This window comes from Amborella trichopoda, chromosome 12 (assembly GCF_054954075.1).
Source record: "Amborella trichopoda isolate Santa Cruz 75 chromosome 12, AtrichopodaSantaCruz75HAP2 v2.0, whole genome shotgun sequence".
Classification (NCBI taxonomy): domain Eukaryota; kingdom Viridiplantae; phylum Streptophyta; class Magnoliopsida; order Amborellales; family Amborellaceae; genus Amborella; species Amborella trichopoda.
Genome location: NC_142347.1, coordinates 32,439,733 through 32,511,821, shown reverse-complemented (window position 1 = coordinate 32,511,821; position 72,089 = coordinate 32,439,733). Strand labels below are relative to the sequence as shown.

At 34.7% G+C, this 72,089-nt stretch overlaps 1 protein-coding gene and 1 long non-coding RNA gene across 4 annotated transcripts; one reads left to right on the top strand and one right to left on the bottom strand.

The window, feature by feature from the left end:
• Positions 1 to 6,262: 6,262 nt before the first annotated feature.
• LOC18430978 (alpha/beta-Hydrolases superfamily protein) lies at positions 6,263 to 31,625 on the bottom strand. 3 transcript variants are annotated; one of them, XM_006841116.4, is made up of 10 exons: positions 30,929 to 31,625; positions 30,488 to 30,668; positions 22,478 to 22,611; positions 21,898 to 22,010; positions 17,916 to 18,039; positions 8,032 to 8,187; positions 7,196 to 7,348; positions 7,004 to 7,083; positions 6,820 to 6,869; positions 6,263 to 6,663 (listed from the first exon to the last, which is right to left on the bottom strand). In XM_006841116.4, the coding sequence occupies exons 1-10, from the start codon at positions 31,289 to 31,291 to the stop codon at positions 6,482 to 6,484; spliced, it is 1,536 nt and encodes a 511-aa protein (XP_006841179.2). In that variant the 5' UTR covers positions 31,292 to 31,625; the 3' UTR covers positions 6,263 to 6,481. The 3 variants fall into 3 exon arrangements, with proteins under 3 accessions (XP_006841179.2, XP_011622147.2, XP_088709543.1); XM_011623845.3 differs by lacking the exon at positions 8,032 to 8,187 and having other exon boundaries at positions 30,929 to 31,616; XM_088853417.1 differs by lacking the exons at positions 6,263 to 6,663; positions 6,820 to 6,869; positions 7,004 to 7,083; positions 7,196 to 7,348; positions 8,032 to 8,187 and adding an exon at positions 13,238 to 13,570 and having other exon boundaries at positions 30,929 to 31,616.
• Positions 31,626 to 44,538: 12,913 nt separating this feature from the next.
• Positions 44,539 to 66,463, top strand: LOC148779531 (uncharacterized). The gene is made up of 3 exons (XR_016045641.1): positions 44,539 to 44,814; positions 63,804 to 63,845; positions 64,722 to 66,463. It is a non-coding gene; the product is annotated as an uncharacterized LOC148779531 (long non-coding RNA).
• The last annotated feature ends 5,626 nt before the right edge of the window (positions 66,464 to 72,089 follow it).

Genomic DNA, 72,089 nt, shown 5'->3' with positions numbered 1-72,089 from the left:
ATAGAGTACTCTTCATCTGTTTCAAATGAAACAAATATCGCTCTTTGTCGCTTTTGTCTGAATGGTCAGCTATTCATTTGTCTCATCACGAGAACCCATCAATGTAAATCCAGTACATACATGAATTACTAGTTTGAAGTTTGAATTAATAAGTGTGGGTTTGAGATTTGTAGTATTTTAAGTTGTAAAGCTATTGATCAGACCAAGGGTGGCTTGCCTAATTTGGTTAAAGCAAGAACTCAATTTATTAAAAAATTAGTTAAAATCATTGTTTGACGAGTTACAACGACTTGATTTAATAATACATTTTTGTCGCTTTTGTCTGAATGGTCAGCTATTCATTTGTGTCTCATCACGAGAACCCATCAATGTAAATCCAGTACATACGTGAATTACTAGTTTGAAGTTTGAATTAATTAGTGTGGGTTTGAGATTTGTAGTATTTTAAGTTGTAAAGCTATTGATCAGACCAAGGGTGGCTCGCCTAATTTGGTTAAAGCAAGAACCCAATTTATTAAAAAATTAGTTAAAATCATTGTTTGACGAGTTACAACGACTTGATTTAATAATACATTTTTGTAGCTTTTGTCTGAATGGTCAGCTATTCATTTGTGTCTCATCACGAGAACCCATCCATGTAAATCCAGTACATACATGAATTACTAGTTTGAAGTTTGAATTAATAAGTGTGGGTTTGAGATTTGTAGTATTTTAAGTTGTAAAGCTATTGATCAGACCAACCAGTTAGGATGGGTGGCTTGCCTAATTTGGTTAAAGCAAGAACCCAATTTGTTCAAAAATTAGTTAAAATCATTGTTTGATGAGTTACAACGACTTGATTTAATAATACATTTTTTATTTTAAATTTACTTGGAGTATTCTTTATTTATCTTTTTAAAATTTAATCAGTGGTGAAACATACTTTGACTAGACAAGACCCAGTTTGATTTTGATAACAATGTGGTAAACAAACAAGGTTTAAGAGGCAAACTTTAATAGTTGGTAATATCTTCCACGATTCATGATGGAAAGCATATATTGCATAACCATATGCGAGTAACCCAGATTTCGCATCAAGTGATTGCATGAAGCAAATGTTGAGGGATATACTTATCTACAATTTACTTGTTGATGGACAAACGCGATGAAAAAAATATAAAAGACTACCTCAGATTGATTAGGCCTTCTCGACAAATTTCAAGAGTTTGAATCCTTGAGTTCTCTCACCCAAATCGACATTTTTACCATGAAGCCCTTGAAAGAAAGACCTATGTGATCTTTTATCAGGGAATACATTTTTTTTTTTTTCTACACCCCTTTCTTTTGGCAAAAGATAACTTACAATGGTCTTTATTACAATAAGATAAATTTCAAAATAAAATCAACATAACAATAAAACCAATATCTTAACAACTTGATGCCATTGAAACAACTATGCACTAGGTTTGAGATTAAAAGATACGATTGCAAGAAATAAAAAGAAGAAAGTCGGAGATTACTTTAACTGGGCTTATTACACCCCACACCGAGTCACTACCATCCAATGGCACGGGATCAATGATCAACCTTCAATCTCAACCGGAAAAGCAAGTTTAAGCCAAGCCACACCAATAGAACATGAACCCCTTTGATCACAAATTCAAACTCTAAGTGAATTCTCTTAACAACCTTGTTTGAGAGAGATGGATAATCATTTTGCTAAACCTTAAAATCCTTAGCCATAAATCCATAGTTGAGAGATAAGAGAGAGAAGAACTTTATAACTTAAACCCTTAGGTTCTTTCACAATGTGGGAGAGAGAGATCAAAGATGAGAGAGTGGTGTGCGCGTCCTTTGGCTTTCATGAGAGAGAGAAGCTTTTCTTAAGAGAGAGATAATTTCTAAGTGGGACGTATCCTTTTGTGGGATATGAGAGAGAAAGATGGGAATTAGGTACAAGAGATAAGGTGTAGAGATTTTTGGGTAGAGACAATCTATTTTTATAGGCTTTGAATAAGATTAGGGTTTCTTAGGGTTTTCCTCGGCTTGCCTCTTCTTGTGAGATAAATATGAACCATTGATCTTGGGTGACTTGTGGAATGAGAGATTTGAGTCATCCATTCCATAAATGGGCCATCAACATTATGGAAGGTGCATGAACCATTATCTTTCTTTTTTAAACTATATTCGCATCAATAAAAATTAAATAAATTAAATCTAATTAAAATATTGTGCATACCATAAAATAGCACAAGTCTACTCAATCTTTCAACAAAATCTTTCAAAGATATATCAAGTCAATATTTAGTCAATATCTTCCAACCATATGGCCATATGCCATATCACCAAAAAAATAGGAAAAAGAATAAGGGTGGGGCGTGCCACCCAATGGAGGCACTCATGGGCCCCACTTTCTATAAATATGGTGGGCCTATATGCACAATGAACCCTCATGATATTTTTATATATTTAAAATTAATAAAAGGATTTTAGAATATTATTTGAATATTTAAACCATTGTAAAATCAATATCTTTAATTTTATAAATATAAAAAATATAAATAAAATATCCAGGGGTTCATAAAAATTCAAATAATAATCTTAAAATAATTTTTATCATAAAACAAACACAATTAAATTAATTTGATGAGAAAATGATCCATATGGTTTAGGAATCAACAATCATACGGTACTTCACCTTCAACTGTGGACTACAGACCACATTTGTTTTATCAGACCAACCCAATGTTTCCTATGACCCACAGTTAAGCAGGGGTTCATTAGCGGGTCACCAAAGTCTGGCAGATGAGCCAAGAGATCGCAATCCCAGTTTGTAAATTTCAGGTCCTCTCCTAGAGACAAGTCAACGTCACCTAGACCTGATGCAATGACAGCTCTTATGGTGCATAGGGGTATCTCTCGCACATGCATACGCTTCACCCTAAAAGGTGGATTTATGGCTTTCTCGAACGATCTATCGATATGCATGCCGTGTGATGTCACATGGATGAGGCTTTGGCCCACGTCTCTGTAGGCCACCATCACACATAAGGGTTACACAGTCCCTCAGCTCACTCATCCGGGTATATTCTTCGACCTCATTAAGGGCTAACCCATTAGAACTTTTCTCGGTTTGTTCTTTATGCCCAAGTAATATGAGTTTTTTCCAACCGACTAGCCGATATCATCAAGCACAGTCTGGTATCAGCAAATATCGTTTTGCTTAGTATGGTCTACGAGGGACTACACTCCCGCTGAATTGATGTTCCACTATATCATTTCATTTTACAAGCACTCATAAGGCTTTTAAATGCAACATAAACTCAACAGCCTTAGTAAATCCGCCACTGTAATAAAATAAGCAAAATAAGAGGAAAGAGTTTTTTTTTTTTAACTTTAATTAAAGCTTCATTGAGAGAATGAATGAAACACAACATACAAATGAAGATAGAAAATAAAAGGAGAAGAGAGAAAGTGATAGGAGAGAAAAGAAGTAGAAGAAACAGGAAAGAGAAGAGAAGAGAAGAAATGAAAATGATAATAATAAAATCCTCCACATATGCTTACAACTTTTTAGGTAAGGTGGATTGAGGCTTTGATCAAAAAAGAAAGTAATTTTCTCGTCCATGTTCCAGTACCATGGAGATAAATTTTTTGTACCAATCCCAAATAATAGAAATGAAAGGGGAGTGTAGGAACAAATGAGAGTTGGTCTCTGCATCTGCTTACATAGTAAGCAAACATTTGTAATCATCATTCCTGTCTTCCTAAGTTGTTTTACTGATAATGCTCAATCTTGTTCCAATAAATATAAAATGGACTTCACTATCATGGGTGCTTTAATAAACCATACTTTTTTTTTGGCACGTCTGCTATTAATGAATCTATCTAGGATAAAAAAAGAATGCATGTAAGGCTTCCATCAAGGATATGAATTATTCTTCAGTACTTGCATCAACCCTCCGATTAGTAAAATTAATGTTCCAAACAGTTTGATGACCCTCCCCACTAGCTGCGTCTGAAAAAGGGCCATTCTTGAGTACTGCTTTATTATAAAGTTGAAGATGTTGGAGTCTTAGAGGTACTTGAGCCGAACATTTAGAATACCAAAATTTTGTTCTACTGCTACCACCCACCATATTTTGATATTCATTTAAAAAGATTCCTTACAGAGTTACCTTTCCAAACTGTGGATGCCGGGCAATTACAAGTGAGTCTTTGGCAATGAAGCATTTTGCATCTGTACCATATTTCCCAAGGACAATCTGCTGCTCGAGTTGAGTTATCTTGACTAAGTCTCCACCACCACTTTCTCAAAAGAAGTTCATTCATCACGATGAGTTTTCTAAACACCCATCCTTCCGTCAGTTTTAGGCAGGCATACTTTTTCCCATTTGACCAAGCAGAATTTAGTTCCTTCTCCATAATAAGCTCTGCATCATTCTTTCTAAAATATTGATCAGATACATTGGGGCTCTATACGTAGAAAGGTAATAGGTTGGAATGTTGGAGAATGTGGCATTAATCAAAACAATTCTACCTCCCAATGAGAGATACATGCTCTTCCATCCTATCAAGATTGTATTAGAATCTCTGAATAACTGGGTCCCATGCTGACCGAGGGAGTATATATATCATCTGTTAAAGGGAGGCCCAAATATTTGGTTAGTAGTTGATCAACTATGCATTAAGCTAGTAAGCCCAATTTATGAGTTCCATTTCTATACAATTAATCCTCATGATTTTCGTCTTATCCATAGTCACCTGATATAATTTCATGACACTTGAGAAAATGCCACACATTCTGTACTTGTTCTTGATTCGCTGCCATGGTAATGAGAGCATTCTCTGCATACTGTAAGTGTATGATTTTCTTTCCTGTTTCAAAGGTGTTCAAACCTCTGAGGAGGCCTGCATTAGTCACTCAATCAAGCATTAAGCTAAAAGCTTCCCCCACCAAAGTGTACAAAAATGGAGACAAGGGATCACCTTGTCTCAAGCCTCTTGAGACCTTAAAGTTGCCACAAGGCAGAAGTGAGACAGCTCATTATCCACATTCTTCATTTCTCACCAAAAACCATTGATCTCATAATTTCATTAAGGAAATTTCATTAAGGATGGCACTATGAATACTCAACTTCTTAAAGGGGACTTGCAATCGAGCATGGAATATGGGGTTTTGAAGTAAAGACTCTTCTGAAATCTTCCCCCACCCCTGGGATCGCTATCCCTGAGACATTGTTAACCCTTCTTGAATTTGCAATGGCATGTAAAATACTTGATATTGTTTTCGCCTTCCTTTATCCATTTGGATCTAGACCTCTAACACCAAAAATATCTCTTCCCACTAGAGCAAATTCTCGATAATCCCTTTATGATGATCTCTATCTATTTTTTGAATTTTATTAAGATCCCCATTTATTTGCTCCATGTAATTCAGGGTTTCAATATATCTTATTACTGTCTGAATTTGGTTACTGATGTTCCCAAACCTTCCACTTCCCCATGCTTTCAATCTGTGTTTTAAAATTTTCAACTTCTTAGCAATCGCTTGTCTTACCTATGCTTGTATAAATGTGGTTGGCCAAAAATATCTCACTTCATGTGTCAGTAAAAAGAAGAATATGATCAAATGTCCATAATGGCAGTACCAGTATCAAAACTTTTGGAAACAATGCTTCCCAATAATTTGTTATAAGGACTATTGATTTGAGCCATTTGTGGTGCCATTGAGGAATTGTTAGTCCATGAATATGTAGTCCATATTAAAGTATTGGACAATATGAAATAATTGAAATTTGCCATTGGTAGGAGTTTGCAGATACAATTATTTGTTTTTTTAGGGGATCTAGTCTGATTATGGTCTACCGCAACTAGGACCATGAGATAATTTGAGACAACTGCTCATGAAAGCTATCTTTTGTGAAAGGAAAGTATATACTGTATATCCGGTTAATACGGAAGGGGTATATTGTAATCAGTAAATATGGGTAGGGTCGATACAATATCTTGTATTTATGGTAAGTCTGGGTATAGTTTAGGTGCTGTGATTTATTTCTATATTTTCTCATTTGTAATTTGTCTATAAAAGACAAGTTTGTACATTCATACAATTAATGGACACTGAGTCTGTTCAGAGAAACTCGAGACTCTTCACATCTTTTTCATTGATAATATCAGGGCCACAACATTGACTCATAGAGCCCACCATAGTAAAAATAACATAAATAAAGCGACAAGATAATTCAAAACAGGAGCCATTCACAACAAGAGAATCCCAAACTGCAAGAAGTCCACCAGATCTGCCATTACTAGGGGAGAAAAGAAAGTCAAAAGGGCCAATGCCCCAAAAAAGTTCCAAGAAGCGCTACATTAAAGTTTGCTATCTTAGTTTCTTGAAGCAGTAAAATGTGTGGTTTGTGTTTGTGAGTAAGCACCAAACATCTTAACGTCCTTCATTTCATTTGATCACATAGCACACTGACATTCTACAAGAAGGTTTTCATCGTTGTCGAAAGTCCTTACCGCCTCCGGTGACCCCAGACGAGCCAGCTTTCCTCTTCATAAAATCCATGTTATATTCATGAATCCACCCTTGTATGAGTTCTATCTCTTGTCTCCTTTGTTCCACAAGCCACCTTGGATCTTGTCTTGTGGCAAACCGAAAATCCAAATGGTGAGCACCTGTCGTACCAACATTAAGGGAGTAAACAAGACTAAGGAGAGATATAACAGAATAACTAGCAATTTAGCTAAACAATAAGGATGCAATATCTGCTAAATCATTTACAAATTAGCTGCTTTGTGTGTGTGAGAGAGAGAGTCATCTCATGGACTTGCCTTTTTCGGTAACTAGAGCTACAATACTAGATGATATATTCTTCAGCACCCTGCATTTTAAATAAGAGAATGTTGAAATATACGTGCTCTATCCTCTACATTGGAAAGAAAAGGGAATTTTTCATAAAAAATGAGAAAATTATAGAGAAAAAAAGAGCATATTATTAGTCGTTATATTACTTACCCTCCTCTACTCCAAGGATCCACCATGCCATTAGAGAAGATAATATTACTCCCAAATCTTTTCAACACTTCCTCAATGTTCTATTCAAAACGCAAAGCCATCAATTTTGTCAAGAACCAAAATAGAGTTAAAAAACTCGAAAATACAGAAGAAATGAGTAGAAAGTGATAATTAAGAAGCAAAGAGTTGTACATGGCCTCCAAATTCAGTGGTGATCCAGTGAGGTCTAGCTTTGACCCCATATTTCTTCATGCAATCATCTTCAATCTCTTTGTAGCTGAAAGTTGATGGGGGAAACATGCCTTGTTGAGAGCAACTCATGGGCATCACCATCTCAGTGCATGCCTACGTGTATTTTCAGCACCACTTTAATTATTTTTGCAAGGGAAATCGAATTTTATTTTCCTCTAATGTTATTTTTAAAGAAATATATACAATGAGACCATTTACTTTTGATACAGGGAGGTCACAATATTTATTGATGGTAAGATAAAGCCCAAAATAAAATTTTCTCAAATATTGTAACACCATTTCATCTATTGGATTTCACATTACTAAAAGTGATTATGACCTCCTTGTACTAAAAACAAATGGTCTCATGGTATACAATCCCTATTTTGAATCACATGACTTGCATTATTTGCTATGGATATCTATTCATCTCAGGCCATCTTGTGGTTACCATCTTACCCAAACCTTCTTGATCAAAGGCTTTTTGTGAACACTCAAAAGAAGAAAATATCACAGTTATTACATGAAATAAACATTCAAGTGACAAATATCTGTCTTTCCAACGATTCATACATTATAACATTTTGGGTTATGCTCCATTTCTCAAATTGGAATATTATTACTATGATTTGAGTTCCTTGAGAATGCAAGCTATGAAAATCCTATATAGTTATTTCTCCTTTTCTTAAGTCATACTACCATCATAAATACAGTTTTCTATCTCCAAAATGAAGAAAATATTTGGTTCGAAAGGTGGTTTTTTCAAATATGAGAGAGAGAGAAAGAGGGCTACATACTTGCCAATTCCAACCGTGGAGGCCATGAGCATCACTTGCATTCTCCATGTCAAAGCATTTTTTGGTGCTGCTATAGTTGTAATACACACTTGCAGCCGCAAACACCTTAACTAAAGTATCTGTCTCTGATGGCAATCCATCTATATTTCTACACATCTTACCATATACCGATGCAAAATCAATTCTTAGTTATTATCTAGACCTTTTGCACATCTTTAATTCATCAACACACAAATTAGGGATCATTTTTTCATGGGAAATTTATCAAAACACATTTAAAATATCAACTACTTATTATTTCACTCATTTATTTAAAATTTTTAAAATATCAACTATTCTAGGAAGCAAGACATTAAATAGTTCATAAGTTGGATGCTTCTTGATAAACTTCATTTTTTCCACATCATAGAAATATGGGCATTTCAGAAAGATCTAAAAAAAGAAGGGTCTTAAAAAAAAGAGGGATTGTACATTATGAGACTATTTACCTATAATACAAAGAGATCACAATTAAACCTAGTCATCAGATGTGAAATTCACCAGCTTGGAATATGTAATAAATTTCAAAAATTTTCTTTTGGTCTTTGTGTCCAGTCAATGATAAATTCCCAGCCTCCCCATTTGGGATCCAATGGCTAGCAGTAACTGTGACCTCCTTTTTACCATAAAACAAATGGTCTTATTTAATCTTTCCCATTAGAAAAATGAGGAAAGTAGGTTATTATGGCTTTTCAACATGTTGTAGTTTGCTAGTAACATGCCCCCTCCCCTCAATCATTGTTCCTTGACATCTGACAGTTGGGGGAGGTGCTAGCAATATATGGAGAAGCAGTGCTAGCAAGATCGCACCAGGCCAATCAACTGGTGATGGGTGCTTCCAAGTAACTCGGAACCAGGTCGGTTAACAGGTCCGAGTCAGTCAAGTAAATTATAATCGGTCAAAGATCCCAAAAAACAAATTTCAAAAAATATGGAAAATATAGATTTTATATTTATTTTGTTATTACTTATAATTATCTTTTAAAAATTAGAATTAAAACCACTTGTTATATAAATTAATGGAAAAATCTAGTGTATGCCCACTAGCCTACCGCTACATATGAGCTCAACGGCCTAGATTGAATTTGGGTCGATCCAATAATCACGATTTTATTCGTATTTGAATTTTAATATTTTTCTATAAATCCAAAACATTTGAAATTTTGAGCATGTATTATTTTAAAATAGAATAATCTAATAAAAATATCAAAAAACAATTTGCAAAAAATATGTTGGCCAAAATACCCCTAAAATATTTCAGGGGTATTTTGGTCAATTTATATTTTACGAATATTTTTTTAATATTTTTATTAGATATGCCATGATGAGCAGAATAGATGCCTAAAATATCATATGATTTGAATTTGAAAAAATAAAATAAAATAAAAATATGAAATACAATTGTGATCATTGGATCGGCCCAGATTGAATCTGGGCTATTGGGTTCATATGGAGTTGTAGGCTAGTGGGCCTACGCAAGCTTTTTCCTAAATTAATATATGAAGACTATGAAAATATACAACACAATTTAGAATTTGACATACATTAAGTCAATGGAGAGAATTACATAGTGCAACTAATATTGGCTAACAGTAATGAGAGTCGCAAGGGGGCTCGAGGTACTCTTGTGTCTCGCTATCAGGGTTGACAAAGTTCACTGTGCCAAAAATCTGGTAAGCCCTAGTGGAGTTTGTAGTTCTTTAGTTGTTCCTCCTCGCCAGTAAAAAATATTTCCCTTGGTACCCCCTTGGCCAAAGTCTTATAGACTCGTCTAGCCTTCGTAGTCTCCCCCACCCTAGTCTATGTTATGACCTTCAGTAGCTTCGACATTGTCTTCATCCCCAACAACTTGGTTATGGTGTCGATTACAACTTCGCCTCTCCCTTGTCAAGTAGCTGCTACCCCTCGATGTTTGGACTTTCTTCCGAACCAATCTCAGTGCATCATATACCTCTACATAGGCCATTGTATTATGTTGTGCCCTTCACAATCCTTTACGACTGGCTCTTGCCAATCATTTTCATTGCCCCATCTATCTCCTTGTCATCTTGATCTTGATCTTCATCCTCAGCATACTCCTCATCATTGGTGTCCATGTCCTCTGTCATGTCTCCTTCATTGGGTACTGCAACATCCTCATTATCTTTCATATCAACAGCTATCCCATAAGGAAATCATGGTATAATATTGTGGTCCTTTGTGATACCCACTCATCGGTCAGGTCCTTTCAAAAGGTGTAATCAAAGTTGATGAGTGTGTAGTCTGTGGGGGTCTTCTTTATGTGTCGCTCTCTCAATTTCAAGTTATATTATATGTACACTAGGTTGTGCATCGTCTGAGTCTTTAACTTATTTCTACTAGGAGCATGTATCCACTAGAATATACTCCAGTTTCTCTCAAACCTCGAGGAAGCACAAGTTTGACTCAGTACTCTTACTGCAATTTTTCGTAACTACTTCGTTCGAATTTCGTGTAGCATGCACTATTGTGCTAACATAAACAAACATACCAATACTTAACAATAAAAAAGTTAATAAATTTAAAAAACCCACAAATAGTAGTGTATTAAACTGTTATAAGTAACTCGGGTGCAATTTTGCAATTGCTTTTTTAGCATTTTATGAAAATTCACCACGATTTTCCATTTACATAATAACTTATAAGGAACAAGAGGCGTATACCAAAAATTAGTACAACCTAGTAATGCAATTCGTTATTCTGAATTAAAACTTCTATTACAGACATGTATAGTGAAAGGTTTTACTTTAGACATACACTCCATCTGAGTATCATGATCAGGCTCAAGCCTACAGATGCAGTTCATAGCCCCCTACATTATATCCAAATCATCTAACATAGCATTGGAGTACAAATTTTGTGGGTTAAGAGAAAACTCTGCAAATGGTTTATCACAGTATTAATTACGCCAAATTTACTCAGAGTTGAGATAGAAAAATAAGTTGGGGCGATGAATTATAAATTAACTGTCGCATAGATATCACAATGAAATTGGTGGCTCCACCTACAATTGATGATCGCCAAAATCTCATCAATCGAGATGTTATTTCGAATTAGGGCTTCCCTTGCATGTATCATTGTATCGAATAAGAAACTCATTGTTGGCTTATCATTAGAGTCAATTAACCTCAACACCTACACTGGAGGTTCAATTATAGAAATAACATGGTTGCATCGAGCCTAGAAACTCTAATTGATAATGATTCTTTCAAGCTCCCTTCCATGTTGACTCATTGCTTCTCTATCAGACTGTCAATCGTTAATATGTATCATTGATATCAATCATGCCTTGTTGCATAATATTGATTGTATAGTAAGGAACGTCATGGTAAATCTAATAGTAGATTTCCTCACAATCTCTCACCTACATTGTTCCTTCACTAAAATGTGCAAGTACATGTGAATGTATATGAATCTTATAATTATCTTGCATTTCAAAATAGACTTTTGACCCACTTCAGCTTTCCTATAGATTTAAGCATCAAATTAATACAGTGGGCAGCGCAGGAAGTTTAATAAAGATTATGTCTTTTCTCCATTAGCAACGTCCATGCTTTTTTGTAATTTACAACATTGTAAGTTATTACTTGAACCGCATTTTCAAGTCCAACCTCATCTACAATCTTATACATGTGTATGAATAATAGTCTTGTAGTCCTTTTTTTATTAGATATGTCAATACTATAATTGTAAACAATGCCCTTAGTAAAAATTATTAAAAAATTAACAATATGTATGGGACCTTGTCCTTCCAACCATTTATCATGATGGACACTCCAATACATGGCTTGCAGACCTTGAACTGAGCAATATGCCTATCTGCATCATCAACAACATCTTCTAAACATGGCCGTACAAGGTCCTTCACGGTTGAGGCTTTGAAACCCAGCCCTGCATTATTATAGTAAATACCATCTGTGGGTAGTTGTCCGAGTTTAATGCATTAAATAACAAGCCATTAGCATACCAAAACATGTTGTTAATCTTTCGATCCCTTTCCACGAATTTCCCTCCAAATATGATTAGCATGATCTTGTATGCTAATGTCTTGTCATTTAATTCTGCAAACTCAGACTACTACTCGCAGGTGGTATTTGCTAGTGTTGATGTAGGGCCACGTTTCAAAGCCCCACCTGCAAATGACCTTGCAGGGCTATGTTTAGAAAATATTGTTGATGATGTAGATAGACATATTATGCAGTTTAAGGTCTACTGGTCAAGTATTAGAGTGTTAATCATGACAAATGGTTGGAAGGAAAAGGCTCATAAACATCTAGCTATTAAATAAGCTCCCATAGGGACATTGTTTACCACTCTAGCACTGACCTATCTAATAAAAAAATGACTACAAGACTGTTATGCACACACATGGACAAGAATGTAGATTAGGTTGGAGCTGAAAATGTGGTCCAAATAATGATTGAAGTTGCTACAAATTAAAGAAAAGTAGAGAAGTTGCTAATGGAGAAAAGACCCAATCTTTATTAGACTCCCTATGCTGCCCATTGTATTAATTTGATGCTTAAAAACATAAGAAAGCTGAGAAGGGTCAAAATTTGTATTTTGAGAAGTAAGATAATTACAAGATTTATTTACAGTCACACGTACGTCCACGCTTTAATGAAAGAACATTGTAAATGAGAGATTGTTAGGGAGTCCACTAATAGGTTCGCCATGACGTTCTTTATTATACAATCAATGTTACGGAACAAGGCAAGATTGAGGTCAATGATACACATCGATGAGTGGCATCTGATAGAGAAGCATGACTCAACGTGGAAAGGAGGTTGAAAGCATTCTTATCGACTGGAGGTTCTGGAGCGATGCAACCATGTTATTTCCATAACTGAACTTCTAATGCAAGTATTGAGGTTAGTTGACTCTGATGATGAACTAGCAATATATTTTTTGTTCGAGGCAATGACACGCGTAAGGAAAGCCATAATTCAGAATAACATATGAACTAATGAGATTTTGCCGATCGACGATCTAGGTGGAGACAACAACTGCATTCTGATATCCATGCAGCAATTAATTTATGATACATCATCGCAATTTATTTTTTCTCTCAATGGTCGCTCCAAAATGTGTTAGGAAGAAATATGATTAAAGATGTTATGACTCCATATCAGGGAAATAACCAGAGCACTAATACAAACAAGGCCAAATTCACCCTTGAGTTTTATATTATGGAAACAACATGGTTTTTACATATATACCGGGTACCTGAGGAGTTCCAGGGACTTATAATCCCTGCTACAGGTTACATCAACCTTTTATATGGGGTTGAACACCCAAGATTTGGGTCTTGAAGCTTATACACTCACAATTCTAAAATGACACTTATACAAAGAAGTGGAAAAAAATCAATATCAAGGGCGTATACTTGGTTATGTGCAAGGGTATTGTCCACGAATTACCTCCTTCTTGAGCTGATACTTCAAGTCGGGATCAACAACTTTTCTCTCTCTCCATATGATATCTACACCACAAATTAAAAGATGGTGATATCAAAGCCTATCTCTTGACTGTCAGTGCAATGAGTAGTCACTCTTCATATCTCTCTATCACGTTAAAAAATAGAAATAGTAATGGGTGCATATTGATTTCATCCTCTCCACTCTCTCACTTGAGAAACGAGTTTATATAGGCTTCCTAAATTGATAAGGATGAGAATTCATGAAGTATATCCAAATCGTTGACCATATTCATCTATCTCTTATAATATGTTTTTAAAAAATAAGCTTGTATCTTTATTCAAATTTGAAAGCACTTCCAGATGCCCTTAATAATAATTGTCTTGATCTTGATCTTGTCTTGATGTGATATTGTCTTGATGTTTGAATTTGAAACTACAACTGCCAATATTCAGCATAATATGCCATGAGAACATCAAGGAAAGTGGTCATTCATTATCCCTTGTCAGTCAGTCTGCAAAACAACATTGATATTTTTGAATATTTCCACTGCCACTTTCTGATGACTTTCACCAAGAATTTTGATAGGTGGTAAAGGACTCAAAGACGAACATAATGATTCATACCTCACCTCAAATGGATCATAGACGAGAGAGATATGGTCCGTCGGAGTGAACTCATTTATGCTGTAGATTATGACAATAGATATGAGGATTACAGGAGCAACGGCTTCCACCATAAGGGGTTATGGACCTTGAAAATATGATAATTTTGTAGAGCGGACTATGACACACATCTCTACAAAATTTGGGCTCAAGATTTTCTATATATTAGGAAAAATCTTCCATTGACGGTAAAACTTCTACATGGTTTTCATGGTTACTGTTGCATAGCATGTCGTTTTCTCATGAGAGAATGAAGGGGTGCAGCACTTATGTGGCCGATTTGGCATTGAGTCAGGAATCCAATGGTCCATGTCTCATGAGAAAACTCTTTATAGATTGAGAGGATCTCGAAATTAATAACTAGAGGTCATCCTAGCTATCTGTATGGCAGACGACGCATAAGAATCTGGCTGCCAATGAATACAGCTTATGGGTTAAGATATCTCCAAATGACTTGAAACTTTGGGATGAGGGATATTATGCCTCAAGTATGATTTTTCAAGAGTTTCAGACCAATCTCCAAAATATGAAGTTCGGGTTTGTCGGTCAAGGCATATCTTGATTGCTGGTGAATATGAATGACGAACCAAATGATGTCCAATTTGTATGATCCTTGGACTAAAGGCATATGAGGCCTCATTAGATATATTTATAAGGATACACCTCATTTTGATATTATATGATGATGTTTCCTTATGCTCTGTCTATCAAATAGTATAATTTTGGCAAACGACGGATTCAAAAACATATCATACCGCATCAAACTCTTCCAATGTTGTATGGAGAGGTGTATCATGGCCTCAGGGATATATGTCCCAGAGCTTGTCTCAAATTACGATAGCTTGTGGTCTTTTTTATGATCGGTCGTTAGTCAAGATGCACATATTTGACCGACAACGGATTTGAAAGTTCATCGTACCGTATCAAACTGCTCCGATATCATGTGAAGAGACGTATTGTAGCATCGAGAGTATATGTTCCAAAGCTTGTTTCAAATTGAGATGGTTTGATACCTTTTTATGATCGGTCATTAGCCAAAATGTAAAAATTTGACCGATGATAAATTGGAAAGTATATCAACTGTATCTAAACTCCTTTGATATCACCTCCCATATTGTAGCCTCGGAAGTATATGCCCAGAGGTTGTCTCGAATTGAGATGATTTGATACCCTTTTTATAATCGGTTATTAGCCAATATACACATATTTGACCGATGACATATTTGAAGGTGTATCGTACCATATCCAAACTCCTTCGATGTCATGTAGAGAGGCGCATTGTGGCCTCGGGAGCATATGACTCAGAATTTGTCTCGAATTGAGATGGCTTGATACCCCTTGCCATCATAAATCATTAACCAGGATGTATGAGTTGATCAACGACTAGGACTCTTTAGGCATATTAGGGCCTTCACATGACGAGTTACATGTATATCATACTCCATTTATTATATTAGGAGCATGGTTTACAAATACTTTCAAGAATCATATCAATTAAGCTTGTTCAGTAATCCATCATCTTCCAAGATATATTGATATGGCGTCCATTCAATATTTATCGCATGCAGCGCACCGTTAGATGCCCTAACGTATTTCTCTAAGTGCATTTAGTCTCGTATGATGACTAAAACATACACCCAACACCAACTCTTAGTAAATTTTGACATAATTAATATTGTAATAAATCATGTCTATGGTTCCTTTTTAACCCTCACAACTTGTACTCCAATACCATATTAGATGACTCGAATATAATGGAAGGGATCAAGAACTGCATCTACAGGCTTGAGCCTGATCATGATACTCATATGGAGTGTATGACGCAGACATTCAATAGTTATCTCATGCATCACACCCTTAGATGCCCTAATGTATTTCTCTATGTGTATTTAGTCTCGTATGATAACTAAAACATACACCCAACACCAACTCTGAGTAAATTTGACATAATTAATATTGTGATAAACCATGTTCGTGGTTCTTTTTTAACCCACACAACTTGTACTCCAATACGACATTAGATGATTTGAATATAATGGAAGGGATCAGGAACTGCATCTACAAGCTTGAGCCTGATCATGATACTCATATGGAGTGTATGATGCAGGTAAATCTTTACGTGTTTATTAATAAAAGTTTTAATTCGGAATAATGAATTGCATTACTAAGTTGTCTTAATTTTTGGATACGTCTATTGTTCTTTGTAGCTTATTATATTACATGAAAAAATGTGGTGAATTGTCATACAACATTTCTAAAAAAGCAGCTACAAAATTGCACCCAGGTTAGTTATAATTGTTTAGTGCACTATTATTTTTTAAATTCATTATTTTTCTGTTATTATATATTTGCATGTTTGTCTATGTCACTACAATGGTAGACGCTACATGGAATTCGAATGAAGCAATTAAAAAATTGCAGTCATAGTACTGAGTAAAACATGTGCTTCCTTGACATGCAAGAGAAATTGGAGTATATTATAGTGGATACATGCCCTTGGGGGAAATATGTTAAAGACTCAGACGTTGTAGAACCTAGTGCATGTCTACTATAATTTGAAATTGAGTGAGCAACAAATAAGGAAGAATCCCATATACTACAGGCCCATCAACCTCTTTTATGTCTTCTGAAAGGACCTTGCCGTTGAGTGGGTATCACAAAAGACCGCAATATTAGACCAGGATTTTCTTAGGGGACCAGTTGTCGATATGGATGATAATGAAGATGTTGCAGTACCCAATGAAAGAGACATTGCAGAGGACATGGATACCGAGGATGAGAAGCACGTTGAGGACGAAGATGAGGATCATGATGATGATGAGACAAATGGGGCAATAGAAATGCTTGGCAAGAGCCAATCATGGAGAATTGTGAAAAGGCCAATATGATATGGTACCCAATGTAAAAGTAGAAGATGCACTGAGAATGGTTCGGGAGGAAGTCTAGACATCGAGGTGTAGTAGCTATTCGGTAAAGTAGAGATGAAGCTGTAGTAGGCACTGTAACCAAGTTATTGAGGATGATGATGATGACAATGACAAAGCTATTGAGGACCATAACACAAACTATGGTAGGGAAGAGCACGAAGGCAAGACGAGTCTAGGAGACTTTGGATAGGGGGTACCACAGGAAATATTCCTGACTGGCGAGAGGGCACAATTGCGGTACAACAAACTCCACCGAGCTTACTCAAATTTTTGGCACAATGAACCTTGATAGCAAGACACAAGAGTATCATGACCCCCCCTCTCTATTCTCATTACTACTAGCCAGTATTAGTTGCACTTTGTGACTCCCTCCATTGAACTAAGGTATGTAAAATTCTAAATTTTGTTGTATATCTCCCTAGTCTTCATATAGTAATTTATATAAAAATTTGTTTGAATTCTATTTTAAGATAATTGTTGGTAATAACAAAATATACATAATCTATATTTTTCTATTTTTTTATTTATTTTTAGGCTTTTGACCCATTTAAAAAAAAAATTAGAATTACTTGACAAACTCGGACCGGTTAACTGGACCGGTTCCATATTACTCGGAACCGGCCCATGGCCAATTGAACCGGCTGATGTTTCTAACACAAGAGAAGCTAACCGCTAGTACTATGTCCATCGAGAAAAAGGAGTGAATTGGTCACTTATAAACGGATTAAGAAGCAAGACATAAAAGGGAAAATGGCATTACAATAACAACCTTTATCAAAATTTCAATGTAAATATTTATGGGGATTTGTTTGAGGTACCTCATTTATTGGATAAGCGGGTAGAGGCCTCATGAAATTAGCAGGTGTTGGGTAATTTACCATCGCCGTGTAAACAAAAGCCGACCATAACCAGTCTCTCACTGAATACACAGATTTAATATCCCTGTAACACAATATTATATAAAAATAATAAAAAATTAGCAATAAAGGAGAAACATTCCTGCATTCCCCATGATTTCTTTGTGATATATGCATTCATTCACAGACCCATTGAAGGGTATACAAACAACCTTTAACGCGTTCTTATTGAACATGAACTCATACAATGCTAAAAAATTGTTTTATTTTTTATTTTTATTTAAAAATTATGTTTTTCTGAAATTTGATGAGTATATTTAGTTTTAAATTGCACACAACATAATAATAATAATAAAAAAAAAGTTTGAAAAAAAATCGCCAACAATACTCCAAAATGTTTTAAGTTATTCTGGTCAATAAAATATTTTTATTTTTTATTTAATGAGCTGGATAAAGATGCATCTACACACCAACTTTTATATTAATATATTTGTCAAATGAAAATTAAAATAAAAAATAAAGAGTGCGGTTTGTATAGAGCCGAGGCTCTAGACAATCTGAGTAAAGCACACTTTCAAATGGTGTTCATAAATGTGGTTTCAATACTAGAAATCTTTTTGATAGCCATAAAATATATTATATCTTTAATTATAACATTTAAAGTTTCAAAAATAGTGTTGATCAAGCAAATATATGGAAACTTTTAAAATCTTGAAAATTGACAGTTCAAAAATTCGTTACAAGATGCACTATTTCAAATTTGAAATCCATTTTTTCTCATGTCCATGCATCCTGATCTCGAGATAATCAATTTGAGCATCAAAAAGACCTATTCTAAAAAAACTTTTGTGGTATAATTTGATTGTTTAGAGCCTCGGCTCTGTACAAACTTTTCCCAAAAATAAAACTCACATACGCCTCCTTGTACAATGCGGAGCCATGGAAGGGTGCTTCTGTACCGCTCCCCATCCACAATGATGTGGACAGGATACTTTCCCTATTTCTTTTTCTGACGAAAAGGGCGAAGTGAGAAGTTAAAATGTGGCAAGCAATGTTATGGAACCCGGTTGAGTTCATTCGGACTGGACTGAGTTACGCAGGTCAAGTAGCCCATGTAAAAAAACTAAAAAACCTCAAAAATAGTAAAAAAAGAAAGAAAGAGAATGCTGTGTAATTTTTTTTTATACTTTGGAAGTGTTTGAAAAAGATTGATGAGTGTTTTTTGCCATAATGCCTATTTTAATTTTTTTAATTTTTTTTATTTATTAAAATGTTTTAAACTATAAAACAAGTTTTTTTAGATCTATTTTTTTAAAAAATGGTTATTTGAAATTTTTAAGGATTGATTTTGTTTTTATTTTAATTTTATTGTATTTATTTATTTTTTATATTTTTAAAATATTTTAACTTTTAGAGTTTTTTTGTGTTGTAAATGACCCTGGAGAGTCACTCAAACTCGCCCAAGTCACCCCAACCAAAGGCCGAGGCTGAGGCAAGCCCTGTAACATTGGTAGCAAGTAAATAATATTTGATCCCTTTAACTTACAAAAATATATATATTGCCAAAATTTTCCAATCAAAAGTGCCAAAATTTTCCAATCAAAAGTGCCATCCAACAATATGTAGTTGTTGCAAAATATTCCAAGAAAAAGTATAGGAAGAGACCATTTACTTGTAGTTCAAATCGGGTGATTATAAAAGTGTAATTGACTCGACTCAAAGTTGAAAATAATATTTTCGAATTTTGTAACACACCCTAAGCTACCCAATTTAATATCTAATGGCTAATCACCCTAAGCCACTCAATTTAACATCTTCTTTGTAACATAGATAAATAGTCTCCTATACTTTGTTGCTTTTCCTGTTTGTCATTTTCTGTTCTGACGCAAAAGCAACCTTCATGTGTGCTTATGTATATACTTCAAGGAAAAAGTTTATATAAGTTCCAACTTTACAAAGTGCACCTAAAAACCCACTAGAAGATTGTTGCTATGTTGGAAAACCCTCAAATCGGTTATCTCTACCTCGAGATTCATAGACATGAAAAAAATGGGGATCTTTTATCTTAAAAATAATTCAACTTCTAATATATTATCTGGATCGTCTATTTTCAAGATTTTCAAGTCTTTATAGATCCGCTTGATAGTAACCATTTCTAAAACTTTAAATTTCATAATTGAGGGCGACAATATATTTCCATATCATTACAAGGATTTACTGTATAAAAACTGCTTCTTCAATATAGTTTTGAGGTCCACCTTACTCCAATAGTATAAAGTTGACAAATTATACAAACCTCACTCATACTTAAAAAACAGGCCAAAAAGCAAACGCCATGACGTACACCTAAAAAGCCACAGGTGCCATACATCTCTCATGTACTTAACTTGAAAACCCTATGTTTTTTTGGTCTATTTGCTAGGTACCATTCGATTTCAATTTTACCGTACGGTGCTATATTTTTAAAATTCTAAATGCCCAAATGACAATTTGGGCATTAATCATATGGTGCTGGTGGCTTACGGATGCATCCATAGCTGGAAAGGTAAGGTGCGCTTTCAAATTTTATCATGTGTAAAATATTTTTAGGATTATCTCAAAATTTATATTTATATCTAATTATAAAATTTTAAATTTCAAAAATAGTTAAAATCAAATAGATCTATAAACATATGAAAATCTTGAAAATAGACGGTGTAGATAACATATTGTAAAATGCACTACTTCTGAGGCTTAAAGCCTTTTTATTTTTCATGGTCATATATCTCAATGTTGAGATAATCAATCAAAGGGTTTTTCAACATTAAAGCTACTTTTTCCGATGAATTTTTGAGGTGCGTTCGTAGTTCTACATTATAAGGTTGCATCTTATAGAAACTTTTCCCTTAATCATATCTTGTAAAGGGTTATTTGATTGTTTTAATTTTTATTATCTCATGGCATGATGGTGGTGGTGGTGTTGAAGATGTTATGATGATGGCAATGGGCGTGAGGCATAGTAGTAGTGGAGGTGGTGAACGTAAAATAGTGGTGGTGAAGGCAATAGTAGTGGCTAAGTGGTGGTGAATTGCGTGAGTAGTGGTATGTAGGTGATGATGATGGTTGTACTGCAAGTGGTAGTGCTAGTGTTGTGGTTGCGGTTATGGTTGTGGTCGTGGTCGTGGTCGCAGTCATGGTCGTGGTCGAGATTGTGGTTGTGGTTGTCGTCGTCGTCGTGGTCGCAGTCATGGTCGTGGTCGAGATTGTGGTCGTGGTCGTGGTTGTAGTTGTGGTCATGGTCGGGTGGTGGTGTGGGCGCAAGTGAGAGAAATTGAATTTTTTGAAAAATTGCTCCTTGCGACATTGCTAAAGAAATCTAATTTGGAAGGCGATTCAAATTTTAAAATCAAATACCCCTATGAGGCAAATCGTATTTTTAATCAAATTACTATTTTTCTTGAAGTGTGGTGACTAAGAGTTTGAGGTCCTCTTCTTTGTTGTAATTAATAGGAAAAGTATCCTATCCACATCTTGTCAATAGGTGGAAGCACCCATCTACCAGAGGAGATTTCACAAGGCTGAATCTGACGGCAAAGAATTAGTCTCATTTCTATTTTTTTTTATTTAGATAATATATTTATTTCAATCTTTTGGTGTTGGTATATTTTCATAAATAAAACGAAATAAATTGATTAAAAAATAGTTAAAAAATGATTGAAATACCTCTAAATTTAATTTAATCAATTTTTTTAAAAAATATATTTTTATTATTTTTGTTCAATTCTACATGAAGCTAAATACCAAACTTCATATTGATATCAGTTTTAATAAAGAATAAAAATAAAATGCGAAATTCAATTTTGACTTAATCTGAACTATTCAAAGGTACTTAGTGCACCTTATAAGACCCAATACCAACCCCAATCAATATAGCAAATTGTTAAAAATAAAGAAGAAAACTCACTTGCAAGTCCTGAAAACCCGATTTAGTTTTTGCAACCCTTTTTCTTGAGTGGATATAACTTGCAACTTATCCCAACTTGCCCTTATTACATTAAAGCAATTCAGACTGGCATCCTGCAAAACCCTCAAACCTAGTAACATAAATGGAAATTGTGATGATGATGAATAATAACCAGAACCATAACAATGATAATAACGCTAATGTTCAGAACATTATAAGCTCCATGAGTATTGTTTCCCCTTTCACTTTTGGCTATTTCTCCTTCTCCAATGCTCATCACTATTAGCGAAGGCTCGTTATCATTAATCAATTAGAGGACTTTTCACTATCAAAACAATCTTTTTCTCTACATTTTTTAGGCATGCCTTTTTTCTATAATTTAAAGTTGCAACTTTATATAAACTTTTTCCTTTATAATAACTACATTGATGAGGACATTGACGTAATGGTTGCTTACAATAGTAGTTGTAGGAAGGTAAAATTCTGGTCTCCCCAAATGCAACAAAAGGCAAGTTCATTTGGACTAATTGAATTCAAAACAAATTTAAAACATGAACTCCATGGGCTTAGCTTGACAAACCTTAAAATCCTTTGAAACTCCATCATAGAAGCTAGTCCATGAGGCAATGTCATCAAACTGTAAAATTGGTGCTGATGAGGCCACCGCCCCCATTGCTATATGTGGGTACTTCAATCGGAACCATGCCGCTAACACTGATAACAAAAGATGGGAAATAAGAATCAAATCACTATCATCATTTTGTTTTTGAGATTGTATAGACTATTTACTTTTAGTCACAATCACTTTTAGCTATTGAATGTGAAATCCAAAAGATTGAAGTGTGTCACAGTATTCGAGAAATTTTATTTTGTATCTTGTGCCCCAATCAATGATACTTCCTTAACCATTTAATTTTACATTTAATGGTCAATAATCATTGCGCCCTTCTTGTATTAAAAAAGTAAATAGTATTGATGTAAACATTTCCTTTGCTTTTCTTGTGTATCTTACATGTTTTCTTTTTGCCTTCCATTCTTTGTTCAAGCTCTCAAGGTATAAGCACCAGGTAAAGTATGCTCACGATCCTTATGAACACATAAAATCCATAGACATGGCTATGATAGTTCGAGCAATGGTTGGATGGTGATGCAGAAAACGGTGTCAAAAAACCAGGTAAAATGGTGAGACCCACTATCTCCATCATTGTCAAGCCATTGATTTGGATGGTCACGATCCTCACTGTGGATTTCCCACTCATGTGGAATATAGTTTATGTTCCAAACCATAAATGGCCTTAATGTGATAGAAAAGGTACAATACCGGCATTTTAGATATTGGTGACCCGATCCAGAATCGGGTGATCCAGATTGAGAATCGCCCTGGTCATCCCGGATTTGTAAAAAAACCGGTATTCAAATATTAGTACTAGTAAACTCCTCGTGTTATATCACAGAATCGTTGATTCCGTATAAAACTCGATGAGTCCGACGATCGTGTGTCGAGTCCTACGAAAAAAAGGTTGATCAGTGTTTTTTTGAACCATTATCACGGGATTAGCTTTTTCTTGAATTATTGATGCATTGCAGCTTTCTCAGGCCTTTGTAGGCATTCATTATTGGTTTTAACATTATAAAACAATCAAAATTAGAGGATTGAATCACGAAAATCAAAAGATTCCTGGCAAATCCTATTTCCATCATTCTATCAATTTCCAAATAAATTGTGTCAATTTTTTATTCAAAATTGAAAGGTTTTGAAGGAAATTACATTATTAATAAAACTGTAGATCTTTTTTTCATGATTAAGTAAGTTTTATTTGTCTATTTTTGAAGAAATCAAATCCCCGACCACGATTTCACAGTTTTCCGCCATTCTTTAGATTTCCGACGACAATATGATCAATTTTGATTAAAAACAGAGGGGCTTTGAATAAAATATTATCATTCAAAAGATTGTAGAGTTTGCTTTCATGATTATGCTAGTTTTGGTACTCAATTTTTCAATAAATCTAGGGTTTTTTTTAAGAACAATCGATGGAAAAAACTCCACCAATCTTGGGATTTAAGTCAATATGGGCAAAATGTTTTTTTTGAAATCATAGGGGTTTTGTCCGAAATCATGATATTGAGAAACTATTGTAGCATTCTTGCATAATTAAGTAACAATATTTGATCGATTTCTCAAGAAATCAAAAGTCTGGCACCGTTTTTCTTTTTTTTTGAAGAACAGTCTGCGGTCATTTTTTTTAATTTGATTCAAGTGAAATTCATGTATGCATTTTGATCATGATATTCTTATAAATTAATTTGCTGATTTAAATTAGAAATTTTGATTAATATTTGTTCTTGATTCATACAATATAAGATTACATTTCATTTGATATTCTTGTAATTTGATGCCATGAATTTATGAATTTAATAGGAAAAAACTTGTATTTTTTTTAGTTTATCGTCAATTTTTTTATTGCACTAAAATTTATGTTCTTAAATCTAGATACATAATTAAAATTTCTTTGATACATCAAATGTATGTATATTCATGTTTCTCTTCCTATAAGAATATATTTTGTTTTCTATTTTATTCTAATTATAATCAATGATTCAATTCTATGTCATGAATATATAATTATCATGAAAAAAAAACTTGTATTTTTCAAATTTATCATCAATTTTTTTAATGGACTAAAATGTATGTTCTTAAATCTAGATACATAATTAAAATTTCTTTGATATATCAAATGTAAGTGTGTTCTTATTTCTTTCAGTATAAGAATATATTTTTTTCTATTTTCTTGTAATTATAATCAATGATCAAATTCTATGTCATGAATGTATAATTATCATGTAATAAAAACTTGTATTTTTTAATTTTATTGTCAATTTTTTTAAAGCAACCAAAACGAAACCGCCTTTCGTTTTGGTATTAAGTTGTTTTTTGGTTGTTGTATGTTCCATTTGGACTTTGTATTATATCATTGATTATTATAGATTTTTTTTTTTTTTCTGCGATATGAAAGAATGGTTAACACAACAGACAACCAAACATGAAAACAATGGTTCAGACTCTCAATATTCACCTATTTTTTACAAGTTAATGAAAGTGCATAATGCATCACTCCTAAATTCTTTCAGACACTAAAAAACCACAATTTTTAGAGATTTATAGTAATTTTTTTAAAAAAATTGGGACAAAAATTGTTGAACCCACCAATTCTTTGATTCGATCCACCGATTTTTCGATGCGACATGGGTATGGGTGTGACCTATTCAAGTCATCGATCTGTTTTTTAAAACACCAATTCTAACATTCCCCTCAGCTTTACTAATTAAAATCAAACAAATACCCTTTAGTGTGTGTTTTGTCTGAGCGAGTACGCATGCAATTTGTTTTGATAGTATGTGCCATTACCTTTTAATTAAACACAGAAATTATTGGGGCGAGAAAGCCATGGTTCCATTCTCCTTTTTGCCACTTCGTATTGTACAGTGTTTAAAAAAATGGACCGGTGACTCGAATCGGTTACACTCATACTTATGCCAAAATAGAGAATCAGTGGATCGGATTAGATAATCGACGGAATTAACAAATTTTGTCTCAAATTTTTTTAAAAACTAACTATAAATCTCTAAAAATAGTGTTTCTTTAATATCTAAAAGAATTTAAGAGTGGTGCATTATGTACTTTCATTACTTTGTAAAAATATATGAATATTGAGAGTTTGAGTCATTGTTTTCCTCTCTGGATGTCCGTTGTATTAAACATTCATTCATATCATTAAAAAATAGATTCCATAATAATCAAGGACATAAATACAGAGTCCAAATGGAGCATACAACAACCAAAAAATAACTTACTAGCAAAACGAAAGGCGGCTTTATTCCGGTTGCTTTAAAAAAGTTGACAATAAAATGAAAAAATGCAAGTTTTTATTGAATGATAAGTATACATTCATGACATAGAATTGGATCATTTAGTAAAACAATCATTGCTTTTTTATTAAAAATTATTTAAATAGGTACATTTACCATGAAGCATGAGCAAATTTAAAAATTTTTATAAAAGTACAATGGCATTTTGGAAGTTAGTGTCTTGGAACTTTATTTGTAGAGTGCCCTTATCCTTTAGTTAAAAGTTCAATTTTACCCCTTATGGAGATAACAAAAATATTCTTTATCTTGTAGTAATATTTACAATTTTGCCCCACAAAAGTAACTTTTTTTTAAAAATAGAGTACAAAATTAATAAATCCACCATTCACAACTCTCTCTATTTTGAACCTTTGTAATTTGAAGGGTTGTGAAGTTCAGAAAAGATTGTTTTATTGATAGAAAACATTCAAATTGATCATCTTGACCTCAAGATACATTGATATATAAAAAAAAAAGATTTTATCATAAGTATCATGCATCTTGTAACATATTATTTGAACCATCTATTTTAAAAATAATAATTATTTATATATCTGCTCAATCTACACTATTTTTGGAGCATTAAATTTCATAATTAAGGTTGATAATTGATTTGCATGCCGCTGTAAAACTTTCTGGCAACGAAATTGCATCTTTCAACATAGTTTTGCGATGCACCTTACTTTCATTGTTTAAGGTTTATGACTTATACATACCTCACCCAACAAATAAAATATTTCATATAAGTTGGTCAATTTTGGAAAATAAAAGTAAGTCGCTCCTCAACAACCCATCCTTCCAATTGATCACCTCATCCTTGAGATGTGAGATAGGCAAAAAAAAAGGATTTCAAGTTCTAGAAATAATGCATCTAGTAATATATTATCTAGACCATCCGCATTCAAGATTTTCAAGTGTCTAAAGATTTGATCAATCTAAACAATTTTCTGAACTTTGAATTCATAACTAGAGATAGAAATAGATTTTCAGCCAATATTGGGCTTTTAGGAGGGTTTGAAGGTGAGGATTTTTTAAGGCTTGGAAATCCATGTCCACCTATCACTGTGAAATTTACAGCTCTATATAGTGCAAATTGATTAGATCTATAGGCATTTAAAAACCTTGAAAATAAACAATTTATATAATGCGTTATAAGATGTATTATTTTTATAAATTGAAAACCCTATTTTTCATATCCAGAGGTTGGGATGATTGATGGAAGAGTTTCCAGTCCAAACGACCTTGAGGTGCACTTTAGGTTTATAATCCAAGGTTGACGGTTTTTATAAACTTCTATCACTTTAATTTAGCATCATTTCTCTAAAAATAACTATAGGAATATTTGACCTTCAATATTGGGTCTTGGTGGTAGGACCCCTACACCCTAGTTATCTATTCCCACCGATACCACCACAATAACACCTTCTAAAAGATTTATTCTTAAAGTATTTTAAAAATGGATAGGGACCTGTCTTTTCTATTGATCTACCCCAAAAACAAAAAAAAAACCAAAACACCTAAAGAAAATATCATCCGTCATTTTCTTTAGGGAAAATATCATCTAGGGAGTCATCGGCCCTTGTAAAATCATTGACTAGGTCAAAACATCCCAACCTAATTTCAAAAAGCATACTTTTTGAATTTTTATTCAATAAGGCACTTCCTCAAAAGGTATAATAAAAAATACCAAGATTGCCCATGTTCAAAGGTGGGTACTCTGAAAAAGTCCAGCAGTTCAGTAATTTAACCCAACCAAGAAGCCTCAACCAAATAATAGGAGCACACCTATATGTTTTGGAGAGTAAAATTACTAAAAATACCAAAATTACTAAAACACCCTTTGTTGTTCAGAATCCCAAACCAGGAACCTTTACTTATTGGTATTTGAACTTTTTTTGAGTGAAATGAAAATTAAAAACTATTTAACTCTTAATAATTTAATTAGAAATTTTGATATCATATTTTACCTTTTTTTTTTGGTGATGAATGGCAACCCAAGAAAAGAGCATCGTGTGAATTTCCATTACATCATTTGATGTATATTTATTACATACCTCTTTGCTCCACAAATTCGTATATTTAATGCATACCTCTTTGCTCCACAAATTCGTAGAAACATACTTAAGCGGGTTGTTATTTTACTTTTCCAAGCACATTTAGAAGAAGAAAAGGAGATAGAAGGGTGGATGGGAAAAGCAGTGATTATTCTCTGAAAAAATTTATTATAAAATGAAGGTCATATTGCCCATATTTTAAAGGAACCTGTATAGAAAACGGATAGTGGTACAGATAGAACAATGCCTACAAATCCCTTTTTTCTTTTAACTTAAATTCTTTTATGATAGTATCTTAAGGATAGACTCACTTTAAGGGTAACAGGAAATCACATACATACACAAAAGAAGAGTATGGATATAAACATATAAAACGACATGTTTAAAGTAAATAGAGAGATTAATGTAAGTATCTTTTTATTTTGTGGTATTTAAAAATGGCTCCAATTTTTTCAATATTATTGGCAAGTTTTGTCTCCTATTTCTTATTTTTCCTCAAAATGCCTTTGGTTCGTAACTCCAACTTCCAAACCGATTTACTTGCATCATGCTTTTGTTGTTATTTCCAAATTCTACTAGGAGTTCTAAACATTCTTTTTTTGAGTAACGACACTATGAGACCTTCCCACATCCATGTGAGTAGGACCACAAAAGATCACGATTAAATTTTGACATAGATCTTTAGAAAAGTTATCACATGGGTGTGGGACTTGGGTGAATGGGTTTATTGATAACTTTTTTAGAGATCTGTGTCAAAATTTAATGATGATCCTTTAGGGTTCTCTTCACATGGGTGTGGGAGGGTCTCATAGTATAATTACTCTTCTTTTTTATTTAATTTTATGCACAAAACTCGAAGTTTCAAACATAAAATGTTTATAACAAAAAAAAAATTATGTTGTGAACATAGGGTTCCATGCGTCCCTTGGAACTCTAAATTCGTAACACAAGTTTTGTAACAAAAATATTACATTCTAGAGTTCTCGACATAAAATAAGAAAATAGTGTTCAGAACTTTGAGTTCCATATATATATATTTTTTTAGTTAAACTCTATGTTTGGAATTCTAAGTTCTGCATATAACTTTTAAAGAAAAAGTTTATTTGGAACTCTTAGTTGGGAAGTAGGAGTTCCAAATTATCCAAACTTAGAGCATTTCGAGAAAACTTAAAAAATTTATATTAGGGTGCTCACACTATAGAGCAGTTTACAATTGTAGTCAACAAATTTTGGACATTTATATACCTTTGTTTGGTAATACAATATTTTTTAATAAATGTATTTTTGGTCATCTAAGAGGGGTGTTACGTCACCCACATAAAGCATTAAATCCCGTAGTGTGCTCCATATGGGTGATGTAACACCCATGTGGATAATTTGATGATCTTTTTAATGATCAAAAGTACCCTTACTACAAAAATATTTTATTATAAAACAATGGTGTATAAGTGTCTAAAATTTGTTGATTACAATTATAAAATGCTCTATAGTATGTACACCCTAATATAACCCAATATAAAAAAGGGAGAAAAAAGATATATATTTGCCTCAAATAAAAAAATTGGAGTATATTTTTAATAGGGTGTGGTTTGTAGAAGGGTGAGGCTCTAAACAAGCAAAGTAAGACACACTTTCAAATGGTGTCGAAAGATGTCATTTCAATATCAAAAACATTTATGATGGCCTGAAAATTTATTTTCTTCTCTAATCATAAAATCTAAGGCTTCAAAAATAGTGTACATCAAACCGATCAATGCACACCTGAAAATCTCAAAAATCTATAGTCTAGATAATGCATTACAAGATGCATTATTTCTAAGATCTAATGTTTATTTTTTCTTCATGTCCATGTATCTAAAGGTCAAGACGATCAGATTTGAGGGCTTTTCAACATCGAAACAACTTCACATGAATTTTTTAGGTGCGCCTTAGTTTGACTGTTTGGGGCCTCAACCGTATATAAACTTTTTCCTTTTAAATAACAAAAATATATTTCCGCTAATTTCTCATGTAAGAGAAGAGGTTTATAATCATGGAGTGTGATGTACATTTGACACTTCCACCCACTTTTACTCTGTCCCATGCCCCCACCGTCCTCGTACCCAATGAGACGCTCAATTCCAAAATTTGATACAATGATTTGTAATTTGAAGCGGCGCTTCGTGACTCCCCTATTTCAAGTTAATATCTGACCCGCCCTGTGAGCGCGTCCGAGTAGGGGCCGAGTTCCAAAGCAACTCACCCCACCCTATAAATGTATTAAAATACAAAATTTTTGAAAATATATAAAAAATTGGAAAACACCATTATGTTTATTAGAAATAAGCTTTTATAAGATTTTGGTAGTTTTTAAAAAGATTTGACAACTTCTATATAGTTTTTTTCTTTATGTTCCCTAAAATATTAGAAATCTAAGTAAAAATTTTCAATTATCAGTATCTTGTGGATCTTCTTAATTTTTTTAGTCTTCTAATACTTGCTATTGCCTTGTTTTCTTATTTCAACTGTTTTAAAAAAATTTGTCCTTTTTTTTTTTTTTGTAGCAAATTCAAAAGGAGTAGCAATGGAAGAAATTTAAGAGAAATAATTATGTTGTTATTAGTAGATGCAGGAAAAAAAAGACTTACTCCCACCATAAGAGCCACCAAAGACCACAACAGGGCAAGCCTGAGCAGAGAGATTTTGTTTGAGACTTGTGATGAGAGTTGCATAATCAGCTAATGCTTGCTGAGAGGTTAAATACCCCAATGTTGTTGCAGACTTGTATGCCCCTTTCCCAAAAGGCATGGATTCTCCATAAAACCTATGCTGTCAATTGCGAAGGATTTCTTTTAGATTGATACCCAACTTCAGAGGAATTCAATATCAGAGAGAGAGAGAATCAAACCATTGTAGACAGGGGAAAGAATCAAAGGAATGAGAATCGAAAAGGTTTACAAAGTAAAATTTGAATAAGTCCCTGTCTGCAAATGTTCCAAAAGAACGGAAAAAGCATGTATTTTGTCTGGCTGTTAAATTTATTGATTTTCATAAGATAGACCAATGTTGAATACTTCGAAATTGATCACCTCTATGAACACCAGGAGTGCTCGAAACTTGGGAGCGATGTCGAGCAAGAAGCCGGTGTTGGCTGCAAACCATTCGATGTCTCCTTCGTTGCCCGTGTAAACAAAGATTGGAGCTCTCTTCTTAGGTCCATCCCAGTACTCAGAGTTTAAGAGGTACTTTTGGTAGAAAATCTTGGAGCTTTGAGGTGTGAATGTGAAATGATCTAATATTTGAGGGAAGAAATGGGGTTTGTAGTCGCTTTTGTTATCTGGGTTTTGTTGCAGACAGAGTGACTGAAGAGATGGGAATGTTGGTTTAAGTGCATTTGCACTGGTTATTGTTGATAACAAGAAGTAGAGGAAGTAGAAGAGAGATGGAGGCATCTCTGGTTTCCACAAGTATTGTATGAAGTGAAACAGTGGTGTTCTGGTACTGTGAGAATGAGATATTGGTCTCTCTCCTTCTTTCCCTATTTTTTTCTTCCTTTTTCTTGTCTGGTATATGCAGTTGAGGATATGGGGTATGGATGGGAAGGATATTTATGCTTGTTTTCTTCTTAGTTACCATGAAAGCAATGAGTGTTATATGCAGTTGAGGATTTGGTTTGTGGATGGCAAGATATTTATCCTTGTTTTCTTCTTAATTCTATGAAAGTAATGAGTGTAGTCTCCTCTCTCTCTCTCTCTATTATTCTCTCTAGTGTCATTTTGGATCATAAGTTTTGTTTTGTTTTTTTTTTTCTTTTTTATTATACTGACCAAATTTGAAGTGTTAGTTTGTCTCTCTTATTGAATTAGTGTGAAACTTGTCGACTGCTCTGATTACGGCCATCCTTTTGTGGGTCATTAGTTTAGTTTATTATTCTTGAACCAATCATTAGTGTAAGCACATATTTTCTCTTATTTGTTATCCCTTTTCAGTAAAGAGAATAAATTGACCGCCATATAAAAGGTGCAAGAGGGATAAAGATTGTGCTTTTTTTCTTTGAGGTAGAAAGGTAGTGTGCTTAACCATTTTCTGTCTTTCTATTCTCTCTCTAACGCTTTCTTCTAGCCCTTCTGAACCCTTCTCTACTTTATTTCTTTCGTTTTTCTTTTGCCAGTGAATCAGGGGTGATGACAAGCCCCTACTCGTAAAGGGGTGTAGCACAGGTTACTACAGTTGCTCAAGCACTCTAAACTTTAGAGTTCTTATGAGATTCAATTTATTATTGCTGGTGTGGCCGCAGTTTGTCATATCTTGTTGGATGATGAAAATTGCTAATCGTGTGGTTATCATTCTCCATCCACATGATGTAGGCCATTAACCACGAATTGAATTATTGAATCATCATTACCTGGAATAATTAACTCATTTTCCTTCTTAAGTGTTATTCCTAATAGGAACAGTCACTTTCTGGTAGATAGGTTATAGTTATATTCCATTTTATTTAGAAATTTTTAGGTAGAGTATGTACATTAATAGCATTGATTTAATTAACTTTGTCTACATTTTGAAACAATATTTGAAATGGCATCTCACCACATAGTCAACAGTCTTAGGATGTTTTTCTTTCTAGAATCTAGATTTCTTATTTTCTCCTTTCTTTTTGTTGAGTTTCACCCCTTAATTCACTTTTCTACAATAACTTGATTATAATAATGAAAATGATATATGGTAATGGTGCTAAGTAATAATAACATTTAATAATTCAAGTGAAAATGGGGGACTTCAAACCCCAGCAAGGCGGATTCCTCCTTTCTTATATATGGGGAAAACCTAGAAATTTATCTTCTCTAAATTTGAGGTGATCTTATACCATAGTTTTTTCCTCTCAATAGGAGGTGGTCCTTATGCCATACCAAATAAGGTCCTTTCACATAAAATTTGTGAGCATCGTCCTAAGTTATTACTTCTTAAATCAATGGTAGGTCCAAATATTTCTTGTATTTATTTGATTGCTAAAATTTGTACTAGTTTGTTGCCATCCTAATTGGTTTTATTGAATTTAGTAGTTCCCTCAATAAAACTAGTCATCCACTGCTTTTAATCCCATCCAACGCGTCATTCTCTCTCAACCTACCCCCCCCCCCCCCCCCCCTCTCTCTCTTATTAAAACTACTCTATTTTCTCTCTCACCTCCCATTTCATGCACAAACTCTTATTCTAACTATTTGGTGTCACATTGTTGCATTGGTGTACGTATCACAAGGGAGGGTGGCAATTAAAAAAAAAAGAAAAATTAGAATTTGAGAATTTCAGTTCTATCTAGTGGTTTAAAAAACGGATCGGTGTCTTAGATCGGGCACCCCAAAAAGCCATCAGGATCCGTGAATCAGCGTTTCGAATTGAGAATCGGCCGAATCAATCGAATTCGGCTTTAAAAAAATTCAAAAAAATTATTAAAAATTATTATAAATGTTGTTGTTTAGGAATCTAATAAGAAATAATGGTACTACATTAATAACTTTATTTTTTTGAATCAATATACGGTTCTTTCTCTATATGAAGATTCTCATCAAACATTTATTAAAACCTAACTAAATACAATATTATACATTGGAATTAGAATTATTGGTTTGTATTTTATTATTTTATCATCATTTTACTATACAAATAAGAATAAATTTGAAATTTGTCTTATAATATCATTTACTTTAAAAATCTAATCTACAACTATAACAAAAAATAATACATTGCATAATTTTTATTGTAAATAAATTAATAAATAAAATATAAGATTTGATTATCATTATAATTAGTATAATTATTAATTGTAATATTATAATAAATGTGTTTAAAAAAACAAGGGTATGACCCTCACAAATAAATAAATCAAATATATAATAATTAGTATTGATAGAAATATAGAATTTAGTAACATAAATGTGCAATCATATTTTAATAAAATTAGAAAAATAAATAAAAAAATTCATATTTGCAGTGTGGGATAATTTATAAAGCAACTTGAAATAAATTCTAAAGTGGTATAAGCTAGTATTATTTCTCTCTCTTAAAATATATCATAAACTAGTATTTTTTTAATGTTCAATAAATCAGTATTTGTATTATTTTTTTGTTTTTTTAATATCCTATGAGCTAGTACAACAATTTCATATAATTATGTTAATTTTTGTAAATTATTATATAGCTTTTTTTTTTTGGAAATTATTATATAGAATTTTATTTTTGTAATTATATGTAATTAAAATATATTTACTTTACGTTTGCATATTATTAAAAAAGAAATAAATATTATTAATCTTAAAAATAAATAGATATAATTTATCTTAAAATAAATTATAGACCATGTCATTTTATAGATGTCCTTGTATAAGAGAGAAATATCTATTTATAGAGCATTTAATTTATAATGTACGATAAACAGGTGGCTCACCTCTCTTATTGATGGCCCACCATCCTTACCAAATAGTATTAATTTATATGCTCATTCAATACAACAACCCCACAATTTTTTGGATTGAGCTATGAGAATTTGTCCCACATTAAAGAGATGCGGGACAAAAGACATAAAATGCGTTGCTACAATAGCAATACCAATTAGTTCCTACGCAAGCAAATGGTTGGGGGGAATTTTTTGAAAAGTTTTAACAAAAAAAATGACGACATCATGTGATGTTCGCATGGCTTGGTGGGAATTTCGAAAAAATATTTAATAAAAAAAAAAAAGACGATGTCACATGACATAATTACGGCGATTTATCAGCTAAATCTCATTTTTTTTTGGATCCGAGATAGGCGATAAGCAGAATTCCATTTTTTCTTTGGATACAGGATGGGCGATATCCGGTCCGTATCAGCTGAATCTCATTTTTTTTTGGATTCGAGACGGCGCCCAATTGGACCGATTTTTGTTCCATCCATTCTTTTACTTTTATTTTATTTCTTTAAATTTGAAAAAAAAAGTGAAAAAAGAAGGCCACTTATTTGGAACACTCGTGAAGATGCTGACCTTGGTCAGTTGGTTAGCCAAAACTGGGGTCTGCCCAAAGCTTGAGGGTCAGAGTCCATACTGATGAGACAAATATAAAGAGACAAACGATCATGGATCAATGTCCATTATTATCCCATATGCTTTCTTATTTTCCCTCTCCTCACTCTACATAGTTGTAGCTTTCTCTCTCCTCTCTCCACACATTTGTACCCCAAAGTATCCTACTTTGAGAAAGTGGGCCACGCACATGACATCTTCTTTGGCCTTTTTTTGGTTCATTATGCCCCTGTTTCAATTGGATAATTCTCGATTTCCTTTTCATGTTATATTTGCAAGAGATTTTTTTCTTTAGTTTCCGTTTCTGTTGTTTTATCTCTTGGAAAATTACTAGGCCTGGTAATAGGCTGCCTGGGGCTGCCAACGGGCCAGGTTCGGGCAGGGCCAGCCTGGTAGGCCGAAGCCCAAAAATCTAGTTTCATTCCGGTCCAATGAGACTCTAGACGAGCCAAGATGGGCTCCACATATATCTAAAAAGATAGGGAAAATATCAATTAAGGGATTAAAACTCCTTATAAAATTATTGAAATGATCACAAATTATATTTGAGAGTTTACTTTTAAATTTCTATTTCAATCAGTTACATCCTAAAACACGTATTAAATAGTTCTTAAATTGCACATGTTAAAGTGTTAAGAAGATTGGACAATTAGGGCACTTTGGTGATTTTACCTCCAAAGTGGAATTAACAGAATAACAAAAGTACCCCTACTTGTTCAAAAGTAGAAATAATAAATAACTTATTCAGTATTTGAATGGAGGAACAATAAAAGGTATTTCACCATTTATTTATGTAAATATCCCTCATTTTTCCTCATTTCAAATGGGGAACAAGCTATTTGTTTTTTTTAACCTTAAACAAACATGGGTATTTCGTCGTTCTGTTAAGGCCATTTTGGGGGAAAGTTACCAAAGTGCTTTCAATTATTCAATCTTCCCAACATCAAATAGACGCAATTGGTAAGTTTTTAATTCTTTATTTAAAAAGTACCTAATTGAAATAAAAATATGAGAAAGTATCAAAAGGGATTGAAACTCGTTCCATTATCACTAAAGGGGTTAAAAGATACATATTACACTTAAAGATATGCTTAGATATTTCTATATTAATAAGGTACTTCCTTACAAAAAATTGTTGAAATTTTTTCCAATTGCCCCTATTTAGTGTTGGCAAGGAATAATTAAGAGTACTTTGATAACTTTACCCAAAAGGAGGCTTTAATTGAATGACAAAAGTACCTCTTTGAGGGTAAAATTATGAAAGTACTTGGAATTGTTCTTGGTTCCCAATGTTGTAGACAAAAAGTAAACCCCCAAATGTAATCATTTGATCCTCTTATTGATTTGGAAGGGGTTTCAATCACTTAATTGATATTTTTTTCAAAAAATATGCTTTATTATTGACTATCCAGCTCTAATTCTGTTTGTAACAGTTTTTATCAATCTCTCCATTTTGCTGAATTATCGATCAAAAATATTTAAAGTGAGCTCTTTTTGGAATTTTTTTGCCGTCAATCTAAATTATTTTTGGAATTTTTTTGCCGTCAATCTAACTTTATGTTGATGTTATTTCGAGTCTCGTCAATCAAATTCCCAAACCAAAAACCCCTAAACTGGCCCGAATCCGTTGGTAGCTATAGGTGGGCAGGGCTTGGCTTAGTTTGACAAGTCAAAGGCCATACCCTATCTATTGGCAGAGAGGCTAGGGTGGCCAGTGCTTTTGCCCTCTCTTTATATTAGGCTAAGCATGCAAACTGGGTCAATAAAAACTTGGGCCTAGTACCTTAGACCTGACTTTACTCACTAAAGACTTGTTTGAGACAAGTTTAGAAAGTTAAGTTCTTAGTGATAATTATCATTCTCGAAATATTATTGGTGAAAAGTTTTACCAGGATATTATCGTAATGGTCTTTCTTTCATAAATTATCTAAATAATTCTTTGGATTTTAAGGGTACATTTGATAAACCCAAAATATCCAAATATTATGATATATTTTAAAATTCTATTTTTTTTTTCAAACTCAATTTGGTCTAGTGTTTTGATTGGTCCAAACTAATCTTCTAAAATTTGAATAAGGCCCCAATATCAAGTATCTCAAAAAAAAACAAGTTGAACTTGAATTTTAAATGATGAAGAAAAGTGCTAACTTGCGGGTTAAGTTTTCCCATAAAAACTTCTCCATGCATTCAGTTTCTTCCCTTCCGTGCTAAAAAAATTTCCCCAACGCGCCAAAGACCATCTCTCTTATTTTATATTAGTTTTTTCCCTTAGTACTTTCTTTTCATTGCTACAAACTTCAGATCTCATCCAGCATTCAGGCACATGCTCTCCCACTCTCTCTTTCTCTAAAATCTCTCTTTCTTCATTTTTTTTTTCTTTTTTGGGTTTTTGTAAAGTTTTTTTATTGGTGCAAAACCCTTTACCTGTTGAATTTGGTGCTATCTAAAATCACCCATATAAATAAATCCCATATTTTGTGGGATTCATTAAGATTGATCCATATCATGTGGGATTGAGATATTCATATATTATATTATATGGAATTGAGATATTCCCATATATGGGATCGAAATTGATGTTGATAAGTTTCCTAAAAAAAATAGAAATCCAAAAAAAAAAGATTATGACTGTTTGACATATCACTTGGTCTTTTGAGATATATGTAATATCTATAGGAAGTTTCTTATTTAGTATGGACTCTTAATCTTATATGTATATGGGATGAAAGTGTAGAGAATATGAGTCACCATATAGGCTTGGTAGTTCCTCTAGAGAGATGGAGCTAGAGTCTCATATTTATAAGATGCAATGCAATTTTCTCTTAGAAAGAAGAAATATTCTTTTGGACAAAAACATTGTGATGATGCATCTTTTAGACTCCCGACGATTGAGAGACTTGTTTGTTTCTTGTAGAGAAGCGGTTCTCAATGAAATTTTCGGTGGTTTCCCTTTTTAGTTAGAGAGAAAGTCAGTTTCTCAATGCTCTCGCGTTTCTATCTGGTGTTATCGGTAATGATTGGTAGAAGTAAAGAGAAGAAATGAAGAGTTGTTTAAAAGGGTTTACTCAACTGTGTTTTTGTCGAGATTTGTTCCAAAATCTTTGATCTAACATTCATTGGTATGGCAGATTTCTGTTTGCCGTACCCGTAGATGTAGCTCTTTTAGGGTGAACCACGTAATTTTTTGTGTTATTGTTGTATGTATTTCATGATTTATTTCTCGTACTTTATTTGCCAAATATCAACCCATCGGGTTTTAGAGTTTCTGTGCACAACAAGTGGTATCAGAGCCCTGGTTAGGGGTTTTAGGTTAGGCAATAAAAGTTTCGAATGCAAGGTTCGAGGTGAAAAAATTTAATGAAAGCACTATTTTTCAGCATGAATGATGAATAAATTTATTTGGCAAAAGATTAAAAATCCATGAAGCTATCCAATGGTTATTGGCATAGTGAACAAGTGATTTTGATATTACGATGGAGATTTTTGGATTTGGTGCTATCCAAAATCACCCACATAAAGAAATCCTATATTTTGTGAGATTGGTCTATATCATGTGGGATTGAGATATTCATATATCAAGTGGGATTGAGATATTCCCATATCATGTGGGATTGAGATTGATATTGATAAGTTTATTAAGGGACAAAAAAAAAAAAAAAAAAAATTAAAACTCTTGGATATATCTCTTGGTCTTTTAAGATATATATGATATCTATAGGAAGTTTCTTATTTAGTATGGACTCCTAATCTTATATATATGGGATAAAAATGCAGAGAAGTTTCATGATGGTTCCTCTAGAGAGAGAGAGAGGGAGCTAGAGTCTCTTGTGCATAATATGCAATTTCTTCTTAGAGGGAAAAAAACGTTATATGGAGAGAAACATAGTGATGATGCCTTTTATTGACTCCCGAAGATTGAGAGACTTGTTTCTTGTAGAGAAGTAGTTCCCATGGAGATTTTGGGTTGTTTACCCATTTAGTGAGATAAAATCTTGTTTGCTCTCAAAGTTGTTCTCTTCCTAGAAAGTAGCCTAGTTATGGAATAGAGATGAGAGATCAACATGGTGCCGTTTGGGAAAAAATCTTTAAGATGTTTTGTTCGACTTGTGTTTTTGTCGAGGTTTGTTCCAAAATCTTTGATGTAACTTTCATTGAAATAAATGATTTTTGTTTGCCGTACTCGTGGATGTAGCTATTTTGGGGTGAACCACGTAAATCTTTGTGTTCTTATTGTATGAGTTTCATGTTTTATTTATCAAAATTCAACCCATCGGGTTTAAAGCTGCTGCACATAACAAGTGGTATCAAAGCACAACAAGTGATATCGGAGCACAACATTCCCTTTCTTTCTTGCCTGCTGTTTGTTTTGAAATTTTCTAGAGAGAGAGAGATGGGCTATTCAATATTTCTCTTGATCTAGGTTAAATTGATTGATAATTTCAATTTTCTTCGTTTTCAATTGGGGTTTGTCTTGTGGCCTAGAGATTTATGTGCTCGATTCATGAGAAATTTTCAAGCGAGCCATTAAAATATGTTTGATTGCTCGTTGAACCAACAACAAAGGAGAAAGAAAATAGGTAAGGGTTTTCTTTCATTTTATTATGTATTTCAGCCTTAAAAAAACAGTTCTAATTTAGCCTTAAGAATTTCTTTCATTTTATTCATGGATGGAAACCATTTTTTGATTTCTGCTTCTGTTTGTTTTAGATAATAAATATTTGAATCCAGCTTATCTTTTCGAACGATTGGTTAGTTTTATTTATGTGTCAATTTGTTTCTTTTTTTTTATTTCTTTTATTGCAATTTCAACATGTTAACAGAGCAGGAGCCTGATAAGATCATAATCGATATATTCTGATTATTTTTGTGATGAGCGTGGATCCTTATCTCACTCGCTTTTATCAAATTAGTTTCCCCTCTCGCTGTTGGAAGGTGAAGGAGAGTTTGACAGGACAGTAAAATCATTGAAGATTGTATAGGCGTCCCATTAGATCTATTTGGAGTGAACAGTTAAGGGTTTGGTTTTACAAGGTAGGTAATCAAAACCCAATTCTCGGTGAAGGGTTAGGTTTTTACAAGTTTGGGTAATCAAAACCCAATTCTCGATGAATGGTGAAGGGGTTTGGTTTGGGTGCTCATTTGTGAAAAAGAAAAAAAAAAAAAAAAAAAATTCCTCAAGTTGACCTTAATATTGATGTGGACTTAGTGTCAAGTATGAAACAAAAAGGATTAAAAAAAATGATGGAAGTAGAGGCCCTAACAAATATCGTGATGGTGGAATGGATCATAGTAATAGAGAGCGCCCTAGATATGATCATTGCAATAATATAGGACATGTGATTGATAGGTGTTGGGTCCATTACTACCAAGACAACCGACAAATCTACCACTCGGACTACAACCACTCAAACTTATCACTGAAACTGTAATCATTATCAGTAACCAAGTAACAACATTGGTTCTCCCTTCACATATGATCATTCTTATTCATTGTTGGACACAAGTAACTTTTATGCTTCCATGTCTTCCTGTGACATTTTTTCTTGGATAATAGACTCACGGGCCACAGATCGTATGATTGGTAACCTGTAATATCTATCTAACCTCAAAATAGTAAAAATATGAATAATGTGTCTATTGCTAATGGTTATTTGATTCTTGTACATGGTGTTGGTAAGACTAAATTTTTCTCCAATTCACAAAACTCTAAAGTTCTTTTTATGCCATCGTTTTCCTCTAACTTGATGTCTGTTACTAAAATTACTCAGAGCATGAATTGCAATGTTATTTTTGCTACCAACTCTGAGACTTTCCATGACTGGGCTACGAGGAGGAAGATTGGTGAAGGAAGACTGTCTCAGAAGTTATATTTATTTGATCAGGAGAATAAGGCTTTGGTTGCCAGTCAAGATAATAATGCACTGTTTTTGAGACTTAAAATCTTTTTATTTTTCATGGTCATACATCTCGATGTCAAGATGATCAATCAAAGGGTTTTTTAACACTAAAACTACCTTTTCCGTTGGATTTTTGAGTTGCATTTGTAGTTCTACATCATAAGGTTGTAACGTTATATAAACTTTTTCCTTTAAAAAATGATCAAATTACGAGTGAGATCAATTGACGTGAAAATATTATCACACCTAACTCCATGAAACGTTTTTTTACATATGAACCTAACGTGTCCTAGGCCTTTCACCGCATTTGGGCTTACTTGGACACCATGTGTTCAAAGTTGCCCAAGTTCATCACGAGGAGCTATACCCATCCCTACTTCTCACCATGACAACATGATACGGATTCCAATCTTACTTATTATACATACCCATGTTTCTTCCTTTCAAGGGTATTCCTAAAGTTCTAGCTCATTTAGAAGTCACTACCATGGTTTTTTCAGCTAGGGATCATATGGTCATTTAACGACTTATTAAATGTGTTACAGAACAAACGCTTTTATTGATTTCTCTTATTAAAACACGTTAATCCAATGTTATTTGAAAATGCAAAGAAATTCCTTTACTATGGTCTGAGATTTGACCAAAATAAATGTCCTTTGCATCTTTTGGAATCTCTCTAATTAAAAAGAAGAAAAGGAAAGTATAACACCCAAATAACTTTTATAATAGGAAATACCATAGTTTTGGTTAGGATTCAACTGTGATAACGATAAATAAATGAGCAAAAATAACACTAGAACTTAGAAGGGAGAAGTTGCATAAGAAGTCTTGGCACCCACCATCCAACTGTGACTTATTTTCATGCAAGCAAATGAAGAGAAAAAAAAGAAATGTTATATATAGAGCTGTCTGATATTAAATAGATTGGATTGCCCCATATTTAAAGATCTCTAGAAGACCACACTGCCACAGTCTTAGGGCAATTCGATGTTTCTAATATTGAATTATCCCAAAAATGGGACGGTCTGATACCTAGGGCGTCATACAGCTCTAGAATTCATGAAGTTGAATAAACTAGAAGAAAAAAACCACAAAAAGAATGACCTTGGCATAAAATCGAGGCAACCATGAACCACAGGGTAATTCTGCAATGATTTTCGTACCACGAGTACATTTTTTATTTCTTAAAAATAGGTGAGCTCACTCGTGATACGCATCACGACCTCTAGTATAATATAATTAGTAAGATTGTGCCGTTGAATTATCAAAGCTCTTCCCATCATAAACCGAGTTTCCACATTGAAGATGGGCCAAGTTCATGAATCCTAACAGTTCAAGGTGCTCGATGGTGGAAAGCATGATAACTTATTAGGGCTCGGGTTTTTCTTTTATTGTTTTCCATTGGTAAACATGATTGCAAAGTCATTAAGCGATCAAAAGACTCCAATTAATTGATTTAAAGTTTTTTAGTTTTTATTTCATTCAACTTCCTTATCAAGAAAAATCTTTAAGATTACCCAAATTGCCCATATTTGGGATTAGAACAGTAAACAAACAAGGGCATTTCATTAATTTCATTCACATGAAGAAGTTGGGCTATTCTAGTTATTTGGTTGGGCTTTTTAGGTGGGTCAAATTACTAAAATGCTCATGTTTATGCATTGTTATTAAATTTGAATAGGAAAGGCGCTGAGGTCGTGGTGGTACTAGCATCCCCAACCCAGTTACCACATTGTGGTATTCATTCCTACTGCTGACACCCCCAATTAACACCTTCAAAATATAACTCGTTAATCTATTGAAGAAACGGATAGGCATCCCTTCCCTACTAAATGAAAACTTATGATAATTGAGGACAATTTGAATAGGGACAATTTAGGTGTTCTTTGTGATAAAAACTTTAGGTATTATAATGGTATTTTTACCCAAAAGATACTTTAAATAGGGAGAATTTAGGTGTTCTTTATGATAATTGGGGAATTTTAGGTATTATAATGGTATTTTTTAGGAGGTACCCAAATAAATAAATAAATAAAGTCCTCTTATGTTGATTAGGATAGTTTAGTTGATTCCTTATGAGCCTTAATTGGCTTAACCCCTATGCTATTTTCTTTTCAAAAGTGATTTTAAGTTTTCCCCATTATAACTTTATAAATAGACATACCACATCACTATGGATATTCGCCCCATTTTTTGTAAGAAAACATTTGGACTGTCAGTTTCCATTATTTTTAGATGGAACACCTACTTGCATCCATTTGAATGCTTTGCACTTTTTGGAACACATATGTAGTCATGCGGTCTAGCCCTCATGAAACAATTTTCCATTTAGACCATGTCCATAATATTCATAAGCCCTCTCTCAGTTACACAAACCCTAGCTCGTCCAATAAAAAATAGGATACTAAAACGAATCCAAAGAACCACAATGTACTATGGCCCAATGCTCCTTGTGAGTGGCCCTGGGAGAGAATGAGGTAATGTAATTTTAGTATTCCATATTGGGTCTATTGGAAATATGGCCTATTAGGCCCTTTTATCCAGGGAATTTATTTTTTAATAATGATACAAAAGCCATATTGAATAATATATGTGAAATCCCATGTGGTTGACATGAGGCAATGCCATATACTAGGATCCATTTTGGAGCTCTTACAGGATGTTGCACTAGAGGGAAAACCCAATGTCACTAGAGGGAAAACCCAATGTCACTAGAGGGAAAACCCAGTAATGTGTTTGAATTCTTTGTAAGAATTTTTTTTATATTATAGATATACAAAATTATTTAATTTTTAAATATCTTTTATGAAGTAGTAGGAATGCTTGGATAACATCCTGTTTTGAGAGTCATTAGTGCACTAATGACAGGTTTAGCTCATTGCATATGTTAATAGTTCGGTGACAACTTGTTATCCTAATTGGCTGCACTTAAGGAAATTAAAGCAAGAATTATACTTGGATCTCAACTCCTATAGAACATGAATGTGAGAGTTACAAAAATATGGTTCTCTATAAAAAGAGGTTAACCCCTCAAGTAAGACAGAGAGAATGATGGAAAATATAGACAGAGAGAATGATGGAAAATAGATGAAGGAGATTCATCAAGAGGACTCTCATGGTAGCCTGTCACCGGATGGCTGGGTCTATAGGATTTGGTATAGAACCTTAGGTCCCTCGTGTGATTTAAGGACAAATCCTAATGGTATCAGAGTGAGGTTGCTACACTTATTCTCATATATAACTTGTTGGATATTTTTTTTTATTGTTATTGCCTATATTATTATTATTATTTTTGTTTTCATTGATCTCTTATTAGAACGATATATATGGATCAGATAAATTTTTTTGTGCTTATATTAAAAAAGAAAAAAAAGGAAAAAAAAATTGGGACTATTTTTGAGGTCTTTTACCATTTCTATAGTGATTTCCATACACTGCCATATACTCCAATTTATTGCTCAAATATCCAAATACTTATCAAGGGCATTTCTGTCAATTTTTAATACCCCGTTTTCCAAACTAAAGATATGCCCCATCCAAAACTCCCGTCAAAACAAATGGGACTCCGCTCTCTCTCTCTCTCTCTAAAATCCATTGAAAAATGAGAGTTTTTCTCCAATTGTAATTTTTTTGGCAAATCTCCATATGAGAAATCTTCGACAGTCAAGAAAGAGAGAAAATATGGAGTAGGATGAAGAGTCAGAAAAGATAAGTTTCTTTTATTTTTCCCTCTCTCTTTTTTATTAGTTAAGTTTTTTTTCGTTTGACGGTTTCCTTATCATAATTATGGAGTGCAAGATTGTCGGTTTTTCTTTCTCAATGAATATGGTTGTTTCTTGCCAAAAATAGTCATCTAAAACAGACATGCTGTCACTTGCCAAAATAGCTTGTATTTCTTTCTTCAACGAACATGGCTGAATCCTACCAATTTTTTTTTATTCTCTTCTTCAACGGGTATGATTGTTTCTTGCCAAAATTACTTGATCATGGGCTGCACACTCTAACGACTATGTAACGGGTATGTTCCTCATTCACTTGTTATATTTGGTTGCCATAAAGTAATATAAACAGAACTTGTAAACGCTACTAGATGATTAGAAAATCAGTTTTCAATTTCCACCCCTTTCTGAGACACTGTGTATTCTCCTCTCTTGCTCATATATATGATTTTCATTGCTGCTTATTATCCTGAGAATAGAGAGTCCTCTTCTCAGGTGTTATCGTAATCTGTGAATCTTTTCTATTTCACTGCAGTTTAATCCATATTGTTATTATCTTTTTTTTTTTTCAGAGAGAGAAAATAATTTACTTGAACACCATATATTGCTGTTTATGTGTAATTTGGGTATTTTCTGATGAGAAGGTTTCCAAGAATTTTTTATTGAGTTGGATTCACATTTAGGCTTCTTCAATTCACCGGTTGTTGCATTTTTTTTTTTCTTGAGATCTATTCTTGATAGCCCATACTATCGCCCGGTGAGATCGCAACTATAAACTAGATTTTTTTCTTGATCTATATTTTTTTTATCATTCATGGATCCTAAACTAGAATTCAAGATAGAACGACTCAATGGGCCGAATTATAATATATGGAAAAGAAGATTAGCTTTGATTTTAGAGCACGAAAATGTAGATCATATTATTTCAACTGTAGTTCCTACTAAGCCCATTGATGCTAGCAATAGAGCAAAAAGATCATCTTAAGCTAATTGGGAAAAAGAAAATAAGAGGTGTAGGATTATAATTTTGAGAAATATGGATGATGAATTATTATTGAGCTTTGATGAATTTAAAAATGGCAAAGATATTTATGATGAAGTAGAGATACAATTTGAGGTAACTTCAATGAGTATTTTTTTACTCAAGAGTATTATTCTTTTAAGATGAAGGAAAATGACTATGTGGTTGAACATGCTAAAAAAATGATTTTGTTGGGCAAACAACTTATAAGTGTTGGTTATGCTTTGAATGATCAACAATAAGTTTTAACTATATTGAATAGTTTGCCTAATTCTTGGGAATCTGCTGTGACTACTTTATCTTTAAACCGCAAAGATCTTACGCTTCAAAATCTTGTTGTTGAATTGAAATCTGTAGGGGATCGTAGATCTTCAAAGAGGGCTGATGCACTTCGCATTGCTCAATCTCAAAACCCTCGAATTGGAGAATCCTTTAAGAAAAGAAAACCTTACCAACCTTGAAAAAATAATAAAAAACAGAATGTTGAAAATAAAAACAAGAAGCCTATGCACAATGGACCCAAGTGGGCATGTTTCATTTGTGGGAAGATGAGACACTTTAAATCCCAATGGCCAAACAATAGGGAACCCAAGACACCCAACCAAGGTCGTGACTACTTGTGTGTAGTAGTTGAATGCTTAATAGCTAATGTGCCTATTGATGATTGGTGGGTGGACTCTGGAGCCACTAAACATATATCCAGGTCTAGAGAGGGCTTTGTGGAACTTAAAGAGCTTAAAGTTAGGCAACATATTATCTCTATGGGCAATGATTCTAAGTTTGATGTATTGGGTATTGGCACTTATAAACTAGCCATTCGAAATGGGAACGTCTTGCTCCTTTCTGACACTCTTTATGCTCCTTCCATGCATTGTAACTTGTTGTTAGTTAGGAGACTTGATGCCAAGGTATATGAAGTTTGTTTTAAGGATGGAAATGCTTAGGATTAATAGGAAAATCATTGCATGGAGGAAAGCCCGAGAGGATACGTATTTTCTTGATAAAATGAATTAAATTTCATCTTCTTCTGCTTACTTGAATGTGTGCGATGATAAAACTTCTTTTTTGTGGCATATGCGTTTGGGTCATATTAGTAGAAATAGAATTTCTAGACTTGTTAATGATGGCATGATTCCTAAAATGAAGAATTTGGATTTAAAAAATTGTGAACCATGTTTATCTAGTAAAATGAGTAGAAAACCCTTCGGTAAGATAACTAGATCTAATGATTTATTGTCTATTATTCATTCTGATATTTGTGGGTCACTTAATGTAAAAACACATAGAGGTATGGAGTATTTTATTTCATTCATTGATGATTATTCAAGATTTGGTTATATTTATCTGATTAGTAGAAAATCTGATGCACTTAAGATATTTAAAGAATTTAATTTAGAAGTTGAAAACCAATTAGACAAAAGAATTAAAATCCTTAGAACATACCGAGGAGAGGAATATTGTTCTAATTTGTTCGATATTTTTTGTAAATAAAATGGGATAATACACCATAAGACCATGCCCCACACACCCCAACAAGATGGTGTTGTTGAAAGGCGTAACCGAACTCTTATGAAAATGGTGTGATCAATGATGAGTCATGCTAACTTGTCCTTAATTTTTTGGGGTGAAGCATTGTATACTGCTATGTATATTGTAAACTAAGTTCCCTCAAAATTCGTAGAGAAAATACTTTATGAGTTATGGACTGGACGTAAACCTCGATTGGAACATTTAAAAATTTGGGGTTGTGTTGCTCATGTACTTATCCCGAGCCATGAGATCTACGTTGTAGGTTAAAACTAGAAAATGCTCACTCATAGGGTACTCTGATGCTTCTAAGGGTTATAGGTTTTATGACTATGAGACCAAATCTTTGGTTGAATCTAGAAATGCACATTTCTTAGAAGAACATATGAAAATAGACAAACTCTCTCTTATAGATATACATGAATTAGAAAATAACAAAAGAGTAATGAAAGCATAGAACATTATGAATCTAATGTAGAAAACCTTGATAACTACATAGATAGTGGGGGTGATACATTTAAACTTACTAATGTAGCGGACAGTGAACCTAGGAGAAGTTTTAGGAACAGAAGAGTACCATATCAAGTTTTGTTTGCATGGACACTTTTAACCAATATTATAATTTTTCTTATCAAGATATTCTTGAACCTTCAAAATATACAGAAGCTATTAATTCTGATGAATCTGATGTGAATAATGCTATGAATGAAGAAATGTATTCGATAACTAAAAACTATGTATGGGAGTTGATAGATTTGCCTAGTGGGAGAAAACCCATTGGTTGCAAATGGATATTAAAAAGAAAACTCAAGGCTGATGGTGGTATAGATATATATAAAGTATGACTTGTTGCTAAAGGGTATAACCAAAAGGAAGGTTTAGATTTTGTTGATACTTTTTCTTCAGTTGTAAGATTTCCTTTTGTTAGAATTTTGATGTCTATTGTGGCCAACCTTGATTTAGAATTGTTTCAAATGGATATTAAAATTGCATTTCTCAATGGAAATTTAAATGAAGAGATATACATGTTACAACCTGGAGGATATATTGTTGAAGAAAATAAAATGTGCAAACGAATTAAATCACTATATGGATTGCAGCAATCTTCTAGACAATGGTATTTAAAATTTCATGATGCAATTATGAAACTTGGTTTTGTTTCTAATGAAAGTGATTTACATTAAGACTAGTGGGAGTAAGATAGTGATATTGTCTTTATATGTGGATGATATTTTGATTGCTGAAAATGATATAGATATGATTAATGAAACAAAATCATGGTTGAAATATAATTTTGAAATGAAAGATATGGTGGTTGCATCATATGTTCTAGGAATTAAAGTTACAAGAGATAAATAATAAAGGATGCTCAGCTTATCTCAAAAGCATTATTTAGAATATATTATTAAAAAGTTTAAAATGGATTTATGCAAGCCGGTCTCCACTCCTATTGATAAAGCAGTTAAATTATCCATTGATTTATGTCCTACTAATGATAATGATTATATGAGAAATATTCCATATGCTCAAGCAATTGGGTGCATTAATTATGATGTATCATACACTAGGCCAGATATATGTTTTGCTGGTGGACTTGTTAGCACGTATCAAATAAACCCCAGAATGATACATTGGCAAGCAGTAAAAAAGATATCAAGATATATCTAAAGAACAAAGAAAATACAAGTTGCACTATCAAGGTTCTTTCTTCAAGCCTCAGGGTTACTTTGATGTAAATTAGAGTGGAGACTATGATGATAATAAATCCACTTCGGGTTTCATTTTCACGCTTGGTGGAGGTGTATCATGGTGCAGTAAAAAACAAGATTGTGTTGCTTTATCAACCATGGAAGCAGAATATGTTGCTTGCAGTTTAGGATTACAAGAGGCTGTTTGGTTGAGAAATTTCCTTATGGATTTAAAACTGGAATGCATTGCAAATGGGCCTATAAACATGTTATGTGATAATCAAGTAGTCATTGTCGTTCTCAATGATTCGAAAATAAACTCTAAATTCGAGCACAATCGCAGGAGGTATCACTTTATTCGAGATGTAGTAGAATATGGAGATATACAGTTGATTATATGCCTTCAAATGAGATGATTGCATATCCATTGACTAAGGCTTTAAGCCCAGAAATTTTCGAGAAACATATAGCAGCTATGGGACTGAGATAAGTCCAAATGGAAATCTAATAATGGTTCCTAAAATCATTTTGGTGGGTATATAGAATCCCATGTAGAAAACATGACGCAATGCCATATATAAGATGTCAAAGAGGAAGATAAATGACACACCCCCCGCCACTTGATCCATGGTGAAAGTGACCTACTTCACACATGGTAAGTTTGCGGAGAGAGAGGGCCATAGACATTGGAATTGTTGATGAGAGAGAGTTCCCCAAATATTGATTTGCCATCTCTGCTTTGATTTATGGATTTTTTGTTTTGTAAGGTTGGTGAAGCTTTTCATGCTCCAGGGGCTTCATAGCGAGAGAGAGGGGGAAGACAAGATGCCAAGGACACAAAGGAGTGGAGTTCGCTGAGAAGTGCACTTGGCCTAATCCTTTTTCGACACAAACTTTCTCTCTCTAGTTTGATCTCTCCCTCTCTTTAGTGGAGATCTAGGGTTCGATTGCACATTTGAAATTGTAGATTTAGGGTTTGTTATAAAGCCATGAATTAGCATGTTTTTGTTGGAAAGGAAGTTTCCGGCCCTTTTGACTAGATTTTGTTATTTTTTTGCTGCTTATAGCGTTTTGTGGCTGGATTTTAAAGGGACCTTGACTAGATTTATTTGAGGGCCCTAATTTGGAGACATTTTGGTTTGGAATTTGATTCTGGTTTTGTTGGAAAAGGGGTTTTTCTATTCTATTTGAGGTAGAAATGAGATTCATTTCATCCGCAGGGATAATCACTTTGACCTTATTTGTTGTATTTTCTAGTTCCAAATGGCATTGATTTTCTTCTTATTTTAAAAAAAAGAAAAAGGAAGAATACAAGGAGGATTTATCAGAGAAGAGCCCCATGGATTGAGAGTGAAGCCAAAGGTTAAGGGAGTTATTAATATACTTGGTTGTCATGCCTTCATTTTCTTGGTGACAAATGATGCTCGGAACTGTTGCAGGGTCATTAGCCTGTGAGAGCTATTTTTAGAGAGAGAAAGAGATAGAGGGTATCTTGAGTTGACCAATTATCTATGGAGGTAGAGGAGTATGCTGAGGGTGATGGCGTGCCTGTTGTTAGCATTGGGTTTGATTTGACAGGTGGTCCGTTAGCAAAGGCACCATTTCCAGTGGTGGGTTCCTTCTCCCCCCCATTAACAGATATTTTTGGGTTTTTCGATTGGGCTAGGAGAAGCTGGAATTTGTCTTATGCGCCTAAAGTCAAAATTGTGGGTGATAATGAGATCATAGTTTTTCTTCTTTCAAAGAAGGATACTGCTTCAGTGTTGATAAATAGGTTTGTTCAGGTTAGAGGGAAGTTGTTATCTTTGGATCTTTGGAAACCCCATTCGCATAAATCATATCTTAGTAAAAGTACTACTTGGGTTAGGTTTCTTGGTATTCCTATTCATGCGTGGTCCATCTCTACTTTTCGTCTTCTTGCTAACAAATGTAGAGAATTTTGTGACGTAGACAAGTTGGCTTTTTCTAGAGTTGATCTTCGATCTGTGAGGATACGTATCTGGAAACTATAAGGGTTCATCATTCCTAAATTTTTAACTTTAAAAGTGGGGAAGGAGTGTTTCGCTATTACAGTAGTTCCAGAAGTCAGGGTAGAAGGCGCCATTATTAAAAAAGCTGAGAATATTGCTACTGAGCTCAATGGTGAAAATGGATAGCAAGAAGTGGTTAGGCATTGTAGATCTACGCAGGAAAACTCAGTTTTCTTTCAGTTTAGGTTGGAACGGCCCCAAAAGTTTGGACACTCTACAAGGACATTTAAAAATTTAAAAGTAAAGAAACGATGGATCCCAACTGGACATTTAGTGCCTTCTACGCCTGTGTTACAGCCAACGGATGTTGACTCGCTTGAAAGTCTACGGCGGTTTGCTGAGGGTCCAAGTAAGGTATGTGAGGGGCTACTGAATAAAGTCATGAAGGAAAGACGATGTATAGTTGGCGGGATTGATGATGAGGGAGTGGAAGAGTCATCGAGCTGTCAAGATAAAGTTGCAGTTTATCGGGATTCCTGTACTCGACAATATTATGCAATTGGGCTTTCTTGTCATTGGCGGTAAGAGGCAGTGAAGGTTTGCTATCTAAAGTTTTTCCTTATCTCCCTTACTGTAGCTTAGAGCAAGGAAATTTCATTGGGCAGTCCAGCAAAGGGGAAGCTCTTTTGAGAGAGACACAGAGACAGGAAGTGGCATCTCAGGTAGTGTTTGCTCTTCTCGATGCCATGTATCCATTGTGCTTTCGCAGAGCTGTCAAGAAGAAGCGAGTCTCTCAGTGGCTGGCTTTTGATCCAATTGCGATTAACCCTCTGGCCCTGGTAGTTATAGAAGAGGATGTCGAGCCAATTGAGGATATGGAGGCAAATGAGAATGTAGAACCTGTGGTGTCCTCTACTGAGGAGGAGAACAATCTTCGGGAAGATTGAAATCTAGCTCTGGCTACTTTGGAATCAGAGGATGCTACCCCACTCTCTATTATCAAGGAGGAGCAACCTCTGCTCCTTCACTTATCCAAGGTTAAGCCAGGCTTCTCAGAGGCAAATGATGATCATGCTGGTGAAGGAGAGGATTATGCACCTAATCCTTTGCTGGACGATGATAGCAAGGAAGCAGAACAAGTAGTGAGTTCTATGGTGTTTGATAGCAGCATGGACTTCGACATTCCCATAGGAGTGGTTTTTACGGATCTTATGGAGAAGCTTAAGGCCAAAAATATTCAGAAGGGCTCGTTGAAGAAGCAGAATCAGGGTACTGGGGATTGGGGATTGGGGTGCCTCTGATGTTACTCCCATGAAGGACGTAGCATCTAAGAAGAAGAGGGGTAAAAGCCCTGTGAAGGGCACGCGATTGTCTGCGAGACTAATTGCGCATGGAAAATGGGCTAATGCAGGTGGTGTGGTGACCAGAGATGTGGAAGTTAATGAGGTCGAGTCTTCTTCTTCTTCATGGTCATCAGAGGAGAGTGATGGGGAAGCTGTTAAGGAGGCACTGATGCTTGAAGAATTCTATTTTGGGCCAAAGGAGGATCGTTCAGGTTCTTCTCATCCTTAATTTCTTATGTTAGTGTTGTCTTGGAACGTGAGGGGTCTGGTGATCCCAAAAGATAAAAAAGTGTTTTGTTTCTTATAGATAAATATAGACCTACTGCTCCAATTTTGCATGAAACCAAACTCCCTAGCCCTACTCCGTCTGAGGTTAGGGAGGTGTGGGGTCATAGAACAATAGACTTTGTGGGTATTGATGTTGTAGGAAAGTCAGGGGGGATTTGGATTTTATGAGATCCATCTATTTTGCTTTCCTTTTCAGTTGTTAAAAATGACTTTTTCTTACTTGTTGGCTTTGTGGGTCCTCAAGCTGATTTCCAATGGGGGCTTATGAATGCTTATGGACCGCAAACTTCGGCTCAAAAAGTTTGTTGTGTTTCTGATATGTCGGAGCTTATTGCATAGTTTCAATTTCCTATTTGTATTGGGGGGGATTTTAATTTTACAAGATGGCCGGAAGAAAATCTTCTAGGGAGTTCTATCTCATATTCGATGCGTTAATTCAATTTTTTTATCGAAGAAAATGCTTTAATTGATTATCCAATAGCAAGGGCTAAATACACTTGGACCAATGGAAGCTCTGCCGTGCTCTTTATGTCAAAAATTGACAGGTTCTTGGTGTCCCCCGAGTGGTCAGAATTTTTTCCATTGGCCTCTGTGAGAGCTCTCCCTAGACTCTCTTTTGAACACACTTCGATTTTATTAACCTCTAAGAGTTGCTCTGGTGGTATTAGACCTTTTCGATTTGAAATTGCTTGGTTAAAGGAGAAAGAGGTCTCATAAATTATAAAAAGTACGTGGGAGAACTCAGTCAACACTGGATCACTTGATTTTCAACTCCATAAGAAACTGATAAATATTAAACATAACTCTTGAAGTGGAAAAAGGAAAAGTATTATTCCGTGAAGTGCAAGATTGATGTGCTTCTACACTCTATTGAGGACTTGGACTTTGTGATGCATCAGAATGGTGAATGGTCTGAGGAGTTGGCGGTGGAGAGAAGTGAAAAACTCAATGAGTTACAGGAGCTTAGGAGGGTGGAAGAAGTATACTAGAGACAAAGGTCGAGGGTTAAGTGGCTTAAGGAAAGGGATTTGAACACAAAATATTTCCATTCTATTGTCAATGCAAGGAGACGCCAAAACGATATTTCTGGTTTGTCTGTGAATGGGGTTGATCAAGAGGACAGTGAGGGTATGTCCCAAGCTGTTGTTGATCACTTTCAGCGGGTATTCTCTTCAGAGGTCACTCACGCACCTAGGCTCAGCAGGGTGGGTTTTAGAGTTAACCCACCTCACTTTATTCTGGCATTGGATAGGGAGGTGTCGATGTAGGAATTAAAAAATGCGGTTTTTGCCTTACCTGGTGATAAGGCACGACGTTTCCCTCTTATCGTTTTTCATAAGTTCTAGAGTCTTATTAGTTCAGAGCTTTTAGAAATGATAAGGGGGTTTTTGAGGAGAGGGGAGTTGTTCAAGCGTGTGAATTCTATGTTTATTGCTTTAATACTAATGAAATCAGTGATCGCTACTTTGAGAGATATTAGACCTATTAGTTTGTTCACGAGTCTTTACAAAATAGTGGCTAAGGTTCTGACTGAGAGACTTAAGGAGGTCCTACCTGAAGTAATTTCTGGACCACAATCGGCTTTTATAAATGATAGATTGATCACTGATAGTGTATTACTAGCACAAGAATACATTCACTCTAAAATTATTGATCGCAATCTTGGAGTGGTCATTAAATTAGATATGGAGAATGCGTATGACAGAGTAGAGTGGAAGGTTTTGCTTGAAATAATGACAAATATGGGTTTCAGTAATACATGGAGACAGTGGATTTTGGGATGCATTTCTTCGGCATACTTCTCGGTTATCTATAAAGGTAGTTCGGTTGGGTTTTTTAAAGCCACCCGTGGACAGCATCAAGGAGACCCCCTCTCCCCATTCCTCTTTGTAATTTACGTAGAATACTTCAGTTTAATGCTCTCCAATGTGATGCTTAATGGTCATTTTGCAGGTTTTCAGCTTCCTAATGATGGCTCTTGCGTTTCTCATCTTCGGTATGCAGATGGCATGCTTTTGTTTTGTGGAGCTCAAAGAACTGAAGTATCGAATATTGCTATTTTTCTGAAGTGTTGTGAAAAAGCTTTAGGCTTAAAAGTAAACCTTACAAAAGCTAGTATGATGGGCCTTAATTGCACAGAGGAGGATGTTTCTGCTTTGACTGAAGAAATTGGTTGCAAGATGAATAACTTTCTTATTACGTACTTGGGTTTGCCTTTATCTGTTGGTAGGCTCCCCATTGCAGTATGGGACAAAATTCTTCAGCGCATTCAAATGAAGTTAGATCTTTGGAAGTTCAAATACTTGTCTTTTGGGGGCATAATTATGCTTGTTAAGGCATGTTTATCAAACCTGCCCATCAACCAGATGTTTATTCTTCAGATCCGTACTTCGGTGGCAAAGAAGATTGAGTCTATGATGAGGAACTTCCTTTGGGGATCTTCAGTAGATAAGAAAAAGTTCCACCTTCTGCGATGGGATAGGGTTTGCAAACCAAGGGAGGAAGGAGGCCTTGACATCAGAAAAATCAAGTTGGTTAATTTTGCTCTGCTCTGCAAATGGTGGTGGAGGAGTCTAACTCTCAAAAACCATCTCTGGTACCAAGTGCTCGTTTAAAACTATGGTGTTGATAAATTCGGCATGTGGTTCGGGACAATGAGAGGAACCTCAGGTACGTCAGTTTGTTGGAAGGCTATTCAGTTGTGTAAAGGACTCATCCATAGAGATATTAGATGGTGTATAGGCAATGAAAGTAATATCTTATTTTGGCATCATAAATGGGTTGGGGATTCTCCCCTGAAATTACTTTTTCCATTGTTGTTTCAAATAGTGGTTAATCAAGATGCATATATCTCAGCCAATTATGCTTGCCGAGGTGACCAAATAGTCTGGAATATAGATCTTCCATATAATAGAATTCCTGATTTGCTCTTCTCTCAACTTTCTGACCTTCTTAAGATGCTAGAAGATGTTTATATTCCTTTGAATGCAAATGATGAAGTGGCGTGGGAAATTGATAAGAATGGAATTTTTTCGATTATATCCATGTATTATATGCTCTTCCACGATCGGGTAAGATGGTCTATGCCTATTCTTGCTAGGATTTGGAAGTGGCCTCTTCCGTTGAAGGTTCAAGGATTTTTGTGGTAGGCAGCCCAAGATCGAGTGCTCACTATTGATAATCTCATTAAGCGTGGAAAGATTCTACCAAATATTTGCCTCTTGTGTAAGGCGGATGGGGAGTCAGGTAACCATCTATTCCTACATTGTACCTTTGCTAGCCATATTTAAAGTTGGTTTTTTGCAAAGTTGGGAGTTGCATTGGTAATGCCCCTCTTAGTAGTGGGGATAATAGAGGGCCCCTCATTTCCACTTTTGAAGCTGGGGGCTATTACTTGGCAAATTGTTAGAGGAGTCATTCTTTGGGAAATTGGAAAGAGAGGAGTAATAGAGTCTTCGAAGGGGTGACTTTGTCTTGTGAAAAGGTCTTGAATAGAATTCTGCACTGTATTTGGTCTTTTCTTTCTATTATTCCGGGGGGGAGGATATCACTGAATTAGATGTTAGAGGAAATTTAGGTGATATCTTCCACTTGAATTTCACCAAATGTAGGCCTAACGGGAGATGGTTGCCATCGCCACAGGAGGTTATAAATTAAATTTTGATGGCAGCTCGATAGGCAACCCTGGTGTATCTGGCTTTGGAGGAGTGATTCGAGATTGGGATGGAAATATGGTTCTTTCTTATGTAGGTCCTCTTGGTGTTCGGACTGCTAACTTCGCTGGACTCTCCGCCCTTCTTTTTTGTCTGTGTACTATTGTGGATAGGAAATTGGGGCATGAGTTCATTCTAGAGAGAGATTTACTTACTGTGATATTGTGGTGCAAGAAGGAACAACTTCTCTCGTGGTAACTGAAACCATTGTTGTTGCAAATCTTGGATTTATCCGCTTCACTCTCTGTTTCCTTTGTTCACGTTTCTAGGGAGGCGAATGCCTTGGCAGATTTCCTTGTCAAAGGTGGTACTACTCTTTCTGATGTATCTGTTTTGGAATCTGTAATTTCATTCTAAAGTAACAAAATTTTGTGAACTTTCTATCAAAAAAAAAAAAAAAAAAGATGTCAAAGAGCTTTCAGGCTTGGTATATGAAAATCTCATGTAGAAAGCACGAGACAATGCTATGTACAAGAAGTTAAAGAGCCTTCAGACCAAGTGGGAGATGATGGAAATATGGCCTATTAGACCCTTTTATCCCGAGAATTTATTTTTCAATAATGGTACAAAAGTCATATTGAATATTATATGTGAAATCCCATGTAGTTGACATGAGGCAATGCCATATACTAGGATCCATTTTAGAGCTTTTATAAGATGTTGCATTGGAGGGAAAACCCAATGTCACTGGAGGGAAAACCCAATGATGGGTTTGAATTTTTTGTAAGAATTTTTTTAATATTATAGATGTACAAAATTATTTAATTTTTAAATATCTTTGATCAAGTTGTAGGAATGCTTTGATGATATCCTATTATGAGAGTCATTAGTGCACTAATGACAGGTTTAGCTCATTGCATAAAAGATTAACAGTTTGGTGACAACTTGTTAATTCTAATTGGCGGTACTTAAGGAAATTAAGGTAGGAGTTATACATGGATCTCAACTACTATAGAACATGAATGTGAGAGTTACAAAACTATGGTTCTCTATAAAAAGAGGTTAACCCCTGAAGTAAGACAGAGAGAAGGATGGAAAATTGGTGAAGGAGACTCACCAAGAGGACTCTCAAGGTAGTATGTCACCGGATGACTTGGTCTATAGGATTTGGTATGGAACCTTAGGTCTTTCGTGTGATTTAAGGATAGAACCGAGTAAGTTGTTTATCGATTTGAATTTTAGTTATTTATTATTATTTTTATTGAGACTAACAGGGTCACATGAAAAAAGATTAGATGGGTAAAAGGGCAAGCCGTCCAATTAAGTTGGGCACAAATGTAAATGTTAAATACGAGTTTAGTAACGAGTCACTACAGTTAGCGAGTCGAGTGAGACAATCTCCGTTTAAAATACTATTAAGTGCTTTAAAATTTTATGGATTTTTAAAATCTTAAATTTTTTAATTTTCAAAATTTCAAAATCCAAAAATTATAAAATAAAAATCTACAATTTTGGAGTCCGAAGATACTAAAGATCAAAACATAGGGAAATTTCGAACTTTGGTAGTCTTGAATTTTTTATTTTTTATGGAATCCAAAAGAACTTAAAATAGGAAAATTTTGGACCTTCAACTTCTGAATTCTTTATTTTATTTTATTTTTTATTTTTTCTGATCCTCATTATCCTATAATAAGGCAATATTGGAAAAAAAAAATTAGGGGCTCCTAAGAACACGTGTACATGTAATATCCAAAATTTCGAATGTAATAAGTTAAAATTTTGTGTAAACTTGTAGTTTATTACTGCTCTACCAATTTTATATCTATTATTAAAACATTTTGTCAATAATTTAAAGAATAACCAAATTGCCCTTTTTTGGATTTTAAAAATCCAATATTTATTTTTGAGTAAACTAAGTATGATTGACTTTTTGAAATTTTCAAAATTAGAAATTTTATCGTTGTCAAATTTTAAAACTTCGAAAATTATAAAATAAAAAATTTACAATTTGGGTGTCCGAAATGTTTTTTTTATTTCGGATACTAAGGAACTGAAAGTAGGGAAATTTTGGACATTGGTAAAATTGATTTCTTTTTTTTTTTTTTTTTTTGGGATTCTTAAGATTCGAAACTTGGTAAATTTTGGATCTTAAAGTTCTGAATTCTTTTATTATTTCAGATCATTATGATACAAAAAATTCGGGGCTCCTAACAAGGGATCGAGGGATTTAATCGTAGACCTGAAAGATAGCCCGGGAAATAGAAGGAATGATTGGATAATTCATTTATATGGATTCTGCCCGGTTGAGACCAGAAGTAAAAACGGAATTGCCAGAAATTGACAAGGTGAGATTTCCATTTATTCATCAGGAGATAAGTACCCCTTGAAGCCATAATTGATTTTCCTTTATATCTAACATAATGCATGAAAAGGTCCTTGAACAACCATAAAATATTCTGAGAATGATCACGCATGGATACTACAAAATTTTCTATTTTTCCATAGAAATGTGTTCGTTCAAGAAAAGATCCAAAAGATATCGACCGTAAATGAAAAAATTGTTTACGTAGGAAAACGAAAAGGGATTCAAATTGATATACATGAAAATTGTACAGGAACAAAAACAATCTTTGATTCTCTCTTGAAAAAAAAGAACTGCATTTCTTTGTATTTGTAGTAATGAAACTATTCCAATTCTGATGTTCGTGGAGAAAAAACCGCAATAAATGCAAAGAAGGAAGGTCTCGTATCCATTGGCGAAGGCTTTGAACCAAGATTTCCAGATGGATTGGGTGGGGTATTAGTATATCTAACACATAATTTAAATATGAAAGTTTGTCCTCTAGAAACGGAAATATTGAATGGATAGATTGGAAATTATGAGATTCAGATCCTTTTTCTAGGGAAGATACTAATCGCATCGAGAATGGAATTTCCACAATTACTGCAAAACCCTCTGATACCATTTGAAAATAAGAATTCCTGCTATGCCCAAGAAATCTATTTTGGTTAGAATCATTAAATGAAATGATGAAATGATTCTGTTGATACATTTGAATAATTAAACGTTTTACATTTAGTGAACTGGATTTCTTGTCATGACCTAAATCTTCCATGGGTTCGTAAAGAATTGATCCATTTAAACCATGATTATGAGCAAGTGCATAGATAGACTCCTGGAATAGAAGCGGATATAGGAAGCGTTGTTGATGGGGTCTATCTATTTCTAAATATCCTCGTAATTCCTCCATTGAAAATCCAATTGGTACCGCAAGCAGAAGATATTTTTTAGATTATCAAATGATACATAGTGCGATAGGGTCGGAACAAGCAAGATCTATAATATATGGGAATACCAATAGAGACCCCGGGTAGTCTAATCGACGGGTGCTTTCTTTTTCCATCCAATTTTTTTTGTGCTCCTTGTGCTCCTTATGCTTTCTTTTTCCATCCAATTTCTTTTATTTGATTATCCCTTGGTTTTTCACGGTTGAATCAATTTAAAAAAGACCTAAAGTTAGGGATTTATCAATAGGTAATGTTGCTCCAATACCTAACCAAAGACTTAGTGCGGTACCGAACAAAAAGACTGTTGTAGCTACTGGACGGCGAAATGGATTTTGGAATTTATTAACATTCTCCAAAAAAGGTACTGTCAATAATCCCGTTGGTACCGAAACCATTAAAAGGACACCCAATAACTTATTAGGTACTGTACGAAGTATTTGAAATACGGGAAAAAAGTACCATTCGGGTAATATTTCCAAAGGAGTTGCAAATGGATCTGCTGGTTCACCAATCATTGAAGGTTCTAGAACAGCTAGACCCACGTTACATGCAATAGTACCTAAAATTACTACTGGAAAGATATATAAAAGACGAAGTGATTGGATCGTTTATAATTGAATTTGAATACAATTCTTTTATTGTTCCACGGTATGATCCGTTTAAAAAGGGATCAGACATTTTGGGTAAGCATTCTTTTTCATCCCGATCATTGCATAATCTGACCCTTTTTTGGAGAACAATATCTCCCCCGTATAGAGCTTCTATTCGATTTATGAACTCCTTGCTTACCTTATCCCTTTTTTGTTCATTTGTAGAAACCCAATGATTATACAGATTTTTGTCTTTGGGATATAGTTCTTTCATACCGCATAAAGACATTTTTTTTTGTATCATTTCCCCAAAAACCGACAAACTGGGAGGATATGTGAAAGAGATTACTCGTTTTCCATCACTTGGACATGTGTTTCCTCTCATACCTACTAATTGGTGGACCTGAGATGCATTTCCTCTAGCTCCCGAAAAGGACATTATATAGACTGGATTAAAAGGATCAGTCATCCTGAAATTTGGATTCATTTCTTGTCTCAAATATTCACTTGTAGCATACCATATCTCAATTGATTGGCGTAATTTTTCTACTGCGTGTACATTCCCATAATGATGGTGCTTTTCCAAAATCAAACTTTGTTGTTCCGCATCTTGTACTAACCATCCCTTAGAAGGCGTTGTTAAAAGATCATCAATTCCTAATGAAATTGATGTCAGAGTGGCTTGCCGGAAACCCAGAGTCTTTACTTGATCCAGAATGTGTGATGTATATGCCATTCCAAAATGATCTATTAATCTACTAATAAGTCGTTTCATGGCAGTTCCATCTATCGCTTTATTGTGAAAGACCAGATCGGCCCGTTCTGCCATAAGTACCTCCATATTCCGGTGAGTAAGATTCGACAATGAGTTTCAGTCAGTGATTCGAAGACTTATTTTCCTTTTCCTCGATCTTGATTCACGTACAAATTTTGGAATTGTGATACCTGTTGAACCGGAGATATCCGTATTCTCACGGGTATCACAGAATTACTCAGGTACCAGATCAATAGGTCCGACAAAACCCTTGTATAGCTTCTTCTATTTCTCGATAAAAAGAAATATGACCAACAGTGGTTCGAATGTATATACAAACGATTTCTTTTCTTACGCTTTTTACTATTCGATAGTGCTCGTGAATCTCATGGTAGATACCCAAAGATTCATATTGAACTTCAATGGGAACTTCTCTATTTATTGAGGCAATCACGCATTGATCTAGCCGCCACCGGAGCCACAAAGGACTGTATAAGTCGATTCGTTTCTGACGATAAGCTCCAAGCGCATCGTAGGAACTACAAAAATAAGGTTCTTTCTCTTTTGTATACTTATAGTTATTATCGTCAACTATTTCATTTTGATAGTTTCTGTAGTTACATGGATTATACCTATTTGTACAAATACCTCGGCGATTCCCAATCGTTAGTACATAGAGGCCAATAAGCATATCTTGAGTTGGTACAGAAATAGGATCTCCAATAGCCGGAGACAAGAGAGCATCCTGTATCTCATAGAAATTAGGGGCAATATAATCCTTGCGTAGGGGCCAACCAATCCAACTTTCAGGCATCAAGATACGTTTCAGGCGTGGGTGGTTATCATAATAGATTCCCAACATATCATAAGATTCCCGTTCTTGAAAATCAGAACTTTTCCAGATCCAGAAAACAGACGGGATTCTAGGATTCCTCCTTTGGGCAAATACTTTTATACATACCTCTTCTGGTTGATCCACACCATATTGTATTCTCGTAAGATGATACACACTAGCTAATAATCCTCCTGGTGCTACATCATAAGCACACTGAGAACGTAGGTAATTGTAACCATATACATATGAAATGACAGCAATGGAGTACCAATCTTCGGATTTAATTTGTAAAGTTTCTATTCCTTGGTAATCGAAGCCCAAAGATCTATGAACTAGCATCAATTCCACAACTTCTATGATCTCTTCCCGAACCGAACATGAATCTTTCAATTCATTTGGCTCTCACGCTCAGTTACTTATGGGACACTCCCGTATCTTTTAATGAGCCTACCCTCTCTCTTCGTCTTCTAAGATATCGAAACTGATACAAGACCAGGATCCCCGGAGGGCTCTTCCGACCAGGTAACTGTCAGGAAAGTCGTTTCTTTTATTTGATTATCTTTATAACAGCATCTATCATAAATGAATTCTCTAGCATTTCACTCCTTACCATCGAGGGATTTAATCGTAGACCTGAAAGATAGCCCGGGAAATAGAAGGAATGATTGGATAATTCATTTATATGGATTCTGCCCGGTTGAGACCAGAAGTAAAAACGGAATTGCCAGAAATTGACAAGGTGAGATTTCCATTTATTCATCAGGAGATAAGTACCCCTTGAAGCCATAATTGATTTTCCTTTATATCTAACATAATGCATGAAAAGGTCCTTGAACAACCATAAAATATTCTGAGAATGATTACGCATGGATACTACAAAATTTTCTATTTTTCCATAGAAATGTGTTCGTTCAAGAAAAGATCCAAAAGATATCGACCGTAAATGAAAAAATTGTTTACGTAGGAAAACGAAAAGGGATTCAAATTGATATACATGAAAATTGTACAGGAACAAAAACAATCTTTGATTCTCTCTTGAAAAAAAAGAACTGCATTTCTTTGTATTTGTAGTAATGAAACTATTCCAATTCTGATGTTCGTGGAGAAAAGTGGATGATTGACTCATTCCATACTAGGAATAATCGCGGGAAATCCTTTGAGAACACGGATTCCTATTTCTCAATGATATCCCACGATCGAGACAATTGGCTGAATCCCGTGAAACCCTTTCATAGGAGTTCATTGATATCTTCTTTTTATAAAGCAAATCAACTTCGATTCTTGAATAATCCACATCACTTCTGGTTCTATTGTAACACGTTATGCTCATTACTAAACTTGTTGAAGAGATGAAATAGAACCAAGGTCTATCTTTTTGATCAGAGGTTGAATCGATCATTAGAAGAAGAATTAGGCCAAAAATTAGGATACATTCTGGGAAAATGAAACTTCCATGGAAGAGAAGCAAATGAAAGGCTTTCATAAAAATTCTCGTAGAATCGAGAATGAAGTTTTCATTCTGTACATGCCAGATCATGAATTAGTAACTGCACCCAATCTCCGAAAAAGTCCCAATTGTTTCGAACTTTCTATTTTTGGAATGGGATATTTACGGAATCCCCATGAATAGGATCAAACCTTATTCCATGGTATTTCCATGAGATTCCTCTTTCTTATTCTTAAGCAAGCCCCCGAGAGGGCTTAGTTGATCCATGATTGATGTTTCATCTTTTTTTTTCTTTTTCGTTTGTTTCGAGAAACATATCGATCAATTCCGATTCTTTCTTTTTCTATCGATTCTTTTCCGATCGAGATGTATGGATCCATGGATCTATGTGTCTATATAGATTCCTTTTCATATACATGTAATATCCAAACTTTTAAATATAATAAGTGAAACTTTTAAGTAAAAGTGTAATAAGTCTTAAATGACGGATATATGTGTAATTTTTCCAATATATTTTGGCTCCTATTAAACCAATCGCATATCCTTTTCACGTCATGCACTTTTTTAAGATATCTATTTGTGGTTCCCTTTTTCTTGTAAACAAAATATTATTTGCTTATTTGAAATAAATATTGAAGAGCTGAGATTTTCTCTGGCGACAATAGTCGCATGATAACTCCTATTTTTAGTCAAGTTTGTTTGAAGCCTATTTAATGCATACAAAAACAAATCAAAATCAGATTTTCTTTAAATAAAGAAATAAAGGCTCGTCCTCTCTTTCTGTAAAATATCCTAGAAACACAACCATCATTTTCTCTCTACTTAAGTAAACCAAGAAACTCCATTTCTTGTTTGTGCCACTGATGAATACTTTGTTCTTGTAGCCAGATAAGAATGAAAAATAGAGAGGTGAAGCATTTCCTAAGGTATGTACTGATTTCTATATTATTTTGCACATGAGTTTCATCTTTTCAAAAGATTTACTAGGGAAATCCTAAAGATCTGAAAATCTGAAGATAAAAAAATAGGGCAATATTGGAAAATTTTTTTGGGACTCCTAAGAACGGATATGCATGTAATGTCAAAAAATTTAAATGTAATATGTGAAAAATTTAAGTAAAATGGTAAAAACTCTTTAAATGACAGATATGTGCGTAATTTTTCCAATAACTTTTGGATCCATTTAGACCAAATCCCAAATCCTTATACTCTTTTTAAGATATGTATTTGTGGTTGTAATCTTCCTTTTCGTGTAAACCAAATATTATTTGCTTTATCTGAAATGAATAATGAAGGGCTGAGATTTTAGTGGCATGATAATCTTATTTTGTAAGAACTCCTATATTTGCTCAAGTTAGTTCGAGTCTATTTAACGCATACTACAACAAATCTAAATTAATTACCCGAAAATGAAGAACAAATCTGAATCAGAAATCTTTAATATAAATGGAGGAATAATTTAGAGAGGGCACGCAACTTCCTCCCCAAAAGAAATTACAAGGCCTCGCATCTTCTTCTTCCTCTCTAACAAAGATATTTGGTTCTTGCAACAACAGAGAGAAAACCGAAAGGAGAACCATTTCCAAAGGTAGGCTCTGATTTATGCATTGTTTTTGTACATGAGCTTTTTCAAAAGAATAACTAGTGACTAAACACAATTAAATACCTTGTTAATCACCCAAAGATTCTCAAATTTTTCTTTAAAAATTTACACAAACTTTTTTGAACCCTCAAATCATCACATGGCAAGATATGGTAAATCTGCAGAAATGAATAACCCTTTTTCCATCTCCATTGTTCAGGTTCACTTGCAGGTCCACCAACTTCTTGTTACTATGGACTCTTTCCGTGCCGACAGCTTCTTGAGTGGCTTCTGCACTGTTGAAGAGTGAGGTTGCGTTCTCCGATTGTTGACCCTCAAGCCCCGATACAAGGAAACATAATCATCCAAATTGACCTGTCTGAGCACGTATCGTTCACTAGTTTACTCGCTCCTCAGCAACATAAGAAGCGTACCACCATCATAACCTTTTCCCAACGCCTAAACACCAGATCAATCACTTATCATTTCATGAAGGACGAGTTGCATCGTATGGATGTGCCCTACCAAGTCATCAACCACGTAATCAACCACATTACTGATAAATTTTGGGAGAAATTAGAGGTCATTAACAGAGAGGGCATGGCACCCCAAGAAGCACTTTTGGTAAAGTTGTCGATGGAGATTGTGAGGGAGGTAGATGATGCAGTTCAAGTTGAAGCATCATCTCTTAGCGAAGACTTTGTTTCTAGGCCGGCTGCTGGGCATGCAGTGGAGTCCTTAGAGAGGGTAGATATGAAAGAGGACGAAGAAATTATCTGCACTATTTGCATGTGTGAGATGGATTTTGGAACGGTTGATGTGAGGGTGATGCCATGTTCGCACAGATATCATGGAGAGTGCATTGCTACTTGGCTAGCGAATAGAAGTAGCTGTCCAGTGTGCCGTTACCAATTGCCCACTGCGAACTGAATAATGTATCCTTTTTGCTTTTTTTTTTTCTTTTTTGGGTGTGTTGGTGTAAAAAAATGTGCATGACCTTAGAAGTGTTTTTATCTCATATTCTTTGTCATAGATGTACTAGAAATACTTGCTGGAATCAGCCTTTCTTCTCTTCAATGTATTCTTTGTCATGGATGTATTACAAGTACTTGCTGGTATCAGCCTTTCTTCTCTTCAATGCAGGATCATTTTTCTCACGTTAATCTCTTCCATATATTGTCATTGTTATTTTCCATATTCTTGTTTTAATCTATTTCTATCATAACTGGACCTACCAAACAACTTAATTGAAGGTATGGAAGCTCAAAGAGAACTGAGGGGTTGTTTTTTCTCTGATTTGCTTTTGGAAAAATGTCATTTAATAGGTGAAAATCTTCTACAAAACCATATAAAGATGTCAAACAATCTTAATTAATATTGGAGAGTTTGTTTCTGAGGTGTTTAATCTTCTCATATGATGCTAGTATATAAAAACTATATAAACAGGCTATGATGCTAGTATACAAAAACTCCTTTTTAAAATTAAAAAAAGGATAGGGCAATTGTTTTGTTACTCCCATTCCGATCATGAAAAGGAACGGCAAATGAAATTTTACAAACCAAATGGAGGAAAAGACTTTTGTTCCTAAAATTTTTGCCATTATAAATTGTTTAAACTTTCTAAAAGAGATAAACTAAAGGGTGCATTTGAGCCCTTTGATGCAATTCCTAAGGCCTAGTCATTACTAGAAAAGGTAGAGCCGCACCTCAAAATCCCATTGAATAATGTAGTTCCAGCACACGGAAACCCTCACAACGGCTTGAAAATTAATGGCGGCGACTGATTATGAAATTTAAAGACCCAAAAATGGTACATTTGTGAAATTTTAAAATGGGCAGTCCATAAATCATTTTATTTTTCAGATCTATAACTGTAGAGGTCAAGATCATCAATTTGAGGATTTTCAAATGCAAAAATTGGAATCTCCGATGAGAATTGAAATGTTCAGCTTTGCTTTTATTTTAATCGCAAAGCCTAGGCCTTCCCCTAACATTTTCTTAGACCAATTGCAGCAGCCATTTATGAAGAAATCAAAAACTTTAAGGCCAAAGTTCCTAATAAACATGGTATCAGAAAGAATTTATTCATACAATCAAAGGTCATAAAAAGAATCTGGAAACTATCTCCAAACAACCAACAACAATACTGCAGGGCTTATGTGGCCTTTATAGGCCTTAGTGGGAGTGTGGACCCTCGAAGATCATACTAAGCAAATGATATTTGCGGATACCGGACTGTGCTTGACGATCTAGGCCATTCGGATGGAAAACCCAAGGTACCTGGGCATAAAACATAAACCGAGGAGGGATTTTGGGTTAGCCCTTGATGAGGTCGGAGCTTATGCCTAGATGAGTGAGCCGAGGGACAGTGTGACCCTTGTGTGTGATGGTAGGCCTGCAGAGATCTGGGCCAAAACCTCATCCTTGTTCCATCACACGGCATGCATATAGATAGATCGTTCGGGAAAGCTAGATATCCACCTTTGGGTGAAGCATATGCATGTGCGAGAGATACCCCTATGCGCCATAGAGCTATGGTCGCATCAGATCGTGGTGACCTTGACTAGTCTCTAGGGGAGTACCTGTAATCTACAGACTAGGATTGCGACTACTTGACTCATCGACCAAACTTTGGTGACTCGCTAATGAATCCCTGCTTGGACTGGCGGTCATGAGAAACACTGGGTCGGTTCGATAAAGCAAGTGTGGTATGTAGTCCACTGCTGAAGGTTGAGTATCCCGTGATCGTTGATTGAATTCCTTAACCATATGGATCCACTTCCCATCATATTAATTTACTTTTTTTCATTTTATTATTAAATTATTTTAGATTTAGTATTTGAATTTTTATAAATCATTTGATATTTTATTTCTTATTTTTGGACTTATAAAAATGAAATTATTAATTTACAAAGTTATAATGTTTTAAAAATCATTTTGTTTAATTTTAAAATATTTATTAGAAAATACATGGGGGCCCATTGTGCACATGGGCCAACCATGTGGGTATTAGGTAGGGCCCCACATACCATACATGGGTAGGACGCCCCACCCTTAGTTACCTTCCCTTGTTGCTTTGACCTCAAGTTTGTTAAATATGGTAACTATATCTTGTTGCATATGGTCAAATATTGATTAGGAAATATTGACCTTATCTTATCTAGATTATTGAAGGAATATCTTGACTTGATATTATAGAAATATTCTTATGGAAAATATGAAATGGAATATGCAATTTATGGTATGCACTATATCTTTAATGGATTTAGGTTATTTATTTCTATTGTTGGGAAAATGGTTTAAGGAAAGGGGGAGAATGCTTCATGCACCTTCCATAATGTTGATGGCAATTCTATGAAATGAATTGCTCAGATCTCTCACCCCACAAGTCACCTTGATCAATGGTCGATATTCAATCTCAAGAAAGAGGCAAACTATGGGAAAACCTAAAGAAACCCTAGACCTAAATTTCACTATAAACTCTCCCCCCATCTCTACACACCTCTCTCTCTCCCATAAACTCTCTCTCTCTCTCATCCCTAAGGGCCACGCCCTTCTCTCTAGTCTCTGATTTTCTCTCTCTTCTCTCTCTCCTTAAAAGACCCTAGGGAGCATGCGCCAACATAGTGGTTCTCTCTCTCTCTTGTGATCTAATTTAAGGGATGGAAAAATTAGGGTTTGAGCCTAATTATTTTGGAGTTAGGGTTCTGTAGAGATTTATAGGTGGTTACCTAGTTTGGCCGAAATTAGCTTTCCTGGTTCGAGATTGAAGCTAGACTGCTGTTTCGGCGCCATTGGATGTGGGGACTCGGTATGGGGTGCAAAAATGCCGGTTGAGGTAATCTCTGACATCTTTTGTTTAAATTGTTTGTTCTTTTATTTGATATTCTCAAGCACATTATTAGGTTGTATGAATGACATCAAGAAGTTGAGATTTATTTTATTGATGCTTTATTTATTTTTGAAATTTGTATTGTTTTAAATATGACAACTTGTGAGTGATCTTGTTGCCCAAATTATAAGGGGTGATTATTATTTTTATTTAAAAAAATAAATAAATTGTATTTCCTCGGCAAAAGATTACACATGTCGTTATTTCATTGGTATCAGAGCTAGTTTAACTTGATTGCCATTAGGATTTTTTTCTTATTTTTTCTTGAGAATAGAAATATAATGGCTGCTAGTACCTTCATCTCTGAGATTCTGAAAGCTGAAAGGTTTGATGGGACCAACTTTGCTTCATGGAAAAGAAAAATCAAATTTGTGCTCTATGAAGAAAACTTGCATGAGGTACTCTTTGAGGACCGACCTCATCGTCCAATTGACGACTCATCTCAAACAAATCTGAGATTTTTTGACTGACTCGTATGCATCTGAGTACGAACAAATCTATACTGCAAGTGAGATTTTTGATTAACTCAAAAGAGAGTATGTTGAACCCTCTCTCATGAAGCAAACTTTGGCTATAATAAGGTACAATGATTTAAAAATGGTAGAAGGTACCAAGTTTGCAGATCATGTGCACTTGTTTCGTGCACTAGTCAGAGATTTGGGAGATATAGGCATATAGCCCAATGAATCTATGCAAGTGATTTATTTAATGAATTCTCTTCTTATTTCATGGGAGACTTTCATATCTTCCATCTTTGCTAGAAGAAAGGCACCAAAATTGGAGGAACTCATCACGACCATCAAATTTAAAGAAGAAAAGAGGGGTTCAAGGCAAACCCCAAGGGATGCTGTGTATATGGTATAATCTCAATCATCTTTTAAATTTAAGAAAGGAAATGGTAGAAAAACTTTTAAGAAGAAAAGATATGCCAAAAGAAGAAATTTTGGAACTAAGAGAACAAAGAGAAAGACTCGAACTTGTTATATTTCCAAGAAGGTGAGCCACATAGCCAATAGTTGTCGGTTCAACAAATCTGGTGGAACTAACAAAGAATTGGCATGTGTGGTTTTCGAGTCCATGCTAGCTGACCCCAAGGAAGCTTCTTGGTGTCTTGACTCGGGGGCTAAGGCCCTTGTCAAAAACACCAAGGAAGGTTACCGATCTTTCACTCCCATGGGGTCAGGACAGCAGGATATTTATATGGGAGGGAATCAGAAGACTGATGTACTTGAAGTTGGAGATTTTGAGTTGAAACTAAAGAGTGGGAGCACCTTGATCCTAAAACAAGAACTTTGTACTTCTGATATGAGGAAGTGTTTGGTTTCGGTTCCTAAGATATCTATAGCTGGATTCATAACTACTTTCATTGGGGAAAAAGTGGTGGTCAAGAAGGGGAAAGATGTGATCATGACTGGACGACTTGAAGATGGGCTATTTACTATTGAAATAAAAGAGAACGTTGCTTATGTCTTGTCTTCTAATGAATTAGATGCTACCCTATGGCATAAGAGGTTAGGAAACAGTAATATCAAACGAATGGAAATATTAAAAAGGAACGAGATTTTTCATAATTATAAGGGAAATTTATCGAATGTGTGCGAGTCTTGTGTGCAAGAAAAACTAATAAGAAAAATTACCACCAGGGAAAAAAGAGCTACTAGCGTATTGAAAATCATTCATAGTGACATATATGGACCAATGAATGTGACCATCAAAAGTGAAAAAAGATATTTTGTTTATTTTATAGATGACCGCTCGCGATATGGCCATGTGTGCCTTATTCATGCAAAATCAGAAGCCTTAGAAAAATTCAAAGAATATAAGGCCCAAGTAGCGGATCAAACCAACCTGAAAATTAAAGTCCTTAGAACCGATAGAGTGGGGGAATATTCATCTAACCTTTTCAAAAAATTGTACATTGAAAATGGGATCATCAGTCAGTACATCATGCCTTATACTCCTGAACAAAATGGTGCAACTGAGAGAAGGAATAGGACCTTAGTGGAAATTGTAAGGAGTATGATGTCACATGCAAATATCTCATTGGAGTTTTAGAGAGAAGCCGTATTAACAGCATGTTACAACCTTAACCGGACTCCCACAAAAGTTGCCCCACTTACTCCTCACGAAATTTTCACAGGTCGTACTCCCTCCATTTAACACCTGAATGTTTGGGGTTGCTCAGCCCATATCCTTATCCCACATCAAAATATAACCAAATTTCAACCCAAAACTGTCAAATCCATTTTCATTGGTAAGGGGTATCGATTCTACAATCTTGAAACTGATACGGGTATTGAAAGCCGTGATGCTCACTTCTTTGAGGAATAGTTCCTTGAAGCATGGGTGAGTAGAAAATAAGCCAACTTTTATTAGAAGGCCAAAAACAAGGATGTAGTTCGAGACCCTGAATCTGAAACTTCTAAACCAACCCAATATGTTTGTGACCTCCCTAAAGAAAGTGAACCTCTACCTGAACCAAGAGGAAGTAACCGAGTTAGTAGACCACCTCATTACCAAGAACATTTTATCTACCTTGGAGAACATTTTGATACGGTTGGGGAAGATCCAGATTCAAAACCTAAAACTCACCGTGATGCCTTGACCTATCTTGAAAGGGAATACTGGGTAGAAGCCATGGAAGCTGAATATGCTTCCATTAACAGAAACCATGTATGGGAATTAGTACCCCTACCTGAAAAACTTAAGGCCGTTGGTTGTAAGTGAATTTTAAAGAAAGAGTTGAACTCTGAAGGGAAAATAGAAAGATACAAAGCTAGGTTGGTTGCAAATGGTTTCACCCAGAAAGAAGAGATAGATTATGAGGAAGATTTTTCCTTTGTTGCTAAATTTCCATCCATCCGAATCCTTATAGCTATAACAGCCTATTTTGACTTTGAGGGTCATCAAATAGATGTCAAAACTACCTTCTTAAATGGGAATTTAAAAGAAGAAATTTACATGACCCAACCTGAGGGATTTGAAGAGAAAGGGAAAGAGAACGTTGTATGCAAACTTAAAAAATCCCTTTATAGCCTGAAACGAGCATCGTGACAGTAGTACATAAAATTCCAAGAGACCCTTGCTCTTATAGGATTCTCTACAAATAATGAGGATTATTGTATTCTTCAAAAGGTTAGTAGGAGTGATGTGGTCTTTATATCATTATATGTGGATGATATGCTAATTGTTTGTTGCTCAATTGCCCTAGTAGTAGAGACGAATGCCCTAGTAGTAGAGACGAACAATTTCTTTGCACAGCACTTCGATATGAAGGATCTTGGGGAAGCTTCATATAAGTTGGGCATCAATATAATTAGAAACAAGAGAGAGAAGACTATCCAACTTTCCCAGGCAACCTACTGTAAGAGGATACTGGAAAAGTTTGATATGAGTATGTGTATGCCCATGTCAACCCCAATTGGTAAAAAGACGAAGCTTAGTAATAAAATTTGTCCTATAGAAGACATGAATATAAGAGCCATGGAGAGAGTGCCCAACCGGAGAGCAGTTGGGTCCCTTATGTACGTCATGACGGGAACAAGGCCTGACTTATCCTTCGTCATGAGTTTGGTGAGCCTTTTCCAAAGCAATTCAGGAGAGGAGCTTTGAAAAGGAGTAAAAAGAATTCTCAAATATTTAAAGGGGACCATGAACTTTGCTCTCACATATAAGGGGGGAGCTGAAATATCAATA

Excerpts from the sequence above, each read along its gene's own strand:
- LOC18430978 (XM_006841116.4), bottom strand. The coding sequence starts at position 31,291 with ATGCCTCCATCTCTCTTCTACTTCCTCTACTTCTTGTTATCAACAATA. Across the intron at positions 22,011-22,477 it reads GAGTTTCAAAGGATTTTAAG|GATGCCAGTCTGAATTGCTT; the intron begins GTTTGTCAAGCT and ends AGGGTTTTGCAG. Across the intron at positions 6,664-6,819 it reads AGCTCTAGTTACCGAAAAAG|GTGCTCACCATTTGGATTTT; the intron begins GCAAGTCCATGA and ends TTGGTACGACAG.